Consider the following 72,089-nt stretch of genomic DNA (forward strand, 5'->3'; position numbering starts at 1 on the left):
AGAGGTTCAGCAATCTCTTCCCTTGCCTCGTGGAGCAGTCTGGGGAACATTCCATCAGGCCCCAGGGACTTATCCGTCCTAATGTATTTTAACAACTCCAACACCTCCTCTCCCTTAATATTAACATGCTCCAGAACATCAACCTCACTCATATTGACCTCACCGTCATCAAGTTCCCTCTCAGTGGTGAATACCGACGAGAAGTATTCATTAAGGACCTTGCTCACTTCCACAACCTCCAGACTCATCTTCCCACTTTTATCTCTAATCGGTCCTACCTTCACTCCTGTCATCCTTTTGTCCTTCACATAATTGAAGAATGCCTTGGGGTTTTCCTTTACCCTACTTGCCAAAGCCTTCTCATGCCCCCTTCTTGCTCTTCTCAGCCCCTTCTTAAGCTCCTTTCCTGCTACCCTATATTCTTCAAAAGACCCATCTGATCCCTGCTTCGTAAACCTCATGTATGCTGCCTTCTTCCACCTGACCAGATTTTCCACTTCACTTGTCACCCATGGTTCCTTCACCCTACCATTCCTTATCTTCCTCACCGGGACAAATTTATCCCTAACATCCTGCAAGAGATCCTCAAACATCAACCACATGTCCATAGTACATTTCCCTGCAAAAACATCATCCTAATTCACACCCGCAAGTTCTAGCCTTATAGACTCATAACTTGCCCTTCCCAATTAAAAATTTTCCTGTCCTCTCTGATTCTATCCTTTTTCATGATAATGCTAAAGGTCAGGGAGCGGTGATCACTGTACCCCAGATGCTCACCCACTGACAGATCTGTGTCCTGACCCAATTCGTTACCTAATACAAGATCCAGTATGGCATTCACCCTAGTCGGCCTGTCAACATACTGTGACAGGAATCCATCCTGGACACACTCAACTAACTCTGCCCCATCTAAACCCTTGGAATTAATCAAGTGCCAATCAATATTAGGGAAGTTAAAGTCACCCATGATATCAACCCTGTTATTTTTGCACCTTTCCAAAATCTGCCTCCCAATCTGCTCCTCAGTATCTCTGCTGCTACCAGGGGGCCTATAGAATACCCCCAGTAGAGTAACTGCTCCATTCCTGTTCCTGACTTCCACCCATACTGACTCAAAAGAGGATCCTGCTACATTACCCACCCTTTCTGCAGCTGTAATAGTATCCCTGACCAGTAATGCCACCCCTCCTCCCCATTTCCCCCCTCTCTATCCCTCTTAAAGCACTGAAATTCAGGAATATTGAGAATCCATTCCTGCCCTGGTGCCAGCCAAGTCTCCGTAATGGCCACTACATCATAATTCCATGTACGTATCCAAGCTCTCAGTTCATCTCCTTTGTTCCTGATGCTTCTTGCATTGAAGTACACACACTTTAGCCCTTCTACCTTACTACCTTTACACCCTTTATTCTGCTTCTCTTTCCTCAAAGCCTGTCTATTTATTGGATCTGGCTTTACTCCATGCACTTCTTTCACAGCTCTATTGCTCCGGGTCCCATCCCCCTTGCAAATTAGTTTAAACCCTCCCAAACCATGCTAGCAAACCTACCAGCAAAGATATTTCTCCCCCTCCAGTTCAGGTGCAACCCATCCAATCTGTACAGGTCCCACCTTCCCCAGAAGAGATCCCAATGGTCCAAAAATCTAAAACCCTGCCCCCTGCACCAACTCCTCAGCCACACATTCAACTGCCATCTCCTCCAATTCTTACTATCACCATCACGTAGTACTGGCAGCAATCCTGAGAACACTACCCTTGAGGTCCTGTTCTTCAGCCTTCTGCCTAGTTCCCGAAACTCACACTTCAGGACCTCATCCCTCTTCCTACGACGTTGGTCCCAACATGTATCACGACTTCTGGTTGCTTTCCCTTTCGTACCATATGGAGGAAAGTTAAATGAAACGTATCATTATATATCTTCTGCCTCATTACATAGCTATGTATTGCTGATGTCCAGCTCTTCTAACTCTCCAAAATGTCTGTACAAAACAGAACCTACTGTGATGGTGTTATTGCCTTCCAAGTTTTAAATCTGCTTGTGCTCTGAAAAGGAGCAGAACCCTCTTGAACAAGGAAGAGGACAACCACCATCAAATCTCTCCACCTTTCAAAATGACTGCTATCTCAGTACATCTACAGCAGCAAACATGCTCACATCAGTGAATCTTTCATCATTAGTGAGTATTTACAAGCAATCCATTGGTGAGCATAATACCTTTGCTATCAGATGCCTGCAATAAATGTTTATGGAAATCGGCGTGCTCTCTGTTGTCTAAAATCAATGTGTTTGAGAGTAGATATTTATAAGCAAACCAGGTGGTTCACAATTCTCTTACACAACTTTGTATTATGTATTGAGTTGTTCTCTATAAACTTGGGTAAAACCTACTCAGAGTGCTGCACTTGATTTTTTTGTAGAATTACGGGTGTTTTTAGACCATAAGACATTAAGATATAGGAGCAGAATTAGGCAATTTGGCCCACTGAGGCTGCTCCACATTTCACTGTGGCTTCTCCACTTCCCCTCTCAGTCCTGATCTCCTGCCACCTTCCCATATCCCTTCATACCCTGACTAATCAAGAACCTATCAACTTCTTCCTTAAATATACCCAATAACCTAGCCTCCACAGTCACCTATGCCAATGAATTCCATAAATTTTCCACTCTCTGGCTAAATTTTTAAAAATCATTTTTAGGCACTGGGTGTCAGAATCAGAATCCAATTTATTATAATGGTCCCATGTTGTGAAATGTGTTGGCTTGCAGCAACCGTACAGTCTAAGACATGAAAATTGCTATTAGTTATGAAATAAATCCAAAGGTAGACAGATAGATAGATAGAAAGATAGTCAGTGCAAAAGAGGGGTAATGAATTAGTGTTCATAAAGCATTCAGAAATCTGAAGGCGGAGGGAAGGAAGCTGCTCCTAAGATAGTAACTGTGAGTCTACAGGCTCCTTGAGGGTGGCATGTCCTGGATGGTAAAGATCCTTCATGAAGGGTGCTGTGCTTTTGAGGCATCACTTCTTGAAGAAGCCCCACTGATGGAGAGAGTTGTGCCAGTGAAGGAATTCATGTGTATCTGCAGAAATTTGCATGAAACTTCAGTGACATATCAAATCTCCTCTCTTCAGTCTCTTAATAATGCAGAGTTGCTTCAATATATTGGGTCCAGGATAGTTACTTGAGATGTTCACCCCATTTTCCTGAAGATGCTTACCCTTTCCACTGCTGACCATCCTCGTCGCCACCTGAGATTCTGCCAATTACAGTGGTTTTCGTCAACAAGCTTACAGATGCCATTTCAGCAGCGTCTATCTCCATAATCATGAGCGTAGAAAGAGTAAAGCTTTGGGCTAATAATGCACCGGGGTTGATTGCCAGTGAAGAGGAGATGTTATTTCCTATTCGCACTGGTTGTGGTTTCCTGATGAGGAAGCCAGGGTCCAGTTGCAGAGAGAGGTAAAAGGCCTCAGGTTTTGAGGGGATTATAGTATCCAACACTAATCGATGAACATCAGCCACAAGTAGGCATTTCTGTTCTCTAGGTGCTCCACAGTTTAGTGGGGAGACAGTGAGAATATGCCTGCTGTAGACTTGTTGTGGTGGCAGGCAAATTGCGGCAGCTCTAGGTCTTTACTCAGGCCAGAGTTAATTCTAGTCATAACCAATCTCTTAAAGCACTTCATCACAGTCGACGTGAGTGCCACCAGGTGATAGTTATTGAAGCAGCTCACGATGCTCTTTTGAAGCTGGTGGGAATCTCCAACTGCGGTAGTGAGAGGTTGAAGATGTCCTTCAATGCTGAATTAGACAAGATTCTAGGTACACTGTCAGGGCCTGACACCATGCAATGACTTACTCTCTTGAAGGATGTTCTGACATCAATCTCTGAGACAGATATGTCCATGCTTCCTTGTGAGGTTTCACGCAGGCATAGTGTTATTCTCTCTTGACAAGCGTGCACAAGAAACGCTGAGAACAATGTCAAAAGCAGGCCAACATTTTTGCCCACCACTAATTGCTTGTGAGGAAGTAGAGATGAGGAGCCCTCTTTAAGTGCTGCAGTCCTTCAGGTGAAGCAACTCTCACCTGGAGAGGGTTCCAGGATTTAGACTCTGTGATGATGAAATGTATTTGACCAGGTTAAGAACTTACTTCCATGCTCAATGACTTTGCCCATCTCTGACTATATTTGTATTGTATGTTTATGTAAAATGAGTATTGCAGCAAAATACTTGCATTTAACCAGACTTAACTATTGACTCTTGAAAGAAAATATGTTGCAGTTGATCAAATTGTAGTAAGATAAAAATCTTCAGATAAAATCTTTGCACACAATGTTATGCTGACCTTTAAACCTACTCTAAGATCAATCTACACACAAAATGCTGGTGGAACACAGCAGGCCAGGCAGCATCTATAAGGAGAAGCACTGTCAACGTTTCGGGCTGAGACACTTCATCAGGACAAAACGTCGACAGTGCTTCTCCTTATAGATGCTGCCTGGCCTGCTGTGTTCCACCAGCATTTTGTGTGTGTTGCTTGAATTTCCAGCATCTGCAGATTTCCTCGTGTTTGCTCTAAGATCAATCGAGTCATTCCCTCCTACATAGCCATCCATTTTTCCATTATCCAAGTGTCGACCTAAGAATTTCTTAAATGTCCCTAGTGTATCTGCCTCTACACCATACACCCACCACTCTCTGTGAAAAGAACTCACTTCTGACATAACCCTTTACTTCTCTTCAATCCCCTTAAAATTATGCCCCATTTCTGTCCCATGAAAAAGACTGGCTTTCCATGCGACCTATGTCTCTTATCATAAATAAAGAGAATGAAACGCAGAATTATTTCCTTTCCATGGACATGAAATTCTTAATGTAATCTCTGTTAAAGATATCATATGGTAATCAGTATTCTGTGCTGCAAGGTATTTTATGCAATGATTTTGAAGGTAATAAGCTTTATTTTCTTTTATTAATAATTATCCAGTCAATAATAAAACTTATGCATGAAGACTAATACTTAATGCCATTATTTTTCATTTAAAAACAATATTCATTTGTGAGTCATTAGATAAACAGTAGTCAGCAATATGACATATTCCATCATTTTTTTAGTGTGTCGTGTCATCAAAAATTATGCCTAAGACATTCAGGAAGAATTCACAAAATAAATACCCCTAGTACATGAGACATGAACAAATCAGTAATCTATGTCAGTGTTCAGTAAAAAAAAAATAAAGCAATTTTCCAGCTATTATATAGAGGAAATACTATTTTGTAAGATCTTATTTACTTGCAATCTTTTTTTTTGGAAGCAATGTTTTTCTTTCAGAAGTTACTAGGGGGTGCTGTGCTGCTGCAACATACAGGTCATAGGTTGAAACTGCCTGAATGTCAGCAGAAAAGAGAATTTTGTTGAGTCATTCAGCATGGAAAACAGGCCCATCTCCCTTGTTCTGCCATTGCCCTAATTTACTCTGGCAAGAAATCTGACATTTAAAACAGAAAACACTGGAAGGACTCAGCATGTGTGGAGGGAGAGAGGGAAGGCAAAGAGAAGGAGAGAGAGAGGGGGAGTGAGAGAGATAGCGAAGGGGAGTGAGAGAGAAAGAGAGAGAGAGATCATTTCATGTCAAAAGCATTTAATTAGAATTGCAAAAGTGTGGTGAACTACATATACCTGTCTGGACACTCCCCCTGCTGACTGCTCCTGTGGCTCCTCCCACAGACCCCTGTATAAAGGCGATCAAGGCCTGAGCCCGGCCTGTCAGTCTCCAGGATGTAGGTCACTCACTGCTTGTTCCTTCTTCCAGTCAATAAAAGCCGATATCTCACCTTACGTCTCAGAGTGAGTTATTGATGGTGCATCAAAAAGTGAGGAAAGAAAGCATTTTGCCTGCTTGCATAAGGGCTTGGTATGTCAACTGTTCTACACATGACTACAAGAAACTGCAGACAGTTGTAGACTTAGCTCAACCCATCACAGGAACCATCCTCCCCTCTATGGACAAATAAGAGAAAATCTGCAGATGCTGGAAATCCAAGCTACACACACAAAATGCTGGAGGAACTCAGCAGGCCAGGCAGCATCTATGGAAAAAATTACAGTCGATGTTTCGAGCCAAGACCCTTCATCGGGACTTCCATCTATGGACTCTGTCTATATTTCTCACTTCCTCAGTAAAGTAGCTAGCATAAACAAAGACCCCACCCACCACAGACAGACAGTCTTCTCCTCCATCAAGCAGAAGATACAAAAGCCTGAAAGCACATACCACCAGGCTCAAGAACAGCTTATATTCTCTTGATACCATACTTTTGAATGGAGTGCTTGTAAGAAAAGCCGAACTTTTGACCTCATAATCTTCCTCATTATGATCTTGCACTTATTATTTACCTGTACTGTACTTTTTTGGTAGACTTTCCATTTTATTCTTCATCATTATTGTTTTACCTTGTTGTAGCTCAAGACACTGTGTAATTAATACTTCTGTATGAATACTATTTTCACTGGATCTTGGTATATGCAACAATAAGAAGCCAATGGCTATACCAATGTTTTAAGCTGTAGTACAGTGGAAAAGGTGGAGAGAACAATGGGAATGTTAATGATAGAGAACAGATCAAGATTGCTGAGTTTACTATATATGCTGTTGGCATGTTCTAAGAGAGGGTGATGAATGGCTGCAAGTTGATGCTGATCTGCCTGGAGGAGTGAAAATAGAGAAAATAAGTGAGGCAGGAGCGGGAGTAAATCACAAAGCTGGAACTGTGAGAGGCAGGGTACAGCAGTTGCTGGGCGGTCTAAGATAAAAGAGAATGCTGCAAATGCTCCGCGGTTCAGGTAGCATCAGTCATCAGTGGAGAGAAAAAAGTTCATGGAAAATTAGAACTGGCCAGATCCGACACAAACAGGAAAGACTGGTTACCTCCTATCATCTTCTATCCAGGGAACAATGCAGCCTTCAGTACTCAACACTGAATTCGACAGTTTCAAATCCAGGTGATGGAAATCCTGAACAACACACACAGAATGCTTGAGGAACTCAACAGGTCAGCTTCTATAGAAAGAAATAAAGAACCAGCGGGGTGGGTCAAGGCCTTTAATCAGGACTAGAAAGGAAGGGGGCAGAAGCCAAAATAAAAAACGTGGAGGAAAGGAAAGAAGTAGGTTCTCATGTTGTTCCTACTCCACAAAGCACCAACCTTACCCCTCACCAGGACTCACCTATCATCTGCCAGCTTGCGCTCTTTCCTTCCCCCCCCCCCCCCACACCTTATTATTCTGGTTTCTATCTCCATCCTTTCCTTTCTTGTTGAGTGGTCTTGACTGGAATGTCAATTGTTACTTTTCCTGCATAGATGCTGCCAATACCAGTTCCTCCTATACAGCAGTATTGATCTCAAAGAATCTCACAAAAATTAGCCATCTCCATAGTCAGAACTTTGCAACAAAAACCTTACTCAAGGTCGGCAAGACCAAGGAGCTGATTATTGACTTCAGGAGGAGGAAACCAGAGATCCATGAGCCAGTCCTCACAGTAGATCAGAGGTGGAGAGGGTCAACAATTTCTTGCTGCTATCATTTCAGATGACCTGCCCTGGGCCCAACACTTAAGTTCAATTATGAAGAAGCACAGCAGCACCTCTAATTCCTTATAAGTTTGTGAAGGTTCAGCATGACATCTAAAACTTTGACAAACTTCTATAGATGTGTGACTGTGAATATATTGACTGGTTGCATCACAATCTGGTACAGAAACACCAATGTCCTTGAATGGAAAATCCTACAACTAGTGGATACAGCCCAGTCCATCCCCACCATTGAGCACATCTACATTGAGCTTTGTCACAGGAAAGCAGCATCCATCATCAGGGACCTCCACCAACAACGTTATGCTCACCGCTTACTGCTGCCATCAAGAAGAATGTATAGAAGCCTCAAGACTCACACCTTTTCAGGAAAAGTAATTAACCCCTCAACCATCAGGCTTTTGAATCAGAGGGGATAACTTTACTCAACTTCATTTGCCCCATCACTGAACTATTCAACTATTCCACAAACTATGGACTCACTTTCAAGAATTCTTCACCACAGGTTCTTGACATTTATGGCATGTTTGTTTTTTCACAGCTCAGCTAATGTTGAGGTATTATTAGGCACTGGTGAAGCCTCATTTGGAGTATAATGAGCAGCTTTGTGACTCTTATTTAAGAAAAGATGTGCTGATGTTGGAGAGAGTTAAAAAGATGTTTACAAAATTATTCTGGGATTGAAAGCCTTATCAAATGAGGAGCATTTGATGGCTCTGGGCCTGTACTCACTGGAATTCAGAAGAATGAAGGTGGATATCATTGAAATCTATCAAATGATGAAAGGTCTCAATACAGTGGATGTGGAGAGGTTGTTTCCTATGGTGAAGGAGTCTAAGACCAGAGGACACAGCCTCCAAAATGGATGTACATTTAAAATGGAGGTGAGAAGGAACTTCTTTCACCAGAAAGTGGTGAATCTGTGGAAATTGTTGACGCAGACAGCTGTGGAGGCCAAGTCAGTGGTTGATAGATTCTTTATTAGTCAGGGCATGAAGGAATATGTGGAGAAGGCAGGAGATTGGGGGTGAAAGGAAAATGGATCAGCCATGATGAAATGGTGGAGCAGACTCGATGAGCCAAATGGCCTAATTCTGCTCCTATATCTTATGGTCTTATATGCACAATTGTTTCTGGCTTCTCTGGGCATTTCCTGCACTTCTTGTCTTGAATTTGTTGGTCTTTAATTGTCTATTTGATTTTTTTTGTGTTAACCACCTAGTCCTGGATTGCCACGAGGATCCTTTCTATTTCTGGTAAGAGGTCTCCAACTCTGAGCCGGGCATATCTAGTCTGTTCAGATCATCGGGATGTCTTCCTTGAGGGGTTACCCCATTCCATTAGTTCACTTTTTCTTCTGTAATGATAATTACTTTATTTTTCTGGATTGTGTTTTCACTTAAGTTTAGAGGAGTGTACTTCTTATCAGAATTGCATACGCTTGTATGGAGTGCTGAATCCTATTTTTGTTAATGAAGCTATATCCTTAGAAGTTGTATCTGACTATTGTGTAAATTTTTAATGTTTGTTATTTCTCTTCCTCCTTCTGTCCTAGGTAGTGTTAATCTAAGCATTCAAATATACATAATGTTTTCTAAAATTTGTCATTTCAGTTCTTACTTTTCTTTGTAAATTTTCCAGATCGGTTTTGGACTAAGACATTATGCCAGAATAATATGTTAATATGTGTATAGTGGAAGTGTTTATTGCCTTTGTTATATTTTTACTGTTGAGCTCTGGCAGCTTTTTTTAGGCCTTGAAGTAAATTCTGTCAAAGGTTTTCCCTGTATCACAGTATGATCTATTTTCTTTGCTTATTGATATCCCAAATACTTATATGTTTCATATTCATCCATCAGTTGTATTGTATCCTCCTACTCTGTTTTATATTCTGCTAGCTCTATTGCCCCTTTCTGCATTTATCTAGTCCAAAGTTCATGTTCATATCTTTGGAAAATAGGTCTACTATTTGAATTAATTACTTTAGCTTTACTGATGAAGGCACGAATAATTTCAAATTGTCCATGTACAGAACATGTATCAAGGTATAATTCATTTTGTTGTCTCTGATTTGACATCCTATTTTCAACCAATTCAGTAAATTAGAGCAGGTTTAAAGCTAGGCAAAACCATAGCGGGCTCAGAGAGTCACCTTGGAAAAGACCTTGGTTTATTTTGATAGTGGCGGCTGGTATTTTTTGATTGTTAATAGATAGACTGATTATAGCACAGCAATGCTTCATCAGATGTTGTAGGAATTTCACAAGCATTGGGTGCAGTTTATGGATATTAAGAGCTTCTATTAACCATGAGTGTGGGAGAGAATAATAATAATAATATTATTACTATTATTTAGTTTTTCTCAGCCCAAACTGTAATTTGTAAGACTCTGGCTCTAAAACTGAAGTAGGCTTGTACTTATAGAAAGGTATGGTATACTTCACAAATATGTATTTTAAACAAGGTTTTGGTGAACGATGTTGCCATACGGTTGTGGCAGTTTAAGTCATCAGATTGAGTTAAACTGCTGCAGGATCCTGTAATGTGTAGAATTGTTTCTGGTCTCTCTTGGCATTTTCTACATTTATCATCTTGGTCTTTTATTATGAATTTTTGGTCATTTTTGGGTTAACTACCCAGCCATGTATTGCCACATGGAATCCCCTCTGTCTGTGGGAGAAGGAATCCAACTCTGAGCCAGGCATACAATCGACATCTAGTCTGCTCAGAACATGGCATGTCTTTCAAGGAGGGTCCTGCTCTTCCATTGGTTAACCTTTTCTTCAATAGTGACAATTCCTTCATTCTTCTGGATAGTGCTTTTATTTAAGTTTCATGGTGTATACTTATCAGCATTGCATATGCTCACATGGAGTGCTGAATCCTGTTTTTGTAGATGAAAGTGTATCCTTAGTAGTTTTATCTGACTGTTGTGTAAATATTTAATGTTTGTTATTCCTCTTCCTCCTTCTGTCCAAGGTAGTATTCGAGTGTACATAGTGTTTTCAAAAATTTGTCATTTCAGTTCTTATTTTTCTCTGGAAATTTTCCAGATCAGTCTTGGACCAAGATATTATGCAAAAAGAATATGTAAATATGGGTAGAGCAGAAGTGTTAAAGTCCTTTGTTAAATTTTACTGCTGAGCTCTGTTTGGCAGAGTTTCTTAAGGCTTGAAGTAAATTCTGTCAGAAGTTTTCCCTTTATAGAAGTATAATCTATTTTCTTTGCTTGTTGATATCCCAGCTACTTCCATATTTCATATTCATCCATCAGTTGTATTATATCCTGCTGCTCTGTTTTATATTCTACTAGCTCTATTGCATCTGTTTTTATGTTTTATGTTCTGCATTTATCTAGCCCAAAGTTCATGTTTAAGTCTTTTGAAAATAGTTTGAATTAATTGCTTCAGTTTTACCATGTATAAAAGGTGTGCCAAGATATAAATCATTTAGTTGTTCCTGATTTGTTCCCCTATTTTCAACCTGTTCAGTAAATTAGAGAGTGGTTTTAAAGCTAGATAAAACCATTGTAGGCTTAGAGAGTCACCCTGAAGAATGCCTCGGTTAACTTGATATTACTGTTTGTTCTTTTTTGATGATTAAAGAGTACCAATGCTTCATCAGATGTTGTAGGAATTTCACAACTATTTGGTGTGGTTTATATATACATTAAAAACTTCTATTGATCTTCTGTGTGTGACAGAATCAAATTCTTTTTTGTAGTTAAGATAACAACATGAAAGATTTTTGCTTTTCATCCAAGCTTGAGTTAGAATTATGAAGTCTATTATCAGTTGCTCTTTATATCTTTTCATATATGTTTGTACTGACCAAAATAAATTAATTTCATTCATATACATACTACTTTTTTCTGCTTTTCTGTAAATATATTGTGGTTATCTAAGTGAGTGGTGATTAGTTGCGAGATGCATTATATTACAATTTTTATATAGGACAATATTCTGATTGTTCATTTGTGATTTGTCCTTTAAGTAAGAGGTACATTTTACCTTTTATCAAGAATTCAAGAGCTGTTTCAGGATTTTTACTAAAATTGTTAATATGTGTTAGTAATTATGGATGAAGACATAAAATTTTTATAGCTATAATCATGAATATTTTCACTTTTGGAGTTGTAGGTATGTTTTATAACTGTTTTTAGTATATCCATTGTAACTTCATGTGTTTGCATGTTTTCAATTGTGTGAATGTGTTCTTTTTCCTCCCTAATTTTGCTTGCTTCTTGATTGTGTGTCACCCTGTTTGACCAGATACTAGACCAAAAGATCATTAACTCAGTGTTTATTGGTAATTCTGAGCTGGAGTTGGTGACAATTTGATGTGTCAAATTTTTGATGTGTCAATAATCTGTATAAACCTTTTTCATTGCTCCTGAACTGTTAATTCTGTTTTCTTTGTCTGGCACAATTAATCTATCTATTTAGTTGGGCTTTATGTGTTTGAAGCATTTATTTCAGTGTACCTATAAATTCTACAGTGCTTTTGTTAGGTTTGTCATATCTTGTATGAACCTTATATTTCCTATGTATTTGCTTAGGTTTTCTAACTTTCTTGCTCATGTTATCTTTTGTATATTTTAGTAGACAGGTTATATCTACTCTGAAGATTTCAATTTTGTTTCCTAATCACTTCTGCCATTTTGATTTTCCCATTTCATTACTCAGTTTTGGGTTTCTATTAACCAGTGCATCAATTCTGCAGCCATTGCACTGCACTGTTGTTAGTGTAGTGCAATATGTTATGATGTGTAATTCCTCAAATATTTCAAGTTTTCCTAAATATTGTGGTAATATAATGTAATTTTAATGCCATATATTGTTTTGGTATGTGGGGTCTTTTTGTTGGGTTAGTGCCCATGTGATGTTAGTATGCCTGTTAGCGTGATGTTAAATGTTAGGATAATTTTGTCTGTAAACTCAACTTCATCATCAACATTCTGTGGAAGCTCCGCATTTGTGATGTTGCTATTATCATCAGGTTGTGGAGCAGTTGTTGAAGTAATTCTACATTCACCAATGCTGTGGGCAGGGGGGAGGGGTTGGTGGGAGGCATCTTCATTATTTTGTTGTATAGCATTGTTGTGATATCTAGGTTAGTTTCTTTCTGGCTCTTGCGCAACTTCATCTTTTATTTGGTTTAACATGTCTATAGGGATCAAGTTTTTTTAATTCATGCTCTATGTTAATCTGCTATTCATTGTGCATTTACTTTTATGAAGAAATATTGTGCTATAAACTGTTGATGAAGTTTGTCCCTGTATGCTGTCTCATCTGTCTCAAGTTCTGTTACTCGATAATATACACACATTATTAACGTGTTTACTTCTAACACTATTTCATGCATGTCTTTCTTCTCTTAACTGCTTGAGTGGTCTCAGTTATAAGTGGACTGCTCCCCTGAGAAACTCCTGCAGCTGTCACAGCCTGTGGTGCTGGTGGGCTACTTTGATGTTGCTGGATCTTTTTCAGTTTTCCTAGTGCCTGCTGGTCTATTCAGAGGTGCACTGCTCACAGTTTGTTTCCTGTCATGCCTAGCACTAGATCTAGGCATGATTACTCCATTCCATAGACATCTCTCCATTTCTAAAGTGAAAGGATATAGCTTTTTATGCCTGCAGCCACGCTTTGGCTTTGGCTTCGGCTGCCCTGTGCATGGAGACAGACGTTGACCGGAGCACCACCCAATCTGGGTACAGACATGCCTGGACTTGTTTCAGCTTTGGTCCATAGGGGGTATTCAATTTTTCCCACCTGCCCTACATATCTGCGGAGCATTCTCCAATCCACCACCTGGGGTTGCATCCAACAGGAGACAGAACACTCCCCAGCGTTATTATTCTCATTATTATTATTAGTGTTGTGTTAACTTTCAGTCAGCAGCTCAAATACTAATATTACTCTGGGAAATTAAATGTGACAAAATTGCTTTCCACTGTACATCTGTAGCAGTTTGTCAAAATCTTTGATGATATGCTGAATCTCTTTGAACATTTAAGAAGATAGAGGCACTGATGCACCTTTTTTGCAGTTGCACATATGTGTCTGACCCAAGCTGGGTTCTTGGAGCTGATACCCAGGAGCTAGAAGCTGCTCAGCTTTTCCATCCAGACCTTTCAATAGGGACTGATGGCCGACTTAACCTTCCTAATGTTCACAAATAGTTCCAAGGTCTTGCTGACATTGAGCATAAGGTTATTATGACACCACTCAACCACCTGACCTGTCACGTTGCTGTACACCGCCAAAGTTAGATACAATGTAACATTATCATTAACAAATAAAATAAGTTTATCAAAATGCATCTCCAACAATGCATTGTAGTCATAATCGAAAGTTAATAACACTGTTATGAATACTTAAGGAATACTTGCTATGTTAAAATAAACCATGAAATGTGTCAGATTCTTTGCCAAAGTTCCCTAGTCCTACTTATCATGTGCAAGTGCATCAAATTGGCATCCTAAAAGTTAATGCACACATCATGAATGAATAATGCACTAGAAAGAAATGAAAGCCACTATTGGAAAACATGTCCATTTCAGAAACATTTCCTTACTTATTTAAGTAAGTATGTTTTACACTGCAATTCTATATCTTAAGACAAAACAATATTAAAGAGAAATACAAAAAAAAACTAATGAACAACTGTACGATCACATGAATTGCCAAATCTGCATACAGGTCTCGCTGCTAATCAGCCTTAACTGCACTGCCCTGATACCCCAAAAAAAAAGTAAATAAACTAAAGCCATTTTTTCCTTCTTAATTTGATCAACATTTGAAATAAACTGCCTGAAAAGTTTTAAGAGTTGCCTAAGAATTCTGGATGCATCAACATTAGATAAGCCGAAGCTGAACTGGCAAAATAAAACCAGTTCTCAGCATGTACCCGTTCAAATCACAGGAAAAATAAAGAATATTAACAAGTAGATCCTAGATGATAAAATTCTCCTAACCTTCAAAATTTGGCTATTTGTATCAAGTAACTAGACTCAGAGTTACTGATAAAACAGAGTGATACATCTTTAAGCTGTAGTTACATAACAGAAATCATTTTGCATGCCTACAGTACTGTGAAAAAGTCTTAGACACTCTAGATTTATTATATCGTTTCAGACGGCATGCTCCATGGAGCCCTGATCACAACATTATCAAGGCAGTCTGGGATTATCTGGAGAGACAGAAGCAAGCAAGATAGCCAAAGTCTGCAGGAGAACTGTGGCAATTTCTCCAAAATGTCTGGAACAACCTACCAGTCATTTTCACTGGACAACAAAGATTTTGCTTCCTGAATACTTTTTGGTGTACCTCATTGAGTTTGGGCTGCTGATCATCAAAATTGCCATGAAATCTCCATCTCAAGCATCATTTTTTTTTAAATCACCTGTATTTGTTATTTCAATTCCTAATTGAAGTCAATTAAAATGTTGCCCAAAACATAAGCTGAAAAGTTTCCTATCTTGTCCAGGCATGCTTAGGCAGGGTGGATGTTGTGCGGCAGGACAGGTTTTAGAAAGGCTATAAAAGTGTCACGCACACACTGAACTCTGCACTGTATTCACATGTATATTGATTTGCGATCACGTTTTTGTGCAGGAGGCAGAGGAAGGTGCCATGATGCAGGAGCCAGGAATGGAAACTGACACTGATACTGATACAGATTTTGAACACTTTATTTTGAGGGAATCTCATCTGATAACTCAATCTGAGATAAATGACCTGGTCGGAGACTTGGTTTTCTCAAAGGCAAAAGCAGAATTACTGGGTTCAGGACTGCAAGATGTGATCTGCTGTCTCCAGGCACAAAAACTTTTGAGAACTTTAATACTTGAGACAGATGTTTCCGAAGATAACTGATGGCAAGTTTAAGGAAAGCATTTTTGCTGGTCCACAAATCAAACACGTCATTAATGACAAGCAATTTGAATGCTATCTAGTGGGACCAGAAAAAATCATATGGAAGGCATTCAAAGATGTTGCTGAAAACTTTTTTGGAAACTACAGAGCACCAAACTACATAGAGCTGGTTGACAACATGCTTCAAGAATAGTAAAACCATGAAGTGCAATATGTCACCGAAGATTCGTTTTTTTACATTCCCATTTAGACTTCTTCCCAGCAAATCTTGCACTGTTAGTGACAATCATGGTGAAAGTTTTCACCGGGATATTGTGGTTATGGAGAAATGGTATCAGGGCAACTGGAATCCATCAATGCTGGCTGATTATTGTTGGACACTGAAGCAAGAAGTTGAACTGTTGCAAAGCATCAGCACAGTTATGCAATTAAACATATTAGATTCAATAAAACTTAATTGTTTGTTTCTCCAATTTCCTACGTAATACAAGTAATTTGAAATTATATTGGTAATCAGGTTCAAGCAACCTATCATAATCACAAGAAAATTTTAAGGAAGCAATAAATGTGAAAAAATTTGCTGTCCTGTCATTCTCATCAAACTTGCATGACAGTGGACCTAAGACAATTTAAATGCAAAAGGTGGTCATAACAAATGTCGATTTAATTTGGGCTTTCCTGCCTACTACTGTTTTATAGTGAACTTTTTGATATATAGGAACTTCTAATTTCATCATTTTTGAAAGCATCTTCGCTTTATGGAGTTTTTACATATGCCTAAGACTTTTGCACAGTACTGTATATTGTGAGTATAGGGAATTGCTGTCAACATTGCACTTGAGATTCAGATTTGTATAAACAGCTGGTAATCCAGCAAGTATGAAGAAGACAGCAGATGTGAAACTGTTATTACATTCTCTAGTAAATTAACAGGATACATATAGTAGTATTGAAGTGCCATTGTATCATAAATGATGCACATTACATTCATCTCTCACTACTTTATGATCAGTATTCATGCTTTCTTCTGTTAACTCTACAAATGGATCCACACATGATGCTGAGCCTACCCAACAACAAAAAGTAATTCTGAATCATAAATCCAGGTTGGGCAATGGGATGGTGATTAGTATGACTATGTTAGGATCAAATACTATTGTTGCAGTGTTTCCACTTTACAGTCAATTCCCAATTATTGGGCAGCATATCATCCAATCAGTGAATCAATATGATGCTCAGAGCATTCCCACATATGATCACCTGGACACATGTTCTGATAAGTCCCACTGGTTATTCAGGAGCCAAGGCTGCCATTGCACTCACTGAAGCCTAAGTGGTTTCTCTTGGCTGGAGCCTGGTATGGTCAGTCAATCTCTCATCTGGAGCCCAGAACTAAGACACCATTATCCCAGTGAGAGACTAAAGAAGGGCTATAACTCTCTTACTGGAAGCCCAGGACAGGCTCTCACTCTCCAACCTGGAGTTCAGGACCAGAGCTCATTTTCCCAGCTAATTACATTCTTGGCTAAATTCTTGGTTGAGAAACATTCTTGAGTTGTATTACAAAAATAACAAACAATTAATCATCTTGCTCTGGGCTCCTAACAAACAAGTACAATGTGACACATTTGATGGCTTTTAACATGTATTGTACTATCTTGGAGAGAAAATATACCTGAGACACAATGATACAGCATTCTTTGGCCTGCATGCTGTGGCCAGTTAAGACGTGATGAATATTTTATTGTTACCTAACATCAATTCTAATGCAGAAATACATTAAATCACTAAACAGACCGTTTTTTTCACCTCACAGAGAGGCAGCAGCAGGATAGGAAAGATGAGTACTAGGTTCCCTCATATCTATAGACAACTGATTATTAAAACGCAATTCAGAACCTTGAAAGAGAGATTGAAAAAGGCATTTATTTTCTTTATGTTTGAGCAAGCATCAGTTCCCCCTGGTTCTCACTTATTACCTCACCAGCCTACACTTGCAGTTGAAACCCAGGGTTACCCTTAATTTTAAAGAAGAAATATAAATCCAACAATTTTGAAGACATTATGAATGCAAACTATAGCAGCCTTCCAAAGGTCATATTTGTATGATCATTGGTTTAAAATTATGAATTAAACCATATAGAACTAAGTTGTCAAATGTAGAATTAATTGACATTGAGATAAAACTAAAGGGAAGGTTTTGCTTATATAATTTCTAAACCAATTTCATGGGATATGGCCAATGTTTTCAAAGACAGCACTTACTGCCCATTGGGAGTTCTTGCAATTTTCTCTCTTCATTTCTTAAGCATGCTTGAACATATTAATCCCAAGTCTGTGCAACAGTTCATATGCATCTTAGCAGTGTGTGAATTGTGCCGCAGTTTAATTCTGTCATGCCCTTTCTAGATTCCTCCTTGGAAAAAACTTGATAAAATTTATTACGTTGGATACTCTATGAATCACTATGATTAAGCTATAAACTAAACTATCAAAAAAGGCATATTTATTTGAAGATTTGGACATATGAGTAATTTGTTGCACAAAATGTGAGAAATAATGTCACTTGGAATATTATCAAATTCCATGCTGAAAATTTCAATGTCCGGGGAATGAGCTTCAATGGACTAAGTAAAGTTCTCATTCCTTATTTATCTCTCCATTAGTCTAACAGTACATTTTGAAAAATGTGCAAGTCTAAAACTTGGGTTTCTTCTGGGTGTTCTGGTTTCCTCCCACACTCCAGAGACATGCAAGTTGGTTATTTAATAAGTTACATGGATGTAATTAGCTGGTGTGGGCTCATTGAGCCTGAAAGGCCTGTTACCATGCTATATCTCCAAGAATAAGAATTTCTCTAAGAAACCTATTGTTAATCTTAAAAAATGAATGTATATCTCATATGTAAATAAAGCCAACATGATTTTCCTTAAATTTATTTTCTCTAATTTAGCCTCATCCAGACACACATTATTTAGACCAAAGGAGGAAACGCTCTGTTCCTAGAACCAGAACCTGAAAAATAGTCCTCCTCGGTAATGTAATTATTTTTACCTATCAGTACAACAGTGCCTTACTGCACTTTGCAGAAATAATACAATGCACATGGGATCAGAAAACCTGACAATGGAACACCAGTATCATTTTCCATCATATCATAAATATTTTAAATGAAATGTACCATAATATTAAGGAACATAAAATAGTTTTATTCATGCACAGTGCCATTCCTTCTTGAAAGAAGCTCCTTGCAAACCCATAAATAGAAAATGAATTTGTACTGGTTATAAAGCATTTTAAGATACTCAAAATACTTCACAGCCAACGAATTATTTCTGAAATGCAGCTACTCTTAAAAAGAATGAAAATGCTACAGGCGAATTATATTCAATCTCCTATAAAGAGCAAATGGGATAATTACAGCTAATCTACAGTATTTTTTTTATTAAATAGGTAAATGTTGGTACATTTTAAAAGACTGTCTACTTTTTGAATAGTACTGCTTGAACAGCCTCATCCCAAACAAAGCTTTTTAGAATTGTAAAAGTGACGCAGGACTCAAGAGATGAAACAACTTCACTCAGAGAGTGGGTAACCTATGTAATTCCCAAATGCACGTGGCAGTCAAGGTGAGTTACTGAATATTTCGAAGAGTTGGTAGATTTCTATGCATCAAAATGCATCAAGTATGGGGAACGAGTAAAATATGGCATTGAGATAAAAGATCAGCCATGTTCATACTGAAATGCAGAGCAGACTGGAAGGACAAATAGCCAGGTTCGGGTCCTAATTTCTATATTTCTATGTCCACTTTCACTGATTTCTATAGAATGAAAAACTGTGATCAACTACAATGACTGTAATAGCCCCAAGCACAAAGTTCAGCATTTGTAACACTACAGTGTCTGGGATAAAATTTCAACTCTGGTCAGTGTACTAAATGTACAATAAACTATTCAATGCCCATTTAATTCTCCTCTTGACATTTGCTACCGCTGATTTCAAAGGCGCTACTAATTCAGAGTTACATTTTGTGAATAGCCTGATTTGAACTTTGATCACCACTTTCACTGAGACCTATCAGATTTATACAAAATTGACCTTCTTTAACAAAATATATTCCCAAATTTTCTTGATCTTGAAGTACTTAATATTCTAGGATTTTTATTTCTTTTAGCTTATCTAATGGCTACTCATTGTGGTGGTGTATCACTACTGGAACTTTCGATAGAGCACAGTTTTCCAAATATTTGAATTCAATTGTTCTTTTGACTGATTTGTGACATGCTAAGATTCATTTTGAAGTAATCGTATTCACAACATTTTCTGCACTTATACAAATTCTCTTTCTTTTGTAAATGTAATAACAAGAAATACAGACAATTACTAAAATTCTTCAGAAATTAGAAATCTTCAAAATAATGAAGTTACCTACTCTTGGCATATCTTTAGATGACAGGACCAGGTCATAACAAAAGGATCCATGCATGAAGAAGTTAGAGTCAGACAAATTCAATCTACTGAAAGCTTGACTTATAGTAGTAATATTTCATTTCTCAATAGTTATAAATTTGAAGTTCTCATTCACCATATGGCACACTACAGGTGATGTTTTCCAAGGTATCTGTCATAATTTATTCCATGCCCAGTCTAAGTATACCAAGAAAGCAAGGACAGCCTTTGCCGATATCATGCACTGTTCATAATATCGTCATCAAACAGGAACGCACAACTTACATTTTTGTAAGGTTCATTGGTAAGACACATTAACATGGGAATGGGATTATGCTCCTTCATTATCAGCCAAATCGCTTAAAATTACAGCCTGCCCAAAACATTTTAAAGCCATTGGAATTATGATATTCTTTTTGGACATGCTATGGTCCATGTACAAGGGGTGATTGATAAGTTTGTGGCCTGGTAGAAGAAGATGAGTTATACAGCTCTCATTACATGCATGTTCAGTTCAACTCTTTGAGTGAAAATGCAGTAAGTTCAAAGTTAATAACTCATCTCCTTCTACCTTCTAACTTATTAATCACCCCTGCTGTGGACCACTTCTGGAGGTCCAAGACGCCGACTTCTACAAAGAAGGGATTTGTATGCTGACTTAAGTGTGTAAATGTAGGAAAAATAAATGTGCTAGGTTTTCTAAAATTGACTCCTTCTACCTTAGGCCAGAACTTACCAATCACCCCTCATATAATACCAATGCTAAAGATTGGTTGTGAAGCTTTTTCCACCTTGGATTCATATTATACTTCTACTTATTCAGGCCTAGACATAAGGGCATAAGAAAACAGCAGCAGGAGTACACCACAAAGTCCTCAAGCACATCCTGCATTCAATAAGACCATATACATATAGAAAAAGGAAAAGATATCCATATCCCCAAGATGTAGAGGGAGGTCATCTAGTCATTCGTCCCATTAGTTTACAGAGTAATCCTATTTCCCCATTGATTTTCCCAGTAATTCTTGCAAGTCCACCAATTCTCCCTGGATTGTGCCATTAAATTACACATTAGCACTAATTTACAATGGCCAAATAGCCCACCAAGCCTCACTTCATCAGAATGCGAGAGGAATAAGAGTAGCCAGGAGAAACCCAGAAGTTCACAGGGAGACCAGGTAAACTCTGCAACACGTGCAGTCAGGATCAAACCCAGGTCTTTAGAACTGTGAGGCAGCCGCCTAGAACCAACCACTGTGTTTACAGACTGGCACTGAAGAAATTATATCAGGGAATAAGGAAATGGCAAGGAAAAAAATATCTATTTTGCGTCTGTGGAGATCAAATCTGGAGTGAATGAGCATCTGAAATAAAATGACATCAGTGAAGAAACAGGATTAGAATAAATAAATGGAATTGAAAGTGAAAAGAATTCCAGGACCTAATTACCAGCTTCCCAAAGTTTTGAAAGAGGCAGCTTTGAAGATAATGGATGCACTGGCTGTCATCTTTCCAAGTTCGGTAATTCAGGATCAGTTCCCAGGGATTAGAAATCAGCAGTTACCTAAGGAAAACAGGGAGTGCAGAAGAAGAGAAATACAGCTCTGATTCTGACATCAATAGAAAGAAAAATGTGTGGACATATTATAAACTATGTGGTAACATGACATTTCAAAAATAATATTGGAACTTGAGCAGAATCCTTCAACAAGGTGCCTCGCAGGAAGCAAAATTAGACGGCAGAAGTTTGAAGTATATTTAGAGGAATGGACTGAAGATTGGTTTAATGGGCCGAAAACATAGATTAAGTATAAAACAGTCATTTTCCGCTTTTATTTAAGAGACTATTGAAATGAGGTACCATAGGGATAGGTGTTCAAAGTACATTTATTATCAAAGTATGTATGCTATATACAGCCTTAAGATTCATCTCCTTACAGGCAGCCACACAAATAAATAAAGCAAATTGAACCCTGACCTTTTCAATCTTGTCCAATGCTTACATCATCCAAACTGCAGGGAGTTCCTCACAAACAGACCCAGAATTCCATTGATACTGGGTGAATAAAGATTATTGATATCATCTAAACCTTTTGTTTTAATCACCTTATATACAGACTTTTCACAGACATAAAAATAATGTGTTTTTCTATTGTGTTCTTTAGTGTGTTTTTGTGCTGCTTTAGATCTGGAGTAACAATTATTTCATTCTACTTTACACTTATGTATTGGAAATAACATTAAATAGTCTTGAATCTCCTGTAACACACAAAAAATGCTGGTGGAACGCAGCAGGCCAGGCAGCATCTATAGGAAGAAGTACAGTCGACATTTCGGCCCAAGACTCTTCGTCAGGACTAACTGAAAAAGATAGTGAGAGATTTGAAAGTGGCAGGGGGAGGGGGAGATCCAAATTATAGAAGAAGACAGGAGGGGGAGGTATGAAGTTAGGAGCTGCAAAGTTGATTGACAAAAGGGATGCAGAGCTGGAGAAGGGAAAGGATCATGGTATGGGAAGGGGGAGGGGAGCACCAGAGGGAGATGGAGAGCAGGCAGGGAGTAATTGTGAGAGGGACAGAGAAAGAAAAAAAGGGAAAATAAATAAATAGATCAGGAATAATCAGGGATGGGGTAAGAAGGGGAGTGGGGCATTAATGGAAGTTAGAGAAATCAATGTTCATGCCATCAGGTTGGAGGCTACCCAGCCGGTTTATAAGGTGTGGTTCCTCCAACCTGAGTGTGGCTTCATCTTGACAGTAGAGGAGGCCATGGATAGACATATCAGAATGGGAATGGGACGTGGAATTAAAGTGTGTGGCCACTGGGAGATCCTGCTTTCTCTGGTGGACAGAGTGTAGGTGTTCAGTGAAACGGTCTCCCAGTCTGCGTCGGGTCTCACCAATATATAAAAGGCCACACCGGGAGCACCGGACGCAGTATACCACACCAGCCGACTCACAGGTGAAGGGCCACCTCACCTGGAAAGGCTGTCCGGGGCCCTGTATGGTGGTGAGGGAGCCCATCGCCCAGGCCATGCTCTCTTCAAGCTGCTGCCATCAGGAAAGAGGTACAGGAGCCTCAGGACCTACAGCAACAGGTTCAGGAACAGTTATTACCCCTCAACTATCAGGCTCCTGTACCAGATGGGATAACTTCACTCAATTTCATTCCCTCTATCACTGAACTGTTTCTACAACTGATGGATTCTGTTTCAAGGACTTCATCTCATGTTTTCAATATTTATTGCTTATTTATTATTATTATTAGTAGTAGTAGTAGTAGTATTCTTTCCTTCTTTTGTATTGGGACATTTTGTTGTCTTTTGCACATTGATTGCTTGTCTGTCTGGTATTTCATTGGTTCTATTATGGTTCTTCGATTTACTGAGTATGCCAGCAAGAAAACAAATCTCAAGATTGTATATGATGATCTATATGTACTGTGATAATAAATTTACTTTGAACTTTAACTAGCATATATGCTAACTACAAGAAGAACTATTCTCTCCACGTTCACTCTGTCCCGACTATTCAGGATTTTAATGGTTCCAATCAAGTGTTCTCAGTCTTGTGGTGAGTAACTGTAGAAATATTTGTCTGACCCACAGCTACTTGCTGCTTGGAGAAAAGGACAATGAACTAAGAGCACCCAGTTTAATGAAAAGCTTGCTTTGAAGCTACTCAGTGTAACACACCAGTTAATCTGTAAACAAATTCATTTCACCCTTCTGAATCACACTTCAGTCCAGCACTATGGCTGATTCATGCTTTATTTCTAAAATTTGTACTGTGGGTGCGTGTGATTATAAAATACAGCAAAAGGTGTCTTGGGCTTTTTATATGTCTGTTACTTTCTGCCTAGACATAATGCTGAAGCAGCACAGGGCTCTTCAAATTGCATTATTGTGCATGTTTCTTTGTGTACAAACTAACCTAGGTCTCTGGCAGAGTGACTGGTTACTGAGTGTAAGCAGCTCTCTGAGCTATACAGCTGCCTTGACGCTGCAGTTCTCTCACAGTGTGGTTAATCCCTAGCATGGCAACTAATCTTGATTTGTAGAAAACCAATTCAGTACAATCCTGGGGAATCTGGGTGGTGCCTGTTTCTCCAAGGAGGCATTATGAGTTTTCGTATTACAAATGGTTATCAGCAATTCTTGAGAACGCATTAATCAATTGCTCACAGTTGTAAACGGGGACAGGTGTGGCAAAACCATCCACACAACAGTTACAGTATCAGTTTCCCATTTAGATAAACTGGTTAAATTGCTTGTGTTTCCAGCACTAAGAAACAGCAACCTGTCTTGTTAAGTATCCCCAGTTTTGAAAAGGAAGGTGAGATTTATTTATTGTACTTTGAATCTGTGTAAAATTTTTTGAAGCTGATTTACTGGTTAATGAAAAATGTTTCCAGTGCAAGTATGTGGCAGGACCTGTCTTTCAAGTTTCCAGTGGGAAAGCAGAAACTTCGAGTAGGTGTTAGTTTAACTTCTTCTGATTTCTCTTTTAATGTATTGAAACTTAAATCAAAGCATGCAGAAGAATCAGTCTTATTTCTCTCACTCTGTATGCTGATCACTCAAAGTGGATTGTATACACAGCGACCTGAAGGTGTGTACTGATGTTGGTAAGCAAGTAGATCATTTGTTTGAGACATTCAGGCTGAATAGTGAAGTTCATTTATGAAACCACAGTGGATTGTATCTCAAAAGGGAGCAGGCTGACCAGAAACTGAAGGATCAGAGGCTGAAATAACCTTGGTTTGGGTTACAAACACTGTGACTGAAGTTTGATTTAAAGTAAAACACTTTAAATAATATTTGTAAGCCTTAATTAGGAATGCATGATAGAAGGTAAGTAACTGTACGAAAGTGAAATGAAGTTACGTTGCCGACAACTCAGCATTGTTGGCCCATTTCTAGTGGTACTTGAGAAGGTTGTAGTGTGCTGACTCCTTGAACTGATGCTAGTGGCTGGTCCAGGTACCTGCTGTCCTTTACCTTGAATCAGAATCAGGTTTAATATCACCTCCATAAGTTGTTAAATAGCAGCTGTACATTGCAATACTTAATAATAAAAACAGTGACTTACAGTAATTAGTTAAATATTAAATGAAATAAGCAATGTGATTGCACTGGTGATGTTATGAAAGACAGGGAAGAACTACACAGGCAAGTTGGCAGGAAAGCAGGTATTGACCAGCAATATTTTGGAGGAGATAATGTGATTGCATAGGTGACATTTTTGGGGAAAGAGGGGTTGCAGGGAAGGAGGAATCAACTAGCAGTGTTTCATTGAAGGAGGAATAACACTAGCAATAATATGGCGAGGGGATGTTTACACTGGAAATGTTGGAGGGAAGAAAGGATTACAAGGGAAATGTGGGTAGGAAAGGATGATGTTGGCAATGGTATGGGGAGGGAATCATTAAACTGATAATGTGGGAGGGAAGGAGGGGTTACACTGGAAATGTGGGAAGGGAAGTATTACTCTGGCAATGTTACAGAGAGGGAGGGATTACACTGGAAATGTGGGGAAGTATTACTCTGGCAATGTTACAGAGAGGGAGGGATTACACTGGAAATGTGGGGAAGTATTACTCTGGCAATGTTATGGAAAAGGAGGGATTACACTGGCAATGATATGGGGAGGGAAAGGTTAAGCAGGCAATGTTGACAGGAAGGAGAGATTACAGTGGAAATGTGGGAAGGAGGGGATTACACTGGCAAAGTTATAGAGAGAGAGGGATGACTCTGGCAATATAGAAAGGAAGAAATAATTACACTGGCAATGTTGTGGGGAGAGGAAGGCTGAAACAGTAATGTTTTAGGACAGGTTTGTAGTGATCCAAGTGCTCCTGCAATGCCCCATGATGCACCATCAATAACTCTGAGACGTGGGTTAAGGTAGGCTTTTATTGGCTATAAGAAAGCACAAACAGCAAGTGACCATCACACGACATCCTGGAGACTGAGGAAGGGTCTGTGGCTCCAATCGCCTTTATACCGGGGTCTGTGGGAGGAGCCACAGGAGCAGTCAGCAGGGGGCGTGTCCAGACAGGTATATGTAGTTCACCACATTCACCCCCCCCCCCTTTGTTGGATGGGGAATATCATCAGTCCTTTCAATTCTACAAGAACATTTTGTTGATGTCAAAATGTTGTCGCTCAAAAGCATATCCCCAATTGAGCTTTCCAAATGATACTAAATGAACAGAAATGACTGTGATTGCCCTTCGTCTGTGGTAATATTGTTTCTTCAGCTGCTTAAAGTTAGAATAAGAACATGATAGTTGTAATTTCTAGACAAATTCAAAAATATTATTACTGTATTATGTACAGTGTATTTATAATTACAATTCAAAATCAGAAGTAGAATCAGGGTTAATATCACTGGCATACATTGTGAAATTTGTTGTTTTATGGCAGCAGTACATTGCAACACATAATTAAAACTATGAGTTACAATAGGAAGTATATATAAAAATAAATTAATTACAAAGTGCACCCATATGCTGGAAACTCTCTGTAGATCTGGCAGCATAACTGGAAGGAAAAAACAGAGTTAACATTTCAGATTGACGACCTTTTTCCAAACTGGAAAATTGAGAAAACAACTTACCTTTAAATTGTAAGGGTTGGAAATGTCAAAGGGAATATCTTTGGCAGGAGATGAGAGTGTTCCTCTGGTGACCAACTATAGATGAAATCACCTTAATGTTAGGTTAAAGAGGGCAGAGGAAAGGGGAGAAAATGAACAAAGGCACTTAAAAGCAATTAAATAAGAGAATTTGAGGAGAACACAAACAAAGGAATGTAAACTTTGCTCTGTCCAGCACGAAAGACAGGATCTCCTGGAGGTTACCATTTCAATTCAACTTCCCATTCTCATTCTGACATGTCCATCCATGGCCTCCTCTGCTGTCATCATAAGGACAAACACCTCGTATTCTCTCTGGGTAACTGGGACATGCACATCAATTCCTCTAACATCCAGTAATTTTTTCCCTCTCCTTCTCTCTTTTTCCATTCTTCAATTTTGTTACCCTCTCACTCCATCTCTTCTGCCCACCTTCCCAGCTCCTCCCTCTCATTCTTCTCCTCCTTCTTGCATGGTGTACTGTCCTTCCTATTACATTCTTTCTTCTTTATCCTTTAACATCTCTCTTCACAGCTACCTACTTCATCCCGACTCCCCCACCCACCACCTTCTCGCTCACCTTGTCTAACCTATCACCTGCCATATTATACTCCTTCCCCTCCCCCACCTTCCTATTCTCACTTCCTCTTCCTTCCTCTCCAGTCCTGATGAAGGGTCTTGGCCCAAAACTTCAACTTCCTATTCCTCACCATAGATGCTGCCTGACTTGCTATGTTCCATCAGCATTTTGTGTCTTTTGATCAAGACTTCCAGCATCTGCAGAATCTCTTGTCTTAAGGAATGTAAAATCTGCAAAGCCAGCAGGTCAGGATGTGACTGAGGAAGTTGGGACATTTCTCTTGAGATGATTGAGGGGAGATCTAATAGAAGTATGTAAAATGATGAGGTGTCTTGAGAATGTGGATAGGAAGAGGCTACTTCCTAGTTGCAGGGAGTCAAAGACTAAATGTCACAGGTATCAAGTGTAGCAGAATTAAGTGTGGTATGCAGAAAAATTATTTTATGCAGCATGTGAGTGGAATCTGGAATGCACTATCTGTGGATATGGTGGAGGTTAGTTTAATTATGATCTTTAAGGTGGTAACTGTGACAAGCTAGGGTGCAGCTGGGAACTTAGGCTGCTCCCATGCATCTCCGCTTTAGGTGGTGTAGGCTGGTTTCAAGCTAGTCTGAACTGGCACTGTGATGATGCAATAGGGCAGTCAACAGCCTGTTTCGTGCTGACTGGAAGCTGAAATCACAACAATAAATTGGCTTCAGTAATCTTTTGTGCACCCAGCACGATTGAGAAAGCACATTTTTCATTACCCATTGCAGTCTTAACCACTGTTTTCTAGTGCTGGTCTAGATAGTCTCTGGAAAGTTAACTTGGTCTTCTGTAAAAAGTTATCCTGTTCTTCTGTAATAATTCAAACACTAGAATTCAGAGCTGGTTTAATGATACTCATCATAAACTTACTATGATTCCTTATCATTAAAATTAAAAGAAATCCTCCAGGAATCTTTGATTTCATAAAGGGCAGCTGTAAGATAATTATTCATTCATAATAATTTCTCAGATGCTGACCTTCTGTATTACAGAGTATTTTAATGCTAATATCATTGCTCTAACACTTTTCTGTTGGTTTTATTTTTGCTTCCATTGCAGTTGTGAGGAAAGCTGCTTCCAGAGGGTGACATTGTTTTGTGACTGGCAGCATTGCCATTAAGCCACTGTAACTTTTAAGATAAAACTGTAGATTTCCTTCTCCAATCAGGTGGGTCAAAGTTCAAACAGTGCAAATATCTTGCTGAGGCACTCAGTAAATACATTATTGTAATTTAATACTGCACGGAATTCCGATGTTCGATGTTTTAGATATTAACCTGAAAGTCTAATTGTGAGAAGCGCCCCTTTGTTAACCAGATCACTGATTCATCGGTGGAATGATTTAATTTTCTCCAGTAGCTATTTTACATTTAAATTACAGAATACAGGTGTTAGCAAAGTCAAATCTGAAACCAACATTCACGGCTGCATATACAAAATTAATTTTAGAATCTCTGGAGGGAAATGCTGAGAATGTGGGAAAAGAAAATGGAATTAGTGTCTGATTGGTGTAATTGAGTACTTGATGGCTGGAACAATCTCAGTGGGCCAAAGGGCTTGGTATTGTGCTGGATAGTTCTGTGACTCTCTATGGCAGTGATACTTAACTTTACAGGTTCAATCATTTTAAAAATGCTTTAAAGAGTAGGTAATTTGCTTTATGTAATAATCACTTCTATTTCAAAAGATGAACCAGCAGGCAGACTCATATCTCAAAAATGTCTATCTTTTGCTTATCTTTCCATCGTTCAGCAAAACAAGTTTTTATGACACTAGAGTACAGGAAATTAAAAAGGTTCTGTCATGAATGCTTCCAGTTCAGATAGCTATTTTGAAACAACATTTTTGTTTTGTTGTGCTGCTAATGAGTTGCAATGTGAGTATTTGTACATGATATGATTTAGCCTTAAGCCAGATTGTTCAGGTTGCCAACAAGTATTCAGGTATGACAGCATCTGGAATGAACTGCTTCAGTTTTGTGAATACCATACTTAATCAGTCCCAAGTTAAGTTTAAGATTCATTTTGTTTGAATAGTTTACTAATCTATTTAAGTTTCTACTATCAGAGTCATCTGCCACTTGTATAAAAATCACTTACCAGTGGACCTTGCCAACCAGCCTTTCACACAGTTGTCACACCTTCCTTCTCTTACACTTCTCAGGGTGGGACAGCACATCCTTAGTTCACTCTTAACGCTCCAGATATAATTAGAGTATTACTTACAATGCATTTGCTTCCTGTTGTTACACCATTATCATCTGAGTACCTTTCAAAGGACAATCATTGCTACCTTCCATTTCTCATCTGAATTCATTGCTTCATTTCTGAATACACTGACAAATATTACCAGCACTTCTTTTGCCCTCTACACAGACTTTCTTACCATTCTGGATGTCCAACATCCAATACAGTAAAGCACAAATGTGTTCAACTAATTATTCTGAAGTGATAAGCCATCATCTTGGGGCTTGTTACAAACTGTTACTTAGCCATCAATTCTCTGCCTTCCTTTGGTAACAGAGACTGAACTAATTTGTTCACATTTTTGATCTCATGTTCCGCCAAGATATTTGTTTGATCAGATCTGCACACGTTCTTCATTTCCACTCTCAGAGCATCACCTGGCTCCATCCCACCTCTGCTTATCTACTACCAAGTTCTCAGTGCCTTGACCTGATCAGCCCATCTGACATATTCTATTGCACTCACAGCTACATTCCCACTAACTGGATACCATTGACTTGAAGGTCAGATTCTGAATCAGGTTTAATATCACTGAGTATGTTGTGAAATATCTTGTTTTGTGGAAACTGTATATTGTAACACATATCAACACATAATTAAAAAACTATAAATAAATTACATTAAATATATATATATTTGTATGTTCATATATATGTTTGGACTATTTGGTCTTGTTCTTTGACCATTCAGAGATCTGGCAGAGTGGAAGAAACTGTCCCTAAAATGCTGTGTGAGTCCTCAGGCTCCTGTACCTCCTCCTTGATGGTAGCCATGAGAAGTGGACATGTTCTGAGTGATAACGGTCCTTAATGACAGATGCCACCTTTTTGAGGCATCACCTTTTGAAGACATCCTAGATGCTGGGAAGGCTGGTGCCCATGATGGAGCTAGCTTAATCTACAACTTTTTGCAGTTTTCTAATCCTGTGAAGTGGCCCCTCCATACCTGACAGTGGTGCAACCAGTTATAATGCTCTCCACTGTACACCTGTAGAAATTTATGGGAGTCCTTGATGACATACCAAATCTTCTCAAAATCCCAACAAAATATAGCCACTGTCATGCCTTATTTGTAATTGCATCAATATTTTGAGCCCAGGATAGATCTTCCAACATGTTTACATCCAGAAACTTGAAACTGTCCACCCTTCCCCCTGTTGGTCACTCAATGAGGACTAATGTGTGTTCCCTTGACTTCCCCTTCCTAAAGTCCACAATCAAATCCTCGGTCTTACTGATACTGAGTGTGAGTTAGTTGCTGCAATACCTTTCAACAAGTTGATCCATCTCATTCCCATATGGCTCCTCGTTCCCATCTGAAATTCTGCCAACAATAGTATGTCATCAGCAATTTTATAGATTGCATTGAGCTGTGCCTAGCCATGCGTTCGTGGGTGTAGAGAGAGTAGAGCAGTGGGCTAAGCATGCATTCTTGAGGTGTGCCATTGTTGATTGCCAGCAATGAGGAAATGCTTTCTCGAATCTACTCTCACTGTGGTCTCCCAATGAGAACGTCAAGGGTCCAGTTGCAGAGGGAGGTACAGAGAACCAGGTTTTGGAGCTTATTGATTAGTACTGAGGGTATGATGGTGTTAAACTCTGAGGTGTCATCAATAAACAGTGGCCTGTTGAAGGTATTGCTATTGTCCAGGTGATCCAAGGCCAGTGACACTGCATCCATTGTAGGTTTATTGTAGCGTTAGGCAAATTGCACTGGGTCCTTGTTTAGGCAGGAGTTGATTCTGGCCATGACCAACCTCTCAAAGCATTTCATCATAATAGATACAAGCGCAATTGGGTGATAGTCATTGAGGCAACTCACCTGCTCTTCCTGGCACTGGTATGATAGTCACCATTTTGAAGCAGTTGAGAATCTCCAACTTCAACGTTGCGAGATTGAAGATGCCCTTGAACACTCCAGCCAGTTGGTTGACACAGGTTTCCAGTGTCCTACCAGGTTTCACCATCAAAGCCTGATGCCTTGTAAGAGTTCACACTTATGCAGTTATTCTGATGTTAGCCTCCAAGACAGAGATCATAGGGTCACCAGATGGTGCAGGGATTCACACAGGTATAGTTTTATTTATTCTCCCTTTCAAACTGTACATAAAAGCCATTTATGGTTAGGTTTCATCATGTAAGAAACAATGGCCTACAAACCCTGGCAGAGCTGACATGCATGAAAACTCTACTAGTCACATCTCTACTTTCTCTGTGCCATTCACACTTGACCTGCATTGATTCTGGCTTAAGCAATACCTTGATTCTAAAAGTTATATTGATCACATTCCTTCCATATTTCTCTAATCTCTGCCAGTACTATACTCCTTCAAAATATTGGCTCTCCTCCCATTTTGGCAACTTCACAGTGGAAAAGAGCAATTCAATATTTGTTGCATTGCCGAAAAAACCTACAATTGAATACAAGTTACACTGCACAATTAGTTTTATGAGTCACGCTGTGAAAGCCCTGCTACAAATCATCATGATGAGAGCAGATAACAGCATGAAATTGGAGATCGCGCAAGAGCAGTACAGCTTCTTTGAAGATAGCGGAACGCAAAATGCAATCTTCATCCTTAGAATGATTTGTGAGTGCATTATTAAAGTCCAGAAAAACCTATACGTTTGTTTCATCAATTATACCGAAGCTTTTGATGAGGTGAGACATGAAGAGCTTATAGAAATCCTTCAGTGCTTGGCCATTGATGGGAAAGGTATCAGAATCATCAGAAATTTGTATTGGGAACCAAGAGCAAGAATGAGAGTTGAAAATGAGACAAGTGATTTTGTCTAGATTGTGAGGGAAGTCAGATAGGGTTGTGTTCTCCTGCCCAGCCTATTCAACCTTTATAGCAAGAAGATTCTAAAAGAAGTTAGCAGAACTCCAGGCATGATAATTGGTGGATACAATTTGAACGACTTACAATACGCAGACCACATAGTGTTGATAGCTACTTCTAAAGAGAAGCTTCAAAAAATACTGGATAAAGTCACTGAAAGAGGTGCAAAGTGAGGACTGACCATCAATTGCAAAAAGACCGAGTGCACAGTTGTCACAAAAAAGAGAGGAATACAGAAACGTGAACTGAAATGGACAGCGAAACATGGAAGTTCAATTACTGAGGGAGCACAGTAACATCTGACCATAGGGCTGAAGTTGAAATTAGAAGAAGGATTGGTATTTCTAAATGCATGTTTGAGACTTTGAGCATGATACTAAAGAATAACATAATTTCTATTGGTACAAAACTCAAGAGTGTTGCAGTTTTACATTCACTCCACAATAACATGTGGAAGCTAATACTGGACTATATCAAAGCAAAATGAGGAAATAATCAAAGTTGCAGAAATGTGTGATGAAAATATCAGAGAAGGACAGAGTGGCAAACGAGGAAATGTTGTGTACAAACAGATTAAGATGGGAGTTGATATAATCAATCAGGAAACGGCATCTGGAATCTTTGGGACATGAACTGAGGAAAGAGAAAATCATCTTGCAGTGATGGGAATAACTAGCTGTGTGCACCCTCAAGCTTCTGTACCTCCTACTTGATGGTAACAGTGAGAAAAGGGCATGCTCTGGATGACAGGGGTCCTCAATAATAGAACCTGCTCCTGGAAGATGTCCTGGGTACCCAAGATGGAGCAGACTAAATTTACAACCCTCTTCAGCTTCATGATCACCTATGTCATATGACACAGAACATAGTGACAACATTGATGACCTTCAGTTTTAATTATTTTCCCTTTGGAGTTGTGCTTTCAGTTGCCAAGACACTAGGCTTCACCATTTCTATGTCTCTAATTCGTTTCACTCCCCTAAAATTCTTAACACCTGCCTTCATATGGGACTGTGCTTTTGTATTGCTAATCCTGCTACGAGTGTCTCGGAGGATTTTTTTTACATTAAAACTGCTGGTAAAAGCAAAAATATCATCACCCTGCTCTTTATGTCTGTGGAACACGAGACATGTTTTTCTGGATCCTTATTTGATCAGCTGCTCTTTGATTGGGAGCTGAATGACAGCATAAAGGAAGGATAAAGACGCCAATTGGGGGAGTCTAGGACTGGAGGGCAAAGCCTCAGAATAGAAGGATGTCCTTTATAAAAGAGATGAGGAGGAAGTTCATTAGCCAGATGGTGGTGAATTCATTGCTACAGACAGCAGCTAAGGCCAAGTCACTGGATACAGTTAAAGCGGAGGCTGATTAGCAGTGGCATCAAAGTAGTAGACAGGAAAATGAGATTGAGAAAGCTGATAAATTGGCCATGATGGAATGGCAGAGCAGACTTGATAGGCTGAATGGCCTAATTCTGCTCCTATGTCATATGGTCTTATGGGCTGGACAGGGAGAAAGTGAGTGTGGAGCTAAAGAGGGCAGGGTAGGAGGAGGTGAAGGCAAGGGGTTGGGGGCAGGCAATAACTATTTGTATCAGTTGATTAAGTTCAGTGTTTATATCATTAAATAAATGATGGATGGATGAATGAATGAATGAATGAATGAAGACTCTATGCTTCCTGCTCTCTGAAACATCATATTCCAATGTAGCGGACCACAAGGGCCTGTACTGTGCTGTACTGATCTATGTTCTATGTTCTGAGTAGATGACAAAGTATAACTATACAGTAATTTCCAGGATCTTTAGGAGCAATAATGGAGCAAGAGATGTAAAAAAAGCATATAGCATGCATCATTAGGGGCACAGAAAAGTCATATTGCAGCTCTAAAAGTCTTTGGTTAGGTGATATTTGGAATACTACGTGCAGTTCTGGTCACAGTCTTACAGGAAGGATGTGAAGGCTATTGAAGAGAGTACAGGGGGTGTTCACCTGGATGTTGTCTGGATTGGAGAGTATTTGGCCACAAGAAGTTAGAAAAGTTTGGATTGTTTCTCTGGACCATCAGAAGGTGAGGAGCAACCTGACAGAAGTATGTAAGATTATAAGAACTATAGAAACAGTAGAGAATCAGATCATTTTTCTCAGGATGGGAGAATCCAATGTCAGAAGGCAAAGAGAGAAAAACTTTAAAGAAGATTTATGAGGTAAACTTTTTACAGATGGATAAGTGCCTGGAATGAAAAATTAAGGGAGGTGGTAGAAGTAGATGTGATAAGATTTAAGAAGCATTTAAGCAGGATATAGACCATGTGATGCAGTTGGGATTAATCTAATTTGACATCGTGGTTGATGAACTATTTAGTGAGGCAATTTGTGTTCATTTCTAAACTTTGAGTAAGATCTCCATTTACAATATGCAGAAGCATCAAAACCAACTTGTCCTTTACCATACTGAAGAAAATTTGCATATCAGCTAAGGATCTTCTTCCACAACATCCTTGTTGTTGTATGAAAGATAATCAGACCAGCTCACGAGGTGACATAAAGTAGAGACCACTGAAGATATGTGTAATAAAGTAGCATGCTATCATTAGAAAGTCCATAAAGCAGTAGCCAAAGTAGTCATGATGGCCTTGTATGCAAATTGAGGAAGGAAGAGAATTGCAAATAAGAGAAAATCTGCAGATGCTGGAAATCCAAGCAACATACACAAAATGGTGGCAGGACATTTGAAGGGTCTCAGCCCAAAATGTTGACTGTTAACTCTTTTCCATGGATGCTGCCTGACCTACTGAGTTCCTTCAGCATTGTGTGTGTGTTGCAAGGAAAAGAATTGAATGGGTACATGTGCTGGACATGAATCTATTAAGAAGTCATCGTCACATGTATCATCAGTGGTATTTTAGCTTGGATTTTTTTCCATAATTCCTAGAAATAGAATATAATAGGGAACAAGCATTAGCACTGAGTTGGGCACTGCCTTCAAAAGCTTAGTCTTCAAGTTCCTTTTTGCCTCAAAGAGACTAGATTATCTTCCTCTGTCCATTTCCCTGCACGGCTGTCTGAGCTGCTGAGTTTCTCCAGCAGTTCATTTTTTGTTACTCCCACACCATCTCAGCTTACGATGTTAATACATGATTAGTTCCTATTAGTTGAAGACTGATATGGGATATAAGTCCACATTTTCACCTCATAAATATCTTACCAACATCCCTTTGCCATGATTTTCCATGAAAATCCTTTGGAAGTTATTAGTAAATTCTTTTATTTCATAGTATAAGAATATGACAATAATCTCCTCTTAAAAATAATCAGCAAAGGAGACATAAAGAGATTCTGCAGATGCTGAAAATCTTGAGCAACATGAACAAATCCAGGAGGAAATCAACAGATAGGGCAGCATCTATAAAGAGAGAAGTTCTAATGAAGGGTGTCAGCCCAAAACATTGAATGTTGATTTCCCTCCATGAATTCGGCCTGACCTGCTGAGATCCCACAGAAGTTTATGTGTGTGTTGTTTAGCAAAGCAATCTATTGAAAGAACAACATCAGATGGAATGTGACTAAACTGGATCTGGTTGCTTCCCTGTACATTAAGTGCTATATTACTGCTAGAATGTACTTAACCGACTCTAAGACTAACAACCACACCTCTTGGGAGTGGCTGGCAAATCATGGAGGCTGGTAGGAGGCGGGAATTTGCCTGACACTTCGAAATTATAAGAGAATGCATAACTTTCTTGGTGATCTCCTTTAGATCTTAAATTGACCGGTATCCTGAATTTTTAACGGATGCCACTGTTCTGCCCATATCACAAGATAAATGCTAGGACCTTTCCATACATTAGTTCCTTATTGATAAGGAACCAATGATATTGATAAGAGCTTCTTGAGTTTCACTGTTAACAACCTACTTAGTTTATAAAAATAGAAAATGGTGGAAGTACAGATCGTAACATCTGTGGAAAAGAGAAACCATTAACCTTTCAGATCTGAGACTCTACTTCAGAAATACTTAATTTATGACAGCTAATGAGAACTCATTTATTGGTGCTGCAATTCCTGTTCAACCATTTTTTCTCCCCTTCAGTGGGTGTAGTACTTTAAACACTGAAGGACAGTAAAAAGCTTCCTAAGGACTGGTATATTATATAAAGTAACACTGGAATGTTGGAGTAACATTTTAACCTTCATAATGAGTGAACTGGGCCAAGAAGGAAGATAGGCAATTAAGATATGGGATTAATTGGTACATAACAGTTTGAGAAATGAGTATCTAAAATAGGACATAAATCATCTTAGAGTAATTTTTGTTTAATTTTGATTAGTTATTCAAGTGCATTCTCCAGCATAAAAATTGTTCATGTAAAATTTAAACTGGCAAATTGATAAATTGGTTTATTGTTGTCACATGTATTAAAGTTAGTGAGAAACTGGTTTTGCATACTGTCTATACAGATCATCCCATTAAAACAGGGCATTGAGGTAGGACAAGGAAGACAATAACAGTATACAGAATAGTGTTATAGTTATAGGCAAGGTACAGTGCAGGTTGACAATAAGGTACAAAGTAGACTGTGAGATCAAGAGGCCATCTTATAATACTAGAGGACCATTCAAAGATCATATAGCAGTGGGTAAGAGGCTCTCCTTGAGACTGTTAGTGCATGCAATCAGGTTTTTGTATCTTATGCCTCACAAGAGAAGGGAGAAGAGGAAATGTCCGGGATGGGTGAGGTCATTCATTACGTTTGCTGCTTTAACTAGGCATGGAAGGGAGGCTATGATGTGCTGACCTGTGCCCACAATTCTCTGCAGTTTCTTATGGTCAAGGGCAGAGCAGCTGCCATACTAAGCTGTTATGTATCCAAATAGGATGTTTTCTACAGTGCGTGGATAAAAATTGGTGAGGGTAAAAGGGAACATGGCTAATTTCTTTTGCCTTCTGAGGAAGTAGAGGCAGAGGTGAGTTTTCTTGGTTGGACTAGGGCAAATGTTAGAAATCATGCAATTACGTTTTCTGTCTCCTTACTATACTCCAGTTGATTGTTATTTGAGATTTAGTCCATTACAATGCCATAATTCTAGATGTCCTATATTCATTGAAATCCCATTCATCTTGAGATAGATGGTGCAACCTAGAAGTCCACTGTGGTGTCCATTTATATTTAGGAAGTATTAAGGTGCGCTATGGAAACATTAGGTAATGACTCTGACTACTCATCTTTTTTCTAGTCCTAATGAAGGATCTCAGCCTGAAGCGTCGACTGTTTACTCTTTCCCATAAATGGCAGCTGACCTGCTAAGTTCCTCCAGCATTTTGTGTGTATGTTGCTTGGATTTCCAGCATCTGCAGATCTTCTCCTGCTTGTATCCTTGCTTGGATTGTCTTCAAGATGAAGTGAAAGTGCTTGTTAACGAAAATAGTCACGTTTCTGTTTATACTCAAATTGGAAACTGGCAGTGTTTGCTTTGTCCAGTGTTTTGCTGAGCATGATCTGGGAAAACAAGTCAAATATTCTTCAAGATCACAAATACAAGATACTCTACTGATGTTGGTAATATTGAGCAACACACAAAGTGCAAGAGAAACTCGACAATTCAGGCAGCATCTATTCATGTTGCCAAAAAGTTTCTTGTAGCTAGAGAGCACCAAGCTATGTGCAACTAGATGACATTGTGCTATAAGCACACAAAACCATGAAGTGCAATATGTCACTAAAGATTCATTTTCTGCATTCCCATTTAGACTTCTTCCCTGAAAATCTTTTGTGCTGTCAGTGATGAGCATTGTGAAAGGTTTCAGCAGGACATTGTGGTCATGGAAAAACAGTATCAGGACAACTGGAATCCATCAGTGATGGCTGATTATTGTTGGACGTTTAAGCAAGAATCCTCAGACACTGAGTACAAAGGAAAATCATCAACAAAACATTTTTAGTTTAGTTGAACTTTTGCAAAGCGTCAACACCATTATGCAAGTAACGCATAATATTCAATAAAAGTTCATTTATTTTTCCAAATTCCTATGTAATACAAGTAGTCTGAAATTATATTTGAGTTCAGCTCCAAGTGGTCTATCATCATCAAAAAATATTCTGAGGAAGCAACACTTTTGAAAACATTTTCTGTCCAGTAAATTATGTAACTTATCTAAACTAACGGAGCTGACATATTGATTCTGTTAGAGGAACCTAAACTGTTGACTGTTCCTCTTTCATTTCTGACCTTCTACGTTTTTCCCAACATTATCTGTTTTATTCCAGATGTATGACCACCTGGAATTGTTTTCTATTCTGTTTTTCTTCCATTTTCTATTGGTCACAGAAAGGCAGGTAATTCATATACATAACCTGCTGATTTATGTTGATAGAGTGAGACCTAGTAGACATCTTATTTAAACCTTTTTAGTGAAGTAATATAACTACTTGGTCTTTAGATAAGTGTAAGGGTTCATAAACATTTTGTTGAACAGGTCATTGCATTCCCTCAGCATGCAAAGAACGCCTTTCAGAAGCCAAAATGAAGATGCTAATAATTGCCCCATTAAATAGTTTCACCATTGCAGGAGTGGTATTTCAATGATATCTAAACCATATTTGATTGTTTTATCCATAATTGGAGCCACCAGTATTGCCTTCTTGTGGTAGCCCCAGTACTAAGCTTCCCATTACTTCGTCCATTTTCATCATATTGGTAGTACCTGCAGTGAAAAGTTCCATGTTCTATGTTCTTAAATATTGTGATGTTGTTTGATAACCTTTCCTGTTTACTAGGCTTGTTCATTGTCAACTTCTTCCAGCATTCAGTGGGTGCACTCCCACTTGAGCCAGGAGGTTCTGGTTTTAAGGCTCTGAAAACTCCAGACACAGACTACAGTGCCGGGTCAAGGGAATGATCCACTTTCTCTCCCAAACAAGTATTAAACAAAGGTACTACTCACCTGCTCAACAACCACAGTGCTGTTTCAAAAAAGAGCAAGGAAGTTTTTCTTTGAGTCCTGGATAATATTAACTGTCAGTCAATATAAACATAAAACAGATTACTGGTCCTTTCATCTCTGTTTGTGGCAGTTGGCTGTGCAAATAAAAGTTTGCAATATTTCTTCCATTATAGTTCAGAAGTAAATTTAGATAAAGCAATTTAAGGAAGCCCAAAATTATGATAGGTGTAACATAAATATAAACTTACCATTTTTGTAGTCTACTTCCTTTGACTAGGTTTATTTGAGAACTATCAGTTATTCATAATGTGACATAAGCTCACAAAAGAAAGCCTGGATCCACCAGTCAGCAATAAAACATTTTGGGAAATCTTGTGTGCTGTATAAATGCAAGTACTTATTTGTGGAACCAGGGACTGACTGCAGACTAACTTCTTCAAGGACGTCCTTGGTGATAAAGCCCTTTCTCCTTTTAACCATTTTCCACTATGCCATTCATCCTTGTCCTGGTTTTGATCCTGCATTTCTGGATGGCTATAAGTTTCACTGGATGTGGATATGGCCCAAGTGCAGAGAGAGGGAGACACATTGAAGCAGGTTGATAGTTCACAGACTTTAATGCGAATAGAGTTAGAGGGAAACGAAAACAATAAATGCTAGGCCAAACAGGGCCGTTAACTGAAACTCTCAAATAGAAAACAAAGCCTACACTGTGGCTGAAAGGAATAACTAAACATAAAATGAATATCACTAGCCTTCAGAGTCAGTTGGCTCGACTGTCCAATTTCTCAGGCAAGGTTGAATGCAAGCAGGCAGCGAAGGGTTCAAGTCTCGACAAGCAGTATGACAGAAAGAATGGAGTTAAATACTATCACAATGAAATGATAATTAGCTGGCACGTGCATATTCACGAGCACAATTGCCACATCTGCTGCGCTGCCAAATCCATGGTTGTGACAATAAGTTTGCATTTGTGAAGGAAAATTGTTTGTAAAGCTTTACACAGGCTGCATTGGGAATCTTGCCATTATATTGCCAAAGTTAGCAACATGTTCTCACTCCTGAGAAAAGTGTCTAGGCTATGGTTGCCATCAAGGATGCACACATGTGGTTCTACGTCTATAATTAGAACAGAACCCACATGTATAACACAGGATGCCAATCAACCCATCAGATCCATGCTGGCTCCCAACAAAACAAACTGATCCATCCCATTTTCTTCTCTGTATTTTCCTAATGCATTTACAATTTATTCTCTCTAATGTGCCCACCCATTCCCCTTTGATTCTTACACCTATTGCAAATGATAATTTACAGGAGCCATTTAACTCACCAGCACACCTTTGGAACACTCACGCGATTACAAGGAGAACATGCAAACACCACATGGAGAGTCCCCCAGGTCTGGATGGAACTGCTGCTTCACTATGATAAGCCATTCCAACATATCTGAGATTGCAAATTCAGCTTAATTCAAATGAGATAGCATTTGAATTAAGTAAAATATCATTGTATTTCATTAAATAAATTAGAGTTAAATTTATCTGAACAATTGTTAACACAAGACATTGGGCTGGAACTTAGAAATTAATAATTAGTACAATAGAGACTAGATCAAGAATTTAGACAAACTGTGACAGAACACCCAGAATAATTCTCTATTTATCACTTTTAACAGAGAATATTGTGCAGAGTGTGCAAATCCTACCCAAACTTAAATCTTTCTTTGATGGGTTGATTTTCAAATACTGGATTCTCTTGAAGGCTCATTACCTTTCAGATCATCTCAGCGGCTCAGACCAGCTCAAGCATAAATGACTCAGATCGCTTGGTTGATTTTGCTAGGTTAGTTTAGCATCTTCCCAGATGGGCCTCTCTGACTCCTGTAGAAGATTTTTAGGAGTTTTTAAAAGCAATGTGGTTTATTGTTGATAAATTTGTCATATTGGACATTTTGCAGTTATTACCTTCTTGCACACATAAATTCTGGTATACAGTTTCTGACATCTGCTATTACACCTAAACCAAAGGAAAATTTCTATACTTCCACCTGTTCTGTAACAACAATCAGCTGAGCAATGCATTCCTGTTTTACCCTCCAATCACCTTAAGTGTAAGGTTGTTCGTTAATGATCCAGTTAGAAGTGTGAGGAAGCAAACATTGGGAAAATTTGTCCTGGAGCTCATCTGCCTGAAATCAGGAAAAGCAAGTGCAAATCTTCAAAACTAAGCAAATTCACTGGAGCTAACACCGAGAAACAGAAACTCAGGGAGAGTCTGAAGAATATGGACAACATAAAACCATAAAATCAGTATACAAAGAAGTTAGGAGGGATTTCTGTAGGCAGCAACCAGTAAAAATGTAAAAAATACCAACAAGTGACAAGGTTAAAGCATTTGACATAAACATTTTCAAATTAAAGGCTTGGTGCTTACTTGATATAGGGTCATTCAGTGAGGAAAACTACAATTAAAGGGGCAGGAGGCTTATCTGATGTATAAACACTGCGATGATTAAATGGCTTACTTGATGTGATGATATTACCAACTTTGTGAGTCTGTACTTAACATCCTCCTTTACTCACTTAAAGCCCTAATTTGTCGCCCTTGAATTTTGTCATAGTATATCTTAGTCATAAAGTCATGGGGTTATACAACAAGGACAAGGGTTCTTCCTCCCAACTTGTCCACACTGACCACATTGCCTAGCTGAACTTGTCCCATTTTCCCGCATTTGGCCCATATCCCTCTTAACCTTTCTTAACAATGTCCCTGTCCATAGGCCTTTAAAATGTCATAGTTGTACATAGTTTACCATTTCCTTTGACAGCTTATTTCATATCCTTGCCACCCTCTGTATGAAAATGATGCCTGTCATTCCCCTTTCACATCTTCCTCGCATCACTTTAAACCCAAGCCCTCTAGCTTTGGACTTCCCTACCCTACAACTAAAGACTTGCTATTCACCTTATATACACCCCTCCTGATTACTCAGCTCCTACATGCCAGGGAAAAATGTCTTAGCTAACCCAACCTCTCCATATAACCCAAACCCTTCGATCCCAGTAAATTTTTGGAAACCTCTTTCGTATTCTCTCTAGTTTAATAATATCTTTCCCATAGCAGGTCAGCCACAATTGTATTCAAATGTGGGCTTACTAACATCTTGTACAGCTGTAACATGACATCCCAACTCCTGTATTCAAATGTGCCGAATGCCTTTTTCACCACCCTGTCAACCTGTGTTATCATTTCAAGGATCTATTTACCCATACCCCTAAGTCTCTTTGTTCTACAATACTGTATTTCCCAGGGCCTTGCTCTGCTTTGCCTTACCAAAGTGCGATACCTTCCATTTCTCTCAATTAAAAGCCACTGGCCCAGTTGATTAAGATCCCATTGCACTCTTGAATAACACATTTCACCATCAACTATACCATCAACTATAAAATTAAATGTGATCCGCAAACCACAAGCTTGGAATAGTATCAGGAGCCTGCTGGTAGTCATGCAGATGATATGGTGTGCCAATTGGAACTTCAGTACTAAAAATGTGAGCTAACACAAATATTTATTTGAAGTTGTAAGAGACTGCAGATACCAGAATTAGAAGCAACAAACATTGCACTAGAGGAACTTAGCAGGTCATGCAGCATCAGTAGGAGGAAAGGAGTTATCCATGTTTTGGGTTGAGATCCTGCGTCAATCCCTGACATTTATTTACCTATCTTACCAATGGTTTAGGAGAATTTTGTGAAGACAGTACAGTATGCTATGAAATTCCACCACAGGGTTTCCAATTTGCCAAAGCTTTCAGGAGGCCCAAAAGCACTGTTGCTAGGAAAAAATATGAGCTTCATTCAAACAGAACAGCTCCTGTATGTGGCCAGTCCAATCAAATGGGAGCAGAATTGACCAACATTGCTGACAATTTAATTCAAAAACTGGTTAAACCAGAAGAGTTTTGTTTTCTTTAACTACAATCATTTTGCTCGTGTCTGGGTAAATATCTCATATTACAACATAAATTCAACAGTTCCAAGAGTAACTCTCAGTTATCTCTTTACCAGAATTTCAGAATACAATTTTACGCTGTTGTATACTTAATTGATAGAAAAAGTAAATTGAAGATTTAAATAACTTTGTTTTATTCATTCACAAATCTCATCAAATTTCTTCCTAACCAGTTATGTGTATGTGAAAGTAAAACAATCTTCTGCCATCGGTCAATTTGATCTGATCTTTACTCTCTAATCCTTACTCACCTATTAACCTGATTAGGCAGAAAGCTGAGCAATGAGCAGTCTTACAAAAGGTGGTACCTAATTCTTTTGACAGAAGTCCTCCCACAGTTTTTAGGAAGGCAGTTCCAATATTTAGATCTAACAACAATGAATAAATATCAATACATTTTCAAGTCAGGATGATATACAACTGGGAAGGGAATATGGAGGTGAAGCTGCAGCTTCAGTAAAGCTACTGCCCTTTTTATTCTTTACAGAAGGTTTTGGAGATGCTATCAAGACAATTTTAAAAAAGTAAACACAATCCATTTTATAGATGTTACCATGATAGTCTTTGTGCGCTGGTTGTATACATAATTAATGCTTTGGGTGACGGCTTGGGGGCTTTGCTCTGCATGGCATTGATATTCAGTGTCCATTCAGACGTGAAGATTATTCAGACACATTCCATATTCTGCATTGAAGATGTAGGAAAGACTTTGAATGTCAGGACGAGTGTCCCTCACCACAGCACACCCTGTTTCTGAGCTGATTTCTTGTACAAGGAATGACTCTAGCCACTGGAGAGTTTTCATACCAATTGTCTTTTCTTTTACTGAGAATACTTGATTCCCTGTGAGGTGGAATACTGCCTTAATATCAAGTGCATTCATTCACACTTCCCCTCTAGAATTCAGCTCGCTCAACAAGGCTATAATGAGGTTTCGAGCTGAGTGGTCCTGACCATGAGTAGACTGATCATCAGTGGCTAAATCCCCCTTTTCATAATTGATGAAGATGCCTTCTAGCACTAAACTGATGACTAAGAGTGGACTGATTGCTTGGCAATTAATTGGACTGAATTTCTACTTCTTTTTGTGAACAGGGTAATTTTCCACATTGTTGAGTAAATCGCTGAAGCTTTTGTGATTCTCCAGTAAGACCCTAGATAACATTGTTAAAATAGTTCATTCCCATCGCTGCACCACCTATTTAATTGAGAGCAGGATTAAGTTTACTGAACAAATACCATTTTGGTGGCCATGGTAACAGTCTAATATAGAATGGTCTTGATGGACTTGTAGTTTTGATGCAATTACAGGGATCATGGTTTGCCATTTGATTTGATGTAAGATTACATTGCTTTTGTTAAGTGATTTTTATATTTCATTGCAACAATTCTGAAAATGTATAAGGTTGCGGTTGAAAACTACAAAGGTTCCCAGACTTAGCTTGGTCACTAAGTATATTTTTAATTAAGTTGAAATTGTTAGAATAAAACTAAGTAAGCATATTCATTGCCAATATTCTTGATCAAAGCATTATTAAGATTGTTTTTCTATTTCATAACATCCTACAATTTAAATAGCATGGTAAAATATGCTAAGTATTTCTCCAGTCTGCATATATATCCTCCTAAAAATCTGCTATTCTAACTGTTTGCAAGCTTTGTCTCACCTGCAAAATGAAACCATGCCAACTACATCAGAGTCTTATTCACCAACATCTAACCAGGTGCCTGGTTTCAAAAGGAATTAGAAATAATTACTGGGCATCTGAACGTAGAAAGTACAAAACGGGAACTAATGCTTTAACCCATCATGCTTGCGCAAAACGTGCTGCCAAATTAAACTTATCCCATTTGCCTGCATATGGCCTGTATCCCTCAGTTCTCAACCGGTTGATGTATCTAAGTGCATCTTAAATCTTGTTGTTGTATCCGGTTCTACAGCTGCCCCCATTCCAAGTATGTACCACTCCCTGTATAAAGAGCCTTGCCTCTAAAATCACCTTAAGATTTCCTTCTCTCTCCTTAAATCTGTGGCATCCACTAGTTAACATTTCGCCTCATGGGGGAGAAAAGTATATCTACCCTGGTTATGTCTCATAATTATATATAAAACATTTTTAAAAGGCAAAATTTGAAGTGAACATGAAAAGTTAAATAAAAGCAAAAATGTTGAAAACACTCGTTGTGGAAAGTGAAACAGGGTTAAAATTTCAGGTCAAGGAACATCAGAACGCTTATGACAAAACATTAACTCTGTTTCCCATGCACTGAGTATTTCTTGTTTTTTTTCTGTTTTTAATGCTTGTTCTCAAATCAATACTTATTTTGAACAGGGCCATATGCAGAATTTTTTACTGAGGTACCAATTCCCAGCTGATTGGTGTAGTCCAATGCATTTTAGAGTCTTTCTGAGTGAAACTGATAAGATCCACCTCAGGAATGCTTTGAGAGTGAGCTTAAGCTCTCCTGGGAAGTTTACCAGTTGACAAGGGCATCATTGATAGAGAATATTTGTGATATTTCCCACTTATCAATGTTGATCATGAAATGGGTTTTCATTGTCAAAACGCTGTTGAAACAGAACAGGTTACACAACCAAAATAATAATACAGAAGTACTATGTACCTCAAGATTCAAAATTATTTAACATCATTTCTAATACACAAGTGTAAAGCAAAACAAAATAATTCTTACTTCAGATCCAATGCAGCACAAAAAGAAACACAAAATAAAGAACACTGTAATAAAAAAACACAATAAATGTAAATACATAAGATAGTTTATATACATAGATTTATTGTAGGTCCATGCTAAGCATCGATGTATCTGTAAATAACATGACAGGACATTGTAAGTAGGGTGATATGCAGAGGTGGGTCAGTGGTTGGAAGTACTGATCAGTCTTACTACTTGGGGAAAGTAACTTTTTTTAAATCTGGTGTTCCCAACATGGCTGTTACATAGCCTCCTTCCTGATGGGAGTGGAACAAACAGTCCATGAGCAGGATAACTCCCCACTGAACTCAAATCAGGTGCCATTATTTGATTATAGTAATACACTCAAAATGCTGGATGAACTCAGCAGTCCAGGTAGCATCCATGGAAAAAAGAAAATAGCGGTTTGGGCTAAGACTCTTCTTCAGGACTGGAAGAAAAGAGAAGCGAAATCAGAATAAGAAGGTGAGTGAGGGGAGGAAGAAGCACAAGGTAATAGGACTGGGAGAGATGGACCGGTGAAGTTGTGGTGAACTATGTGCCTGTCTGGACATGCCCCCTGCTGACTGCTCCTGTGGCTCCTCCCACAGGCCCCTGTATAAAGGCGATCTGAGGCCTGACGCTCGGCCTCAGTCTCCAGGGCATGGTATGATGGACACTCACTCCTGGTTCCTTCTTCCAGTCAATAAAAGCCGATATCTCGCCTTACGTCTCAGTCTGAGTTATTGATGGTGCATCAGAAGTAAAGAGCTAGGAATTCAATTGGTGAAAGAGATAAAGTGCAGGGGAAGGGATAACCTGATAAGAGGCCATGGAAGAAAGGGAAGAGGGAGGCGTACCAGAGGGAGCTGATGGGCAAGTAAGCAGAGAAAGTGAGAGAGGGAAGCAGGAATGGGGAATGGTGAAGGTGGGGGGGGGGTGGGTGCAGAGGACAATTACCGGAAGTTTCAGAAATTGATGTTCATGACATCAGGTTGGAGACTACCCAGACAGAATACAAGGTTTTTCTCCTCCAACCTATGTGTGGCCTCATCATGGCAGTTGGAATGGCATGTTGGAATGCAAATGGAAAGTAGAATTGAAATAGGTGGCCACCGAAAGATCCCTCTTTTTCCAGCACTTGAGCATAGGTGTCAGTGAAGGGGTTTCCCAATCTACATTGGGTCTCCCCAATGTACAGTATTTGATCAGTAACAATCAAGCTCAGTGGAAAAATGGCTTCCACCTTCATTTAGGAGTCCTGAACCCACCAGGTTACAAATGTAAATCTAGCAGATCAAACTACTGTGGCCTTTGAGGCACTGGAATAAATTATTCTCTTCCTTTGGTACAACAGCTCTTCACTGTTCTCTGCTTTCTCACAACCCATGGCTATCACTACCCACTTAATCCCATAATAGTATCCAAAGACAGAAGACCATGACTGAACAAAGTTTGATTTTTAAGGGTATCATTAATTGAGAGCAACATTTCTGCATTATTTGAACCAAGAGTTTATGTTAACAGCCTTTGATTGATGTCATTCTACATTAAAATGGTTCAGAATTTTATTTGTGTATTCTCTTTAGAGTAAATATTTTGTTTCAATTTCATTTTGGCAAAGTGCTCCTATTTCTTGGTAAACATTGACAGGTCGGACAGTCACATTGTTGTAAAGATCTGATAATTGATCAGAGAGTCGAGGTGTTCTTAAACGGCAGCATATATCAATAACTTGCTGCCAACTGAAGACTTGCCCTGCAGCATCGGTGTTAAACCTGACGATACCGGATAAATCAGGATTTGGCATTAAAAAGTCCCATACGCCCATGAAAGCAGAGGCCTTTTAAATCGCGCGGTGCAGGAGCGTCCCGCCACCGGAACCATACACGTGGAGTGGCCGGGGCTGCAGTCGGGAGAGTACGCCTGCCTGACACTGACTGGAGCTCGGGTACGTAGGAAGGACTGGGATGGCCAGATGTGTACCCGCATGATTTGGAGTGCCTTTTGGCTAGAAGCGGGGACATCCCCGAACCCGGGGGAGGGGTGGTGGTTAAGGGGAAATTGGAGAAACGGTGGATGTGTGGTTTGGCATTTTCTGCAGCAACAATAGCAGAGTGCGGTGAGTGGGAACGGCATCAGTAGCCGGGAACGGGGGTGGGGGGCGAGAACGAGAGGAGCTGGGGGGGGGGGGGGGGGGGCAAACGGGAACAGAGAGCCGGTGCGCTAATGATGAAAGAGAAAAAGAGAGTGGAGAGCCTGCGTTCAAAGGGAGCATCAATAGATGCTGCAGAGGGAGGGGAGGACTGCAGCAGGGTAAAGTGTAGCCAGCAGTATATCACAGTGCTGTTCTGAAGCTGGTGGGGCCAAACTCGTTGCTTCCTGATTGACAAAAGGACGAGAATGTTTTTTTTAATACAAGATCTTACCTTGTCATTTCCCTTGCTGACTGCTGCAGACTGGAAGAGAAAATGCAGATAGTGTGCGCAAAAGGGTCTTAAATGGGCTCCGGACGACTCCTTGTATATTTAAATTGGTCTAATGCCGCTTCGTGTACCTATCTGATGTTCCTAAAAGCAATGAAGACCAGTATAAGCCATTGCACTGAAGCAGGAGAATGGTCTGAAATCGGTATTCATTAAGGCTGAAGCGTATGCCAATTTCTAAAATCAAATCACTTTGGCTGAATTGTGGCTTGTGTCATTTGCCAAAGGTCAATTTCAGGACTGAAATTATTTTTAACAAGGACCACCAATGTTATATAAAAAAAAGTCATTTAAATTTTGTCTGACTTAGTGAGGCTTGAATGGTTGTCCCATATTTTGTCAAGCTGGAACGACTTGACCAGGTATCTGGACCAGGGGCACTTATTTAAGTAAGCCTGGAAATGTCAAAAATGGTTACTGATATTGTTGAGAAGGGTGATAAATTATGCTTCAGATTGAAAAGGCTGCAAGTGACAGATTCAATTTCCAGAATGGGTGAGAATGTTGAAAAATCTTTGGAAGTCAGAGTGCTATTGTGCCACAGTTATAAATGGAATATAAAGAAATGGTAAAAATGAAAGACCTTTTTATTTGGAGGCACTGAGTGCAAAAGCATGAATGCAATCAGGTTATCAGTCTGCAGTTACAATGTTGCATGCACTTCTGGGCATCTGAATCATAAAGAGGCCATAAACAAAAGCAGCCAGCTATACAGTCATCAAGAGAGACTCAAAAGATATCCACCCTGCAGCTGCATGTTTGAAAATGGTGCCATATTTGTCAGGACACTAGTGGTAAGCTGTCGAACTTGCTCATACTTGCAAAATTACACCAAAAGCAACATTACCTGTTTTTATTTTCTCCCCTACTGACCATCATCCTAAACTCGCCCTGTCCCTCAAAATAGCACTAAAGCACTCTAAGCATTTCCTTTTATAAGGATATTGGCCTGGTCCCTTTCAAATTTCAACTATCACCACCATTTGGTCTCTTGTGTTACAAACTGCCTGTCTCTTTTCAACTCTCTGAATTCTTTCCCAAATCAAGGCTCTTTTTTGTGTCCATAATCCCATATGTGAACCTCCAGCCAGGGCGTTGATCTGCCACAGTGCTGAAAGTGGCATGAGACTATATAAGTCTCCCTCATTTGTAGACCATTGGGGTACAGTTAAATGCAACTGTAAAATTAAGAAGAAAGAGGAGAAATTCTTCTTCACAGTAGCATTTAACTGTACCCCAATAGTCTACAAATGATGGAAATTTCATCAGCTTCTCTTTTACCTGTCTATCATGGCTAAAAGGTTTAGTTACAATTTTTTATTAAGTGCCTTTCATCAGTGTCTCTGCAGATATACTTTCATAGTCTTTGACATACAATCAATCTTCAAGAAAGTCCAATCCTCATTTTTGATTCTGTTCTGTCCAGCCATTAAATTAAGCTTAAAGCAGACTGTTTACAAACTGCTGCACCCTATTTGGTCTTGAACTGAACCTCCTGTATCCATGAAGTCTGTCTACTAAAGCTTCTGAAATGCATATCCATGCCCTACTTGGCTTCATTAATTTCTCTTGGCTTAGTCATAGAGGCCTGAAGCACAAAACAGACCGTTTGGCCCAACAAATCTGTGCTGAACTATTATTCTGCCCAGTCCCATCGACCTACACCTGGAGCATAGCCCTCTAAATCCCACCTAGCACGCACTTACACAAACTTCTGGATAAGATATGAACTTGTCTAAGATGCCAGTCATAAATTATGAATTCATCATAACATGCACAAAATCCATTCTTACTCTTTTGTTGACAAAGCCTGGAGTTATTGGTTATCCCTTTTTACCCTTTGAGGTGAGTTGCCAACAGGAATTTTGGAGTACATTTAAGAGTTAATTCCATTAGCAGATCTGAAGTTCCATAGTAGTCCATTTGGGGTAAAAGTGGCTTTTCTTCCATTAAGTACTCTGGCGAGCTGGGCGGTTGTTAATAACAATAGTTTCACTTTTTTATTGTCACTCTATAAAAGAAAGTATTTATTACAAGATTATTCTAATTAATTTAGGTAAATGCCATGCTAGATTCAAACATGTCATTCAATTATCAGTAATGTTGGATGTTACTTAATGTATTAAGTTGCCATGCTACCAATACATTGGCTCCTGGTCCAACAACATTCCATTTTTCCTCCATTTCCTTGGTCTTGTGTCTCTATAATACTAATTATCTGTTTTTAATGGAAAACTTTACAGTGATGTTGAATACCCTGCCACAAATTATCAGAATAATCTACTAATTATTCAAGATGGATAGTCATGGGGAGAACGTACAAACTCCTTACAGACAGTGCGAGGAATACAACCTGAAACACTGGACACTATAATAACATCGTGCTAACTGCTGCACTACCATGTTGCCCTGTGTCACATTTAGAAATGAGGAAGTTTTGTTACAATTATACTGTGTGATGTTGAGGCCACACTTGGAGTACTGTGCGCCGTTCTGCTTCCCTTACAATGAAAGCATATTATTCCATTGGCAGGAGTCCAAGAGATATTCACCAAGCCAACCTCTGGAATGAGAAGATTTTACCATGAAGAAAGGCTAGGTGGGTTGGGTCACACAAATGCTTTGTAGTTTAGAAGAATAAGGCATGATCTTATTGAAACATAAGTTTCGAGTGGTAACGTGATAGTTGTCAAGGTGATCTCACTGGTGGGAGACTCTCAAATGAGAGAACATGTTTCTCGATAAAGATTCCATCTTTTAAAATAGATGTACATAGATATTTCTTCTCACTGGGCGTGGTGAATCTCTGGAAATCTCTGCCTCCCCACCACCATCCTCCAAGCCACATGCCATCCTGATGTGGAAGTATGTTGCCATACCTTTACCCTCACTGAGTCAGATTCCTGGAATTCCTTCCCTAATAGCAATGAATTGTGGAGGCTAGTTCACTAGAATTATTTAAAATGGAGGTAGATCATTTTTGGAAAGATTGGGGTAAGTTGGCAGAGAGAAGACATTGAGAGCTCGGGCTGATCAGCTGTGATTATAATTAATGCTGGTACATGCTTGAGGGGGCTGAGTGTGCTGCCCTTCGAGCATGAGATATGTGTATGCTATATTTCTGCTTCTATTTTCTTTTATAGATCATATTTACACATCTGTGCTTTACATGTGACATAACATTTTGGTAAATGGACACAACTATCAAAAGGTTAATTTATTATCAAAGTACATCATGTATAGATATTCTGGGATTCATCTTCTCCAGACAGCCACAAAACAAAGAAGGAATATGAAAGTCTTTCAGAGAGAAGCACCAAACCCACCCCAGCAAAAAAAAAAGGCATCCTGGTGAACAACCCCCAGACCTCCCTCTCCCCGCACAAAACAGAACAAGAACATCGAACACCACCCACCCCCATACCATCCTCCCCCCCCCCACACACACACAACAAAATGGAAGGAAATGGTCGAAAAACAGTATATTAAAACCATCAGTCTGAGCAAGTCGACAGTCTATAAATGTAATAGTCCGATCCATAACGCAGAACCACAGTAACATCTTACTTTGTTAGCGAAGTGAGACACACACGTAGAGGCCTACCTACCTGCCTTAACAAGCCGCACAGCAACAGACCACTCAGAGACTCCTCTGGCAGCGATCAGAAGGAAGGAATTTGGTGCTGAACACTTGCTCGCCTTCGGCATTCGCTTCGATGTCTCAATCTTCCTCGACGCTTGAAGTGGCGATTAATGGACACTTTAATCGGTGAAATGGAGTCAAACTATCCTTGCCCTTATAACAATCAAGATGAAATGTGCAGTATTAAAGAGCAGTATCATTCCAGCTGCCATTTTTAATGGGTAATAATCTATCAAGGTAGAGGAATGTGTTACAATTCACTCAGGTAGCCTCTTTTCCAGCAACTGTGATCCCTTGCATTTTTGAGCTTTGCTTTCAACAGCCAGTCAACTATGCTGCAGTCTGAAAACAGAACTCTGCAATGTTATAGTCATAGTAGTGTTTAAATACACATCCTGAAATGTACAGTGCTGTGCAAAAGTCTTAAGCACATGTAAAATAAAATTCTGTAGCGCAAAGATACTTTCAAAAGTAACAAGAAGTTTCTAAATATCAAAAAATTACTATACAGAGTAGTAATCAGTAAAAAAAATAAGTCATTAGTTTGTGTGACCACCCTTTTGCCTTTAAAACCGCTTCAGTTCTCTTAGTCACACTACTGCGCAGTTTTATAAGAAACGTTTTATAAGGTGCTTGGAAGTCGGTCAGGCATAAGTTTTTTTTTACACAGAGGGTGGTGAGTGTGTGGAATGGGCTGCTGCCAGCAGTGGTGAAGGCAGAAACGATAGGATCTTTTAACAGACTCCTGGGTAAGTACACTGAGCTTAGAAAAATAGGTTATGGGTAAGCCTAGGTAGTTCTAAGGCAAGGACATTTTCGGCACAGCTTTGTGGGCCGAAGGGCTTGTATTGTGCTGTAGGTTTTCTATATTTCTAAGTAGCTGGGTAGGTTGTTCCAGACATCTTGGAGAAATTGCCACAGCTCTTCTGCTGACTTTGGCTGTCTCGCTTGCTTCTGTCTCTCCAGGTAATCCCAGACAGCCTTGATAATGTTGAGATCAGGGCTCTGTGGAAGCCAATATCATGTATGGCAGAATTCCTTGTTTTCCTTTTTGCTGAAGATGGTTCCTAATGACTTTGGCCATGTGTTTTGAGTCATTTTCCTGCTGAAGATGGAAGAGATCAGAAACCTCCCTGATGGCATTGTGTGATGGATGAGAATCTGCTTGTACTTCTCAGCATTGAGGATTCCACTAACTGACCAGATCACCAACTCCATTTGAAGAAATGCAGCCCGAGCCTTCAGGGATCTTCGGCTGTGCTTCACTGTTGGCTGCAGACACTCATCCATGTAGCACTGTCCAGTACTTCTACAGACAAACTGCCCCCTGCTTGAAACAAAAATGTCAAATTTTGACTAGTCTGTCCAGAGCACTTGCTGCCATGGTTCAGCACCTCAGTCCTTGTATTTTTGTGTGTAGGTGAGTCTCTCGGTTTTGTTTCCACTTCAGAAGAATGGCTTTTTGGCAGCAGTTCTTCTATGAAGACCACTTCTGACAAGAGTTCTCCAGACAGTAGAGAGGTGTACATGGGTTCCAATGGTCTCTGACTATAGAGCTGAGAGCAGTGCTGGACTTCTGATTTAGAAGGAATGACAGTTTGATGTATCTCTCATTTGCTTTACTCATTTTACACTGCGGCCGCTGCATTTCTGGTCCTCAACATTGCCCACTCCTGTGTGTTTCTTCAGGAGAGCTTGGAGAGAGCACGCAGTAAAACTCCTGTCTGCCGTGAAATTTCTGCTTGGGAGAGACATTGCTGATGCAGGATGACCACCTAGTGTCTTGTTGATATGCTCCCTCTAGCCACGGTGTAAATATTGATGATTTGAAGGTCAAACTGTCACATGTGCCACACCCTCACCTTTTAGTTTGGCTGTGTGAATCCTTGTACACCCATTTCTGTTTCAGTTAATCAATTTAGTTCATTCAACTCATTGATCGTTAGCACCTTGGTTTAATCATGCACTGGGTTATCTACCCACAAACAAATCCAGTTTTTATTTGAAAAGTGGTCTATTATTTAATATGCTACCTTCTTTAATGAAATACAAAAAACTCTAACATTTAATCTTTTTGGAAAATGTTAGTTTGGAAATCTAAAACTACCACTTCTACTGACATACTAATGCAGAAAACAAAAAAATAACCATCTAAAACAATGTTTATGTAAAAAAAAAATTAGGGTGCCCAAGACTTTTGTGCAGTACTGTAAATGTACATACCAAACAGGAAAATAGACTTAATTTCAAGTTGCCTCACTCTATAAGAGTTCATGTCTCAGTACAAAATTTCAAATGAGACTATATGTAAACTGATAAGTTGTCATAAGTTGGTTGATACGTGGCAGTTCTTCTGTGAATAATGCCTGTACCATGCTGATCCTTCACTGCAAAGGAATAGAGTATAACAGTTTGGAAAGCTTGTTAAATGTGTACAGGATGATGGTTGAAGTACTGATTGGAGTATTAGTCTCTTTGTTTTAAGAGTTTGCTTCATTGGAAATAGCTTCTGAGATGGTTGGATGGGCACAGGAAAGTGTGATGACACTCGTGGGCTATACCCTGCACATCCCTGGGTTGTGTTGGTTGTTAACACAAATTAATGCATTTCACTGTATTGTTTTGATATACATGATAGATAAATGACTCTGAACCTGAGTCTTATGAGGAAAGATAAGACTACTTCTAGCTTCTTATAATTACAAGGAGTAAATTATTTGAATAAAAGTATTGAGTGGACTTGATCAGCTGGATACAAATAGGATGTTTTCCTATTGTGGAAAATGGTTTTCTACTGTGGAAATCTAGAACTTAAAAAGACAGGTCAGTTATTTAACATGGAAGGGAAAGTCCCTCTTTTTGTGAGTTATGATTCTTTAGAATTCACTACCCCGGGAAATTCTAAAGGATGAGTCATTGAAGACTGGTTGAGATAGATGGCGGGGAAACAGGTAAATCAAGGGTTCTAGGGAACAGTGGGAAAGTTGAGATTAGAGTAGATAAGCTCTGGTTTTATTGAAAGATGGAGGAGCTTGAAGCTGTATGATTTGCTCCTGTACCTGCTACTTGTCTTTCACTGACTGAACGTTCACTAGTGAACTGCCATCAACACAGGACAGTAAGTCAAACAGGAAGGAACTGACCAGTGTTATTTTAAATTCATAGGCTGTGTTGCTTATTAGGCTTGTTATAGTTGATTGACTGGTATTGTCAATGCCTGTAATGATTAGCCCTCAGACTATGAAGTGTCTCGAAGTTATAAAATTACAAATATAACAAAAAGATTTCTAATGTATGAAAATCATGTAGTATTAAGATGTGGTTCAAATGATTTCCTTGGTTTGAGTTTGGTGGGAAAAATTTAAGATCTGTAGTTTAAAAGTTAGTATTATTTGTGGAAATTTAGCTTGCAAGTTGGTATTGTTGCCCCATTTTAGCTGAAGGATGCAGACAATCTGCCAATCTAGGAATGCATGTAAATATTACAGTATAAAGTGAAATACAATATTTACTGCATTAGTTTATTAAAGGGAAAATGATTTTACTTTCCACATAGAATTCTTTGTGGCTGTTTATAAGCTCAATTCTTCCAGCTTGTATCTTTAGTAGAACTGGGCTGTTCTCAACTGGCGTTTAACATTCGAAATGTGGAGTACAATAGCTCTATGAAATGGGTATAGTACAGCTGGAAATTGTTTCAAACTCCATGAAATGCTACATACTAAAATTGCTCTTCGAGCTATCTTTTAGAACATAGAACATTGAAAGTGCAGAAGAGGAACAGGCTTTTCAGCCCATCATAACTGTGCTGGCCATAATGCAGAACTGAAGTTATTCTACCTGCATGTAAATGATGTATGTCCATCCAAATCCTGCCATTCATGTGCCTCTTAAATGTTACTACTGTTGCAGTTTTCTCCACCTCCCCGACAGCTTGCTCCAAGTATCTGCTACTCCCTGTGTAAAAATAAAACTTGCCTTGTAAGTCTCCTTTAAGCTTTCCACCCCTTTCCCAAAAGTTATGCCCTCTAATCTTTGACATTTCCACCCTGGAAAAAGAACTGATTATCTATCCTATCTATGCCTCTTATAATGTTATCTACTTCTTATCAGGTCACCAGCCTCAGGCTTGAAAAAGTCTAGTTTCTCCCATGGAAATATTATCAATTCAAAAGATTTTCTCCAAAATTGCTGATAGATCTATAATTTTCAGCAACCCACACAAAATGTTGGAGGAACTCAGCAGGTCTGACAGCGTCTATGGAAATGAATAAACAGTCAATGTTTCGACCTTTTATAATTTCCAACATTTTGTTTTCCATTCAAACATCAGGCCATCATTGTACTTTTGGTTTGCATATTTTTCCCAGTGAGTATTTGCGTAATCCTGGAATGGTTTATGATTGTGTAGAGTTAAAGCAGTATTGGTGAGCATTATACCTCTGTCCCTTGATCCTAACTGAATTCTCTTCTTACTTGTATAGGTTAATATCCCCCCACACAGTGAGAGAGATGGATGTGAAAGGCTTGAAGGAAACCCTGGCCTGGCTATATTACCAATATCTACTTATCACATGTAGTTATGTGCTGGAGCCCTGGGAACAGACAATTTTCAATTCAGTTTTGTTCATCATCGTGGCAATGGTTCTATATACAGCATATGTCTTCATTCCAATTCACATTCGACTGGCACTGGAGTTCTTTTCTGGCCTAGGTGGAGGCCCAACGGAAAGCACAATTGCAATCATGACTTGATGGATGATTTTAAGAATCAAGATCTTTCGTTAAGAAGAGATCCTGTGAATCTATGGACTTGCTGAAAACTCTGGGATGGGTTTTAAACTTACTTCATGGCTGCAGTCTTAAAATTCCACCTCAATAACCTCGAGACTCAAATAATGTTGTAAATAGCATTCTTTTAAAAACATCCAGCAGTTAAAGTTGAGAATCCACAGTCACAAGAAGTGTCACCCAGCGTGACGCCAGCAATAACAGCCTGTTGGGAGCAATAGCCACAAGGGTCAAATATTTACCCTTCAGTTCTACTTGTCTAAAATCAAATAATTTGCATGTACAGCATTGTTTGTGTTTTATATGTGTCTTTTATTCTAATAGTATAAACACTCCATAGTTTTTATCAAAAAAATCTTCAATTTACCAAGATATGTTTAGATAATTGACTGTTTTGAAACTAATAGTTTCAATCTAAGCAAATTGTGCAGGACTAACAAATTTCAGGTTACATGACAGCTCAAAGATACCAGGCCATGAAATAAACTATGCTTTTGCTATTGCTTGGCGTTAAAACATAGGGATGATTCAACCATTCAAGCCTCTTGCAAAGAAATAAAGTATGAGCAGCCTTTTTTTTGGCAGTTTAATGACAATGATGGTGATTACTAAAGAACTCTTCTTAAAATATAACCTTCAATTACTATTGAAAGGCCAGAATGTGCTTCCATGTGTTATTCTCTCTGGCATTGTACTCCTATTGTTGAAAATACACTGCTGTTGAATGATGGGGCCTGTAAATGCAATAAAATACAAGGCAGCTTGTCATATGAAACTTTTATACACATCTAAGTTCATCTTATGATCTCCAGGTTTCCTTCATGCTGGTAACAATTAACCAAAGTACACAATGAAATATTTGTTGCAAAACCTGTATGTCCATTGTAACTGAACATCTAACTTCCCTTGCTGCATTATTCAGGAAAAATCAATGGTTATGTATTATGGACTTGTAATAAAGTTTATTCAAAATCACTTTTCATATTGTAGTATACTTGTTACATTTAGGTTGTTTTTTTAAAAAAAGTTCTGATTGACAAAGCAGTGTGTTAAATTTGTCGGTGAACAGTTGGCCAGTTTTTCTAACTCACTAAATGCATTGAATCAGAAAACCATACCACCCATTATCTGTCCAACTCCAAAAAGGCGAATCTACAAGTCCTACTCTGATGCTTTTCCCCTACGTTCTTTGAAATCTTTGACTAAAGCTACTTCCACTCTCTTTCCTCACACCATATGTCCTGGATTATAACAAATAGATCAGATTGTCCAACTGAGTTATCTTCTATGTCAGACGGTGACTGAAATATTAGTATTGCTCACTGCTTGCCAAGGCAATGATCTTCTGACCACATGCCTCTCGCTGTAGTGCTGATATTGAGGAAGCTTGCAGCAGATTTTTGGTACATCTAGATAACTGACTCCCCTCAGACTGAGCAAGCTGTAGGAACAGGGTGTCTGCATTTTAATACTTTCTTCCTGATTTTGGGAGAATCCAAGAAACCATGCTGTTCCAAGGCAGACCAGAATGCAAAGTGATTAAATAAGTCTTGCCTCTGCTTCATTCTACTACAGCTACGTGACTCTTAAGGAAGGGAGACTATGCAAGTCAGGAAGTATGAAGGGGGAAAGTGAGTGATGTATTAACAAAGATCTCACCTGATAGCAGGTTACTTTGCTGAATCATGCACTGCACAAGTTTTCATCAATGATTCTTGTCCACAATTTTTCTCAGCTAAACCAAATTCAACACCATGGTCACCTAAGCAGAGTTCCTTCCTTCCTTCCTTCCTTCCCACTCTACTCTGCCATCCCTTTAAATAGCAGAGTTAACACACCTTTTAGTCTCTCCTGAAGTATAAACTAGCCTGGAATGTTTAGTGCCAGCAATGGTCACACTTCAATAACATATCAGATCACACCCATTTACAATGATGCATGCTGTTCACTTATCCATCTTAATGTAGATGCATATGCATTTAAGGATTATACTTTAAATTTGACCTTTCCATTTTCCATTTTCTCAACCTAGTGATTGCCTATCATTGTTGCTGTTTATACTGTCGTGCTCACAACTTTTATTTCCACTTTTGTCTGTCTTTCCTGAATGCCATTGGCTTTCCATCCTATCAAACACCCAAAGAAAAGCAATAACAAAAACCTTTCTTCTCAAGGATATTGGTCTCAATCCAGTTGAAATGTTACCTTTCTGTATTGTGCAAATCCAACCTATCCCGCCTTAACACCTTTCCTGTAATGACATGCACGCAATAATCCAATAATTTCTCTGTCACTGATATAAGGCATACCAGCCTATAATTTCCTAGTTTATCTTCATGAACAAAAGAACAAAACTGGCTCTTCTCCAATCTTCTGGGACATTCCCTTCAGAGGATTTCTCTCAAAGCTGCAGAAATCTCCTCTTGCTTCTCTCAATAACCTTCGGTAGATCCCATTTGGCCCCAATGACTTAGCCATCTTAATGCTCTTCACAGTTTCACCTTCTAGATATCAGCATGTCCTGGAATGCCATCATACCCCTTCCCATCAATTATCCATTACCTTCTCTTTGGTGAATACCAATGCAAAGTACTCATTTAATATATCACCCACTTCCTTTGACATAAGGCATAAATTGACTTCTGAGTCATCCTACCCTATCACCAGTTGCCTTCTTATTTTTGTACAGTAATGGTAATTCTCAACTAAAATAATTTTACAAAGACCAGCAATCTGTTAATATCGATCATTTACTGTCATTAGAGTATGAGAGATACTCAGATATTACTCATCCAAAAGAAGTTTGACAATTGATCATGATAGCACAAAACAGGCCCTTTGGCCACAATGTTATGCTGACCTGTTAGCCTACACTAAAATCATCTGACCCTTTGCTCCCACATCATTCCTGTGCCTATCAAGTCTCTTCAATGTCCATAATGTATCTGCCTCCACCACCACTTCCGGCAGTGCATTCCAGCAACCCACCACTCGCTGGGTAAAAAATTACAGCTGATATGCTCCCCTACACTTTCCTCCAATCAGCTTAAAATTATGCCCCTTTGTATTGGCCTTTTCCACCCTGAGAAATAGTCTCTAGATATCCACCCGATCTGTGCCCTGTATTATGTTGTACACTTCTATCAAGTCACCTCTCGTCCTACTTGGCTCCAAAGTGAAAAGCCCTAACTCGCTCATCCTAGCTTCTTCAGGCACGCTCTCCAATCCAGAAAGCTAACACCAAGCTGTGTAGTGACAACAGGAACCATCACATTTATCAACCAGATTTTAGTACATCCACACACTTTAACAGATTTACTACTGCAGAGAATCAAGGACATGGTCAATGACAACGAGGCTGTTAGCTTCTAATGAGTTATTAAAAGCTGGTAAATCCTTTTATTTTAAGTCACCTAGCTAAAATTTGTGTAAAGCCTTTTCCTGTTTAAGTTGAATAATAATTATTTTAATAAATTTTTTCTGGTTGTAGTTATGTTTTACAATGATAATAATGTACTGTAGATGATATTATGGAGTTAAAATCTTTGGTTAAATTTAATATTTACCATGTGCACAATCTATCAACCCTTCCACTTCTGTTTCTATATTTAGTTTTTGGGCTGCACCGTAATACTGCCACCTCACATTTCAGTGATCTGGGTTTGATTCTGACCTCCAGTAGAATTTGTTTTGAGTTTGCACATTCTCCCTATGACCGTGTGGATACCCCCACCTCTGGGTGCTTTGCAACACATGAATATGTTGATTAGTAGGTTGCTTGGCTACTGCAACTTATTACAGGCAGTGCAAGTAAATGATAGAAAAATCAGGGGGGATTTGATGTCCTAGGAAGTAAATGGTATCAATGAGGTTGCTTTGCGACTCAATGATTCCAATGGTCTCCATCTTTATCTTAAGAAAACATAACTGGGAAGAGAGCTACATTTATAAAATTGTATTCAGGTTTTCTTAATGTCATAATTTAAAGATACAGATTAACATTGAATGACACCAATTTCTGAATGAACCCATAATTCCTTCTGATATAGTTAGACAATAGGTGCAGGAGTAGGCCTTCGAGCCATCACTGCCATTCAATGTGATCATGGCTGATCATCCACAACCAGTACCCCGTTCCTGCTTTCTCCTCAAATCCCTTGACTCCACTATCTTTAAGAGCTCTAACTCTTTCTTGAAAGCATCCAGAGAATTGGCCTCCACTCCCTTTTGAGGCAGAGCTTTTCACAGATCCACAACTCTCTTAGTGAAAAAGTTTTTCATGAACTCCGTTCTAAATGGCCTACCCCTTATTCTTAAACTGTGGCCTCTGGTTCTGGACTACCCCAACATCGGGAACATGTTTCCTGCCTCTAGCGTGACCAATCCCTTAATAATCTTGTGTTTCAATCAAATCCCCTCTCATCCTTCTAAATTCCAGTGTATAGAAGCCCAGTTGCTCAAATCTTTCAACATATGACAGTCCCACCATCCCAGAAATTAACCTCGTGAACCTACGCTCAAATAGCAAGAATGTCCTTCCTCAAATTTGGAGACCAAAACTAAACACAATACTCCAGGTGTGGTGTCACCAGGGCCCTGTACAGCTGCAGAAGGACCTCTTTGCTCCTATACTCAACTCCCCTTGTTATGAAGGCCAACATGCCATTAGCTTTCTGCTTTTATTTTGTATTCCTTCTTGATTATCCACGGTGGCCAGAAAGAACTATAATCTGCCAAACAGTGAACAGGAATGTGATATGGGTAATGGAAACAGACAAAACTAAAGTCTTTGTTCTTGTCATGTGCAACAGTTGTGTAAATTCACACGCTTGTGAACTGAGCCAATAAGATACTTGGCAGTAAATACAGATTGTCTCTATGCCTAACTGATCATTATTATTGAGGGTTAATATTTGTAACATCCCTGTCTTTGAAATGATGCAATTTTACAAAAGAAACAAAGAAAAATTGTGAGATGTAGAAAGGGGGCATGAAGCAACAAATTTTTTGAAGCAACACACACAAAATGCTGGAGGAACTCAGATTGTTGGTCCATCAAGACAACTAAACTAAGTTACTAAACTATAAAAAAGCTGACATATTTCTACTGGATATATAGGCTGTTATTTTCCTCTGCATTGCTCCCCAATTTAAAAAATATAAAATCTTAAAAATATAAAAGATAAAGTTATCAGCCAGATGTTATTGGTGCAGATGCTGCCCTTTTACAATAGAGATTTATAGTTGGAATGTAGAAGTTTAGCAATTCTTTCTACATTGAAAAGTATCAAAATATGCTGACAAGCTGGCTAAGAATTCTTCACTATCTGTTTAAACACAGATAGTGCTGCTGCAGGTGGCCAGTTTTGGTGTGGTGGGAGATTCTGGGCCTTTCATATTCGCAGTGCACAAGAGAACCTCACATCACAGAAAAGGATCATGGACTCCAATCATGTACAGAGGCCTCTGGTCCACAATATCGCATCAAGGTGTGTGAGGCGGCAGACTCAGGACAGGAGGCGGAGAAATTAGTGAGGCAGGAGAAGACCACATAGGCAAGAGATGGGTGAGAAAGGATTGTGAAAGTGATTATGAGGCTGATTCTTGGAAGGATCCAGTAGGCAGTGGAAGAGAAGCCCTGGGGGTTGATTGGGATAATCACTAGAAGACTGCGGGCTGTGGTGTGTGAGAAAACAGTAAAAAATCTGAAGAGTTATGTCATGGATGTGACATGCAATAACTGCAAATGAGGTAAAAAGACAATTGACATACAGGACTTTAAACTAGAGCAACAAGCAAAATGCTGGAGAACTTAGCACAGCATCTGTAGAGGGAATTGGACAGCCAATGTTTCAGATTGAAACCCTTCATCTGGACTGAGAGTAGAATCTGTTACAATTTTCAATCCTCCTTCCTCCATTTGCCTCCACTCATTCCCCTCACATCCTTATGCAGTCCATCTTCCCTAACTTTGAACAAGGTAAGCTCTTTCATGAATGATGTTTCTTTAGCAATCAGCTTTCAGATAAAATTCACTCCCAAACTGCATGTAATTGTCATACTGTTGAAAAGAATTTCCAGTCCCAAGTAATGGTAATTTTGTATCACACTAGAATACTTCATGAATTAGATTTTCATTACACACTTCCATCCACAGTTTCCCTGGCAGGTTTTGGATCTTTCATCCTGTGTCATTCCTTGATCATCAGCATTAAGGCTTCAATCTGACATACAACAGAAACTCTTCAAAACCAGTGACACCTTACAATTACTCCCGAGGGAAGGCATTACTCACTTATTGTACATTTTGTCACACATAGGATTGACTATTTCAAATAAATATTCAGCACAAAAATTGAGAAATCAGAGGCAGAAGGAAAACATCAGTTTCACTGCTGCACAAAAGACTTTTACCATCAATAGCAGCTCCAAATTCCTCTGAGTTGGTATTGGATAATTTAGTACATAAATCTACATTTTGATGATTATTGTGAACCAGGTCTTTATGGTAGATTAACAATAGCGATAATATTTTCTCCTCAGTCTTCTGCTCCTGGCAGCACTTGCAACACATAGATCAAAATAAAAATGTTTAATTGCCAGGAGATGACAGTTTCCTTATGCCTCTTAAGCTATATTACATGGCCACAATATCAGAAATAGCTACTGGATGATTTAATTGATGCCAGTGATTAATGATAATTGGCTGAGAAATAAGAAAAAAAACTATCAAAATACGTGATCGTAGCTTCATTTTCCTCTAAGGGAATAACCGAAGCATGCCTGACAGCTGTCTTATATTGAAGATATTAACTTTAAAATTAGCTGAAATGGTTTAACTGTCAATAACAATAGATGCTCTACATTGTTTTCTGACAAAAGGTAAAAGATAAAGTATTAATGCAACTGATAATTGTGGTACAATTTGAAAATATTGCACCCTTTCTAAGCATATTAGCACAGCAGTATCAAAGGACCCAATACTCAATTTTCCTGCTAGTGTATTGTAAACTTTTGACCTCATTTTCATGCAAAGATAAGCCTGGAAAAACATGGCTGCTGAAGAATATCAAGTAGCCATTTTCATTTGCAATTATATTTAATTTCATTAATAAGAAATTGAGTTTACAGTTTAACTAAATGATTGATATCTTCATTCTTAAAGAAAATTGATGCTTTGTACATGAACAGCATACTAATATGAGAAGATATTTTTAGTTATCCATATAAAAAACACATTAATAGCAATAAAATTAAAAGTATGTATGTCATGTGTTTTAAGGTATGCTCCAAGCAAATGGATTTATCCAATTATGAGAGTTTTAATGTAGTGATACACTTATTTCACTTTTGTATGTAATGTAGGAGATAAACCTTCTGCAAATTCTGTTGGGACTGTCATTACAGTAACATTACAATAAATCCTATTTCTCATTTGTTCAAGCCTTTGCAAATTCCCCATTTAAACAGCCCACTGTGTACATATCCTTTACAATAATTATGCCATCAATAGTGTAATAAAAAAACTATAGCAATAAACAGTCCCTTCAGCCCATTGAGTACATGTCAAACCATTTAAACTGCCTACTCTCATTGACTGCAACCAGACCATACCCCTACCATGCACTTATCCAAACTTCCCTTAATGGTTGAAATAGAGTTCTCATGCACCACTTATGCTGGCAGCTCATTCCACACTCTCATGGCCTTCTGAGTGAAGAAATTTCCCCTCATGTTCCACTTAAACATTTCACCTCTAACACTTAACCCATGACCTGTAGTTGTAGTCCTACCTAGATACCCCTCAATTTTGTATACCTCTATCAAATCTCCCCTCAATCTTCTACATTCCAAGGAATAAAGTCCTAACATATTCAATTTTTCCTTAAAACTGTGTCCTCCAGTCACAGTAACATCCTTGTAAATTTTCCATGTACTCTTACAACCTTATTTACATCTTTTCTGTAGAAAGGTGACCAAAACTGTATTCTGTACTCCAAATTAGGCCTCACCAATGTCTTATACAACTTCAGTATAACATCCCATCTCCTGTACTCAATACTTTGATTTATTAAAGCCAATGTGCCAAAAGCTCTCTTTACAACCCAATTTACAGTACCTGTGACACCACTTTCAATGAATTACAGACATGCATTCCCAGATCCCTGCACTCCTCAGTGTCCTACCATTCACTGTACAAGACCTACCCTAGTTGGTCCTACCAAAGTGCAAGCTCTAGTAATCTCTCTTGCTCTACACTACACCCCCAATCTTGGTGTGGTCTGCAAACTTGCTGTTCCAGTTAACCACATTATTAGTCCAGGTCATTGATATAGATGACAAACAACAACCCAGCATCAATCACTAGTCACAGGCCTTCAGTACAAAAGGTAACCATGTACTATCATTCTCTGGCTTCTCCCACAAAGCCAGTGTTTATCCAATTCACTACCACATCTTGAATGCTATGCAGCTGAAACTTCTTGACCAACCTCCCATGCAGGACCTTGTCAAATACCTTATTAAAAGCCATGTAGACAACATCCACCACCTTGCCTTCATCAATTTTCCTGGTAACTTCCTTGTAAAACTCTATAAGATTGGTTAGACATGACCTACCAAGTACAAAGCTATGCTGACTATCCCTAATTAGTCCATGTCTATCCAAAAATATACCTGTTACATGGGGGCAACAGAGGAGAACCCAAGTGCAGGACACTAACACATCAACTCAGTTGGGGAGGCTGGTATAGACCTGAACATAGAGCAGAAAACCAGAGGGATCTTGACAAGGAGACAGGATTCATAGGGACTCTCTAGAAACTAGAGCAGAACTTAAAACTAACAGTTCTAATCAGAACAGGGAACAAAGCATCACACAAGAATTGACCAACAAACTGGCAACCTGTGATAGAGTCATCCTTGTATTTATTTCCCAGTTGCTGATGAAAGCCAGGTGTACGATTATTGGGTAACTAGCAGCAATTGACTGAAATTGGGGTATAATCAGGGAGAAAGAAGTGTTAAAGGGGAATGGCCAACCGGAACCATGACAACATCCAGTTCATTAGAATACCTTCCATTAACTTTCCCACTACTGATGTCAAGCTGACTGGCCTATAATTTCCTGGTTTATTTTTCGAGCCTTCCCCTAAACCATGGATCAACATTAGCTCTCCTCCAATTGTCTGGTACTCATCTGTCACCAAGGATGATTTAAGCAGCTCTGCTACAGCCCCTGCAATTTCTGCACGCATCCGACAGGATCCGAGGGAACACCTTGGCAGGCCCTGGGAACTTATCCACCCTAACCTGCCTCAAGACAGCAAACATCCCCTCCTCTGTAATCTGTATATGGTCCATGTACTCACTACAGCTGCTTTGTCTCACGTCTATGAAGTTCAATTCTAAACTCTTTATATTTTTCTGGTTCTAAAGTGAAGTATTATTGCAGTCATGTGACATCAACAGAACCAATGATATCCAAATATCTGCAACTACTTAAAGGGCAAGTAAATATTACCTTTTTCTTTTTATGTCATGGGCCTCTAATGTATTCTCTGTAGCCCACAGATCTCAAATAGATGCTCTCCATTTACCACTCATGGACACTGCAAAATAATGCCCCATCTTCAATAATAACAACATCTTTTACTCATTTATAAATGCACAATATACTCAGCAGGTCAGACAGTATCTATAGAGAGGAATAAACAGTTGACGTTTTGAGTTGGTACCCTTCATCAGAACTGGAAGGAAAGGGGGAAGAATCCAGAATAAGAAGGGGGTAGGGGAAGGAGTACAAGCTGGCTGGTGATAGATAAAACGAGGTGTGGGGGAAGGTGGGTGGAGGGAGAGGAGGATGAAGTGAGAAGCTGGGAGGCAATAGGTGGAAGAGGTAAAGGGCTGAAGAAGAAGGAGAAATCTGATAGGAGAGGGGTGTGGACCATGGGAGAAAAGGAAGGAGGAGGACACAGAGGAAGGTGATGAGCAGGTGAGGAGAAGAGAAGGGGAAAGAGGGAAGCCAGAATGGGAAATGGAAAAAGAGAGAAAGGGTGGGGAAGGAATTTCTGGAGTTAGAGAAACTGATGTTCTTGCCATCAAGTTGATGGCTGCCCAAATGGAATATGAGGTGTTACCCCTCCAACCCAGCTTCAGCATGGCAGTAGAGGAGGCCATGGACCGACACATCAAAATACAGATAGATGGTCATGAGGAAAACATGCCTTTTGTGGGGGCAGAGCGAAGATGCTCCAAGAAGCAATCCACAATCTGCATCAGGTCTCCCTGATCTACATCGGGTCTCGCTGATCTACAATGGGTCTCCCTGATCTACATCAGGTCTCGCTGATCTACAACGGGTCTCGCTGATCTACATTGTGTCTCCGTGATCTACATCGGATCTCGCTGATCTACAACGGGTCTCGCTGATCTACAACGGGTCTTGCTGATCTACATCGGGTCTCCCTGATCTACATCAGGTCTCGCTGATCTACAACGGGTCTCCCTGATCTACATCAGGTCTCGCTGATCTACATCGGGTCTCCGTGATCTACATCGGGACTCGCTGATCTACAACGGGTCTCGCTGATCTACATTGGGTCTCCGTGATCTACATCGGGACTCGCTGATCTACAACGGGTCTCCCTGATCTACATCGGGTCTCGCTGATCTACATCGGGTCTCGCTGATCTACATTGGGTCTCCCTGATCTACATCGGGTCTCGCTGATCTACATCGGGTCTCCCTGATCTACATCGGGTCCCCCTGATCTACATCGGGTCCCCCTGATCTACATCGGGTCTCGCTGATCTACATCGGGTCTCCGTGATCTACATCAGGTCTCGCTGATCTACAACGGGTCTCGCTGATCTACATCGGGTCCCCCTGATCTACATCGGGTCCCCCTGATCTACATCGGGTCTCGCTGATCTACATCGGATCTCGCTGATCTACATCGGGTCTCCCTAATCTACAACGGGTCTCGCTGATCTACATCGGGTCCCCCTGATCTACATCGGGTCCCCCTGATCTACATCGGGTCTCGCTGATCTACATCGGATCTCGCTGATCTACATCGGGTCTCCCTAATCTACATCGGGTCTCCCTGATCTACATCGGGTCTCGCTGATCTACATCGGGTCTCCCTGATCTACATCGGGTCTCGCTGATCTACATCGGGTCCCCCTGATCTACTTCGGGTCCCCCTGATCTACATCGGGTCTCCCTGATGTACATCGGGTCTCGCTGATCTACATCGGGTCTCGCTAATCTACCTCGGGTCTCCCTGATCTACTTCGGGTCTCCCTGATCTACATCGGGTCTCCCTGATCTACATCGGGTCTCGCTGATCTACATCGGGTCTCCCTGATCTACATCGGGTCTCGCTGATCTAATTCGGGTCTCCCTGATCTACATCGGGTCCCCCTGATCTACATCGGGTCTCGCTGATCTACATCGGGTCCCCCTGATCTACTTCGGGTCTCCCTGATCTACATCGGGTCCCCCTGATCTACATCGGGTCCCCCTGATCTACATCGGGTCCCCCTGATCTACTTCGGGTCCCCCTGATCTACATCGGGTCCCCCTGATCTACATCGGGTCCCCCTGATCTACATCGGGTCTCCCTGATCTACATCGGGTCCCCCTGATCGACATAGGGTCTCGCTGATGTACATCGGGTCCCCCTGATCTACATCGGGTCCCCCTGATCTACATCAGGTCTCCCTGATCGACATAGGGTCTCGCTGATCTACATCGGGTCTCCCTGATCTACATCGGGTCCCCCTGATCTACATCAGGTCCCCCTGATCTACATCGGGTCTCCCTGATCTACATCGGGTCCCCCTGATCGACATAGGGTCTCGCTGATGTACATCGGGTCCCCCTGATCTACATCGGGTCCCCCTGATCTACATCGGGTCTCCCTGATCTACATCGGGTCTCCCTGATGTAAAGGAGCTCTCATTTCTCCCATGGCCCACTCTCCTGTCCAATCAGAGTTCTTCTTCTTCAGCCCTTTCCCTCTTCCACCAGCTTCTCACTTCATACCACCTCCCACCTCCCCCCTCATCTGGTTTCACCTAGTAACTGCCAGCTTATAATCCTTCCCCTCGCCCTCTTCTTATTCTGGCTTGCTATCCCTTCCTTTCCAATTCCAATAAATATCTCTGTCTGAAATGTTGACTGTTATTCCCTTCCACAGATCCTGTCTGACCTGCTTAATTCCTCCAGCACTTTGTGCATATTGCACTGGATTTCCAGTAACTGCAGAATCTCTTATGTTTATAATTTATAAGTGTATATTTTAATGACACACAGTATGATTGCTTATCCACGTAACAATTTGTTTATTCAGGCATTTTTATTGTGCCACCTTCTTGAATCTGAAGTTCCACTCCCAAAAGCATCAGTGATTGTATCCTCCCACAGTTCAAGATCATGTACAGCTCAGCCATGAAATGTCAGCCTATGTTTATTACTCAAGGTACAAGGGCACAAAGAACTTATTAAAGTATTTGCAGTTATTGTTGCTTCTATTGAATATAGATGTGTCAAAATTCCAAGTAATTGTTTACATACAATACTGTGCAAAAGTCCTGGGCACATATATATGGCTAGGGTGCCTGAGACTTTCACACATTACTGTAGTAATTTTATCAATTGCACTGTGGTGCTGCCGCAAAAAGAAACAATTTTCATGACATATGTGAGTGATGATAAACCTGATTCTGATATAGGTCTCCATTGTGGACTGAGAGTAGGGAGGGGAGTGGGGAGAGGGGAATCATGGTTGATGAAACTGAAAGGGAGAATGGAAGGAGTGGGAAGCACCAGAGAGACACTCTGCAATGATCAATAAATCGATTGTTTGGAATCAAATGACCTTACCTGACATCTCAGGGCTGGGTGTGTCTGCACCTGTAAAACCCCCATCCCTATTACTTCTCCTCTACCACCTGTCCCACACCCCTCTCTCAGCGCTGCACCCTCGCCATTCCCAGCATTCTTTGCTCTCTCCAGATTTCAGCTCCACATTGACAAATACAATACTGTGATAAAGTCTTAGACAACCTAGCTATATTTATGTAATTACCTATAGTACCAACAATTAAAGTAAACATAATTGTATAATAGAAATATAAAGCATCTTACATTATTAGTCATCTAAGCCATGTCCTCAAGGTGTGACTATAAACCTGGTGTATACATTGGTCATCATGACTTGGCAGAATAAATGTTATCAGCCTGGAGTAAACTCTGTTTTAACCCTATATTAGTTACTTTATTATACTAACTCTCTACTGAGCATGATGAAATATTCAGGCAGTGAGCTGCTGTGTTGTAAGGTCACTTGCAGGCATTTTAATTGTCATTTCATTTCCAAACCCTGCACAATATACTCCTTGTCCCTGTGGGGGTGAACAACAGAGCTTGACGTCTCCTCCAAAGACAACACTCCCTGCCAGATATGGAGCAGAGTGTGATCTATGATGTCATTAGACTTGCAACTGACGCCAGAGAAACATCAGCCATACTGAGACGAACTACATATAGAAATGCCTGGACCAGCTTTCCGATGTCTTCTCATAGCCTGGAGCCAATCAGTAGCACAATCTAACATGGAGAAAATAGTTTTCATGTACAGTTTGTGTCGGAAAAGCATGTTCAGATAGCTCCATTTTCTAGGCAGCTGCTCTTAAATAGGGGAACATTAAATAACCCTAATACAGTAGAAGTCACAAGATTGTCCTAAAATACAGAGATCTGGGTTAGACTTTGGATCAGCAACGATGTGTCATCATGAATTTCAACTGAATCTTTCAAAGATTTCCCATGCTGGAAATAAAACACTGCATGACTTTTTAAAAAATATTAAATTGAGATAGGGTTTTGGTTGAATTATTGTTAAAAGTAAAACTAAACATCTTACCTCTCTGACATCATATAAATTACTGTGTTTTTTTCAACTACATTTTGTTTAACTTCAACAACTGCAGAGTTTTTGGTTATATAAATTTAGAACAGGTACGAATCTGCAGGAAGCTTGAAAATCAGCACAATTTAAACCATTCATTTGTATTTGTATTAAATATTCACCACTAACATTCTAAAAAGAAAAAATAAATTCATCTGTTTTAGCTCTAGAAGTATAAAGAGCAAGTATAAAGAAGTAAGGGCCGGAATATGCAGGATAGAGAATCCCTGTTGCTAAATGAAACAAGTTACTAAAATACAAACTTCATAGATTGAAACAATCCACAATTTATTTCACCCAGCCTTCATCACGTTGAAGGTCACTTGTACCCCCACAAGTTCTTTTGTCCAACCCCTCACCCAATATAGATTTACCCTGAACACAAAGAATTATTCTGAACATTTATAAAACATCTGCGTGGTCCCAGTTGTAGTGCTGAGTTGGACGCTGGCAGCTTTGTGAATGATATGCTGGTCACGGAGAGGGTGTAGAAAAGATTAATGAGAATGGTTCCAGTGATAAAGGACTACAGTTACCAGGTAAGGTTACTGAGATTGTTTGTTTCCAAGAAGAGAAAAGTGAGTGAAAGTGTGTTAAAAGAATTTAAAATAAGAGTCCAGGTCATGGTCAATGTAGACTGCTGCTTGGTCTGGCCCCCATGCGTATCCTGCTGCTGTGTTTACCTCTTCCTATGCCGTGGGACTAAACAACCTGGAGGCCTTGACTGGTCAGCTATCCCATGAATCCCAGTAAAGATTGTGAACAACACAGGGTGCGGGGACAGATTCTGACGTTCCCTCCCCAGGCTGTCTATGGCCTTTCGGCAGTTTGCCTCTGTCAAAAGCCTTTGAACTATTCTAAATCCCTATGGTAAGTAGATTTTAAAAAAAGTAAAAATAAAACTTATATAAAAGACATGAAGAATATAATTGGACTTAAAAACACTATAAATGTCTAGAAGTTAATTAAAAATATAAGGGTAGAGTACAAGGAAAAAATATACTTAATTGCACTTAACTTCTTAATCCGGGTCAGTATTGCACATACCTTCTCCCCAGTAAAGGAAACCTAAACTCTGAGGACTTAAAGTTCAAAGCAAATTTATAAATCATAGTATATATATATATACATCAACCCCATGATTTGCTTTCTTGCAAGCATACTCAGTAAATCTAAGAAACACAGTAGAATCAATAAAGGTCCACACCCAACAGAACGGATAACAACCAGTATGCAAAAGACAACAAACTGTGCAAATCCAAAAGAA

General features: G+C 39.5%; 1 protein-coding gene across 9 annotated transcripts; it reads left to right on the forward strand.

The window, feature by feature from the left end:
• Positions 1–24,117: 24,117 nt before the first annotated feature.
• Positions 24,118–57,819, forward strand: sptssb (serine palmitoyltransferase, small subunit B). Of its 9 annotated transcripts, none has more exons than XM_059946978.1 (3): positions 24,126–24,268; positions 28,242–28,350; positions 56,538–57,819. In XM_059946978.1, the coding sequence occupies exon 3, from the start codon at positions 56,566–56,568 to the stop codon at positions 56,806–56,808; it is 243 nt and encodes an 80-aa protein (XP_059802961.1). In that variant the 5' UTR covers positions 24,126–24,268; positions 28,242–28,350; positions 56,538–56,565; the 3' UTR covers positions 56,809–57,819. The 9 variants fall into 9 exon arrangements, with proteins under 9 accessions (XP_059802959.1, XP_059802961.1, XP_059802970.1 ...); XM_059946987.1 differs by lacking the exon at positions 28,242–28,350 and adding an exon at positions 50,944–51,009 and having other exon boundaries at positions 24,129–24,268; XM_059946977.1 differs by lacking the exons at positions 24,126–24,268; positions 28,242–28,350 and adding exons at positions 47,588–47,875; positions 50,944–51,009.
• Positions 57,820–72,089: the final 14,270 nt, after the last annotated feature.

Source organism: Hypanus sabinus, chromosome 2, assembly GCF_030144855.1.
Source record: "Hypanus sabinus isolate sHypSab1 chromosome 2, sHypSab1.hap1, whole genome shotgun sequence".
NCBI classification, from domain to species: domain Eukaryota; kingdom Metazoa; phylum Chordata; class Chondrichthyes; order Myliobatiformes; family Dasyatidae; genus Hypanus; species Hypanus sabinus.

Bases quoted from the DNA above. Each gene is read 5' to 3' on its own strand.
- sptssb (XM_059946968.1), top strand. From the start codon at position 53,280: ATGCAGCCCGAGCCTTCAGGGATCTTCGGCTGTGCTTCACTGTTGGCT. The intron at 53,474-56,537 runs GTGAGTCTCTCG...TTACTTGTATAG, and splicing joins CCTTGTATTTTTGTGTGTAG to GTTAATATCCCCCCACACAG.